This window comes from Microcebus murinus, chromosome 18, assembly GCF_040939455.1.
Source record: "Microcebus murinus isolate Inina chromosome 18, M.murinus_Inina_mat1.0, whole genome shotgun sequence".
NCBI classification, from domain to species: Eukaryota; Metazoa; Chordata; class Mammalia; order Primates; family Cheirogaleidae; genus Microcebus; species Microcebus murinus.
Window position 1 is genome coordinate 45,082,790 of NC_134121.1, and position 58,895 is coordinate 45,141,684.

The 58,895-nt window shown below is 47.8% G+C and overlaps 3 protein-coding genes and 1 long non-coding RNA gene across 5 annotated transcripts; 1 reads left to right on the plus strand and 3 right to left on the minus strand.

Annotated features, from left to right (window-relative positions):
• Nucleotides 1–9,837: 9,837 nt before the first annotated feature.
• LOC142861960 (uncharacterized) lies at nt 9,838–10,994 on the minus strand. Its single transcript, XR_012913092.1, has 2 exons — nt 10,894–10,994; nt 9,838–10,038 (listed from the first exon to the last, which is right to left on the minus strand). It is a non-coding gene; the product is annotated as an uncharacterized LOC142861960 (long non-coding RNA).
• On the plus strand, nt 10,570–15,383 carry NAGS (N-acetylglutamate synthase). The gene is made up of 7 exons (XM_012786682.3): nt 10,570–11,018; nt 11,524–11,798; nt 11,914–12,127; nt 12,441–12,621; nt 13,154–13,325; nt 13,424–13,606; nt 14,846–15,383. The coding sequence occupies exons 1-7, from the start codon at nt 10,629–10,631 to the stop codon at nt 14,997–14,999; spliced, it is 1,569 nt and encodes a 522-aa protein (XP_012642136.2). The 5' UTR covers nt 10,570–10,628; the 3' UTR covers nt 15,000–15,383.
• A 1,458-nt stretch (nt 15,384–16,841) lies between these two features.
• Nucleotides 16,842–21,362, minus strand: TMEM101 (transmembrane protein 101). Of its 2 annotated transcripts, none has more exons than XM_012786683.3 (4): nt 21,145–21,362; nt 20,694–20,874; nt 18,684–18,830; nt 16,842–17,877 (listed from the first exon to the last, which is right to left on the minus strand). In XM_012786683.3, exons 1-4 carry the CDS (start codon nt 21,279–21,281, stop codon nt 17,569–17,571), a joined length of 774 nt encoding a protein of 257 aa, XP_012642137.1. In that variant the 5' UTR covers nt 21,282–21,362; the 3' UTR covers nt 16,842–17,568. The 2 variants fall into 2 exon arrangements, with proteins under 2 accessions (XP_012642137.1, XP_075850719.1); XM_075994604.1 differs by having other exon boundaries at nt 21,266–21,321.
• A 12,152-nt stretch (nt 21,363–33,514) lies between these two features.
• On the minus strand, nt 33,515–58,437 carry LSM12 (LSM12 homolog). Its single transcript, XM_012786692.3, has 5 exons — nt 58,173–58,437; nt 56,309–56,442; nt 37,815–37,924; nt 36,314–36,440; nt 33,515–35,179 (listed from the first exon to the last, which is right to left on the minus strand). Exons 1-5 carry the CDS (start codon nt 58,294–58,296, stop codon nt 35,087–35,089), a joined length of 588 nt encoding a protein of 195 aa, XP_012642146.1. The 5' UTR covers nt 58,297–58,437; the 3' UTR covers nt 33,515–35,086.
• Between the last annotated feature and the right edge of the window lie 458 nt (nt 58,438–58,895).

Genomic DNA, 58,895 nt, shown 5'->3' on the forward strand with positions numbered 1-58,895 from the left:
GCAGGCTGTGGACCTGTCTCCAGATGAGGGGCTTGGCAAATGCTTCTGTTCTTCATTTGGCTTCCCCGAGCTTCCTCTCCCCACACCAACAATGTCATTTAAACCTTTTGCAAACTTTGATCAGATACTCCTTCTTCTGAGTATTTTAAAGTATCATTCAATAATACAAGGGAACGTTTCATGCACGAAGGTGCTAATTACAGCTTCGTGTATAACCTATATAAATTGGATGCTAATCAAGTATTTAATAATAGGAAACTGAGTAAATAAACAAAGGAATTTTGCCTTTGTTGAAATATTAGGGAGTCTCTAAAAGGCATGGTTAGGAAGCTTTATGGGTTGACTGTGTCTCCCAAAATAATACATTGAAGTCCCAGCCCCCAGTACCTCAGAATGTGACCTTATTTGGAAACAGGGTGGGTGCAGATGTGATTAATTGAGGTCCAAGCTGCAGCAGGGTGGGGCCTTAATCCAATATGAGTGGCATCCTTCTAAGAAGAGGACACACACGCAGGGAGAAGACAGCCACGTGATGACAGAACCAGAAATTGGAGTGTGGGGTCTACAAGCCAAAGAATGCCGAGGTCTGCCAGCAAGCACCACGAGCTAGAAGGGGCAAGGAAGGATTGTCCCTGCAGATTCCAGAGGAAGCACATCACATTTCTTTATATTGTCTGGTTTTAAGCCACCCAGTTTGTGGTACCTTGTTATAGCAGCCTTAGGAAACTAATACAGGAATTAATAAGAAAAATGCTATAACATCCTAAGTGAAAAATCAGGGAAGTTAATTATACATACATAATAATACAGCCATGTTTAAAAAAAAAGTTTAGGCCAGGCACAGTGGCTCGTGCCTGTAATCCTATACTTTAGGAGGCCACAAGATAGATGGTGGCCGGGAGGGTGATGGCTTGAGCTCAGGAGTTTAAGACTAGACTGAGCAAGAGTAAGACTCCATCTGTACTAAAAAAAAACAATCGAAAAAATTAGCCTGGCGTTGTGGCGAGCACCTGTAGTCCCAGTTACTTGGGAGGCTGAAGCAGGAGGATCCTCTGAGCCCAGGAGTAAGAGGTTGCAGTGAGCTATGATGACACCATTGCACTCTAGCCTTGGTGACAGTGAGATCCTGTCTCAAAAAAAAAAAATAGAGTTTGGAAGGAAATAGACCAAATGCAAACAACAGCTGTATTAGTCGGCTAGATAGGTTTTGTTTATCCAACTTTCAACATTTTCAGTAATTTTCCTATTACACTTTTTTTTTGGACAGAAAGTAGGATTTATTGGTGGGCGAGAATGAGGGGGCAGCACAGTGGAAACCCTCATGAGTGCAGGGCCCACCACTTGTCCAGGGGCCACCACTGGGGATGTATTTGACCCCACAGCCATCTGAGATGAGCCATTTCTCAGCCACCATGTCCTCAAATTCATCCGCATTAAACGTGGCAAAGCCCCACTTCTTTGAGATCAGGGTCTTCTGGCAGCCAGGGAACGTGAACTTGGCCCTACCGGAGGGCCTTGATCACACACTCCTTGTGCTGCAGTTTGGTGCGGATAGACCTGATGACTTGGCCAAGGTGAACCCTGGCCACAGTGCCCCAGGGCTTTCCAAAGCCACCACGCATACCTGTCTGGAGCCTAGAGAGGGCACAGCATAAGGTCTGTCACGTGAACATATATCAAAAGGGACTATCTTCAAGGTCTCAGAACAACCCATCTAAGCAACAGGCTGCATACACGTTTGTCGCCCTCGCACCCCGGCCCCATGAGGAAGGGAGCGCTGCATGTACATTATTTTTATAATGAAAAGTTTTATTTCAAAAATAATAAGTATACTCTTAATAATAAATATACAGTAATAAGTATACCACCAGCCCCTCAGTCCATTCCCACCGCCAGGCCCCCGCTCTGCGCCTGGGCTCTGTTCCTTACCTTCCAAGTGCCCAGCGGGAATCAGGTCACTCCCCTCCTCAAAATCCTGCGGTGGCTCCCCAGGTCTCCTTAACCCACATCCACCCCCGGCCTCAGCCTTCCCTTCAGCTCTGCCCTTTCCCCTCCCCTGCCCCTGCCCCACCACACCAACAGTCAAGTGGGCGAACTTCCCCTTGGGTTGCTCTGAGCCTGAGCCGCAGCAACCGGGGGTCGCCTCTCCCTGCTGAGAAGACGGAAACGGAGGAGCCCTGCAGTGGGAGGAAAAGTCCTGCACAGTCAGCCCAGGCCAGTAGCTGAGGCTGGAACTCCAGCCCTCGTGCTCTCGCCCAGATGGAGGCGAGGGCCGTGTCCTGTCGCGAGTCCACTGCCCGGGACGCAGGGCGCTCTCCATAAGGTGTCCAGAGTGAAGACGCCTGAGCGCTCCTCCCGGGCTCAAAGCCTGAGTGGAGAACTCCCTACCTTGGCCCCCAATAAAACCTCCCGCCCTTCTCAACGCCTTTGCCCCTAACTCCGGGTTAGGCGGCACGCTCACTGCCCCACCCCGGAGCTGCACTGAAAATTCGCGGAAGGGGGTCGGGGTATCGGGATCAGACAGGGCCCTGCATGGGGGCTGGAGGTGCTGGGGCGGCCGGAACGCACGGCTCCGGGAGGCGTTGGTTGGGGCTGGGGGTGTCCGGGCCCCGGGAGAGTGGGGCCTGGGCACGAGGGCACCAGGAGTCGACCCCAGACTCGCCGCCCCTGGCCGGTTCCCACCAGCCCTCGGGTGGATCGCTTTGCCTCACGGATCCTGCACTGCAGGCGGACCTGACCCGGCCAGCCCGAGGCTCCAGGGACGTCGTGGTAACGCGTGGCCGGGCCGGCATCGCCCCCTGGTGGCCATTGCTTGTGATTACAACGTGGGGCGCAGAGTGGAATCCGCCCCCTGCATCCACTGAGGGCCAGACGGGTGTTTTGGAGTGTGAACCTGCGCCCTGAGTTCTGAGTCCAGGAGGCTAAATATTCATCCTTAGTATATTTTTCTGAACCCTGATACCCCACAATCCCCTACCCACACATTAATCTCACTTTGGGATATAAACATATTAGGTTGAACTATATAAAATTTCCATTAGTTGACCGTTTGTTTTGTTTTGTTTTGTTTTTTGAGACAGAGTCTCACTCTGTTGCCGGGTTTAGAGTGCTGTGGCATCAGCTTAGCTCGCAGCAACCTCAAATTCCTGAGCTCAGGCGATCCTCCTGCCTCAGCCTCCTGAGTAGCTGGGACTGCAGGCATGTGCCACCATGCCCCCCGGCTAATTTTTTCTATTTTGTAGTAGAGATGGGGTCTTGCTCTTGCTCAGGCTGGTCTCAAACTCCTGAGCTCAAACGATCCACCCACCTCGGGCTCCTAGAGTCCTAGGATTACAGGCGTGAGCTAGTAGGTTCCCAGCCTAGTTGACTGGTTTTGTTTGTTTGTTTGTTTTTGAGACAGAGTTTCACTTTGTTGCTCAGGCTAGAGTGAGTGTCATGGGGTCAGCCCAGCTCATAGCAACCTCAATCTCCTGGGCTCAAGGGATCCTCCTGCCTCAGCCTCCCGAGTAGCTGGGACTATAGACATGCGCCACCATGCCCGGCTCATTTTTTCTATATATATTAGTTGACCAATTAATTCCTTTCTATTTATAGTAGAGACAGGGTCTCACTCTTGCTCAGGCTGGTTTCAAACTCCTGACCTCTAGCAATCCGCCGGCCTCGGCCTCCCAGAGTGCTAGGATTACAGGCGTGAGCCACAGCGCCCAGCCTAGTTGACTGTTTTTAACACAAAAAAATCAAAGACACGGATAAGTCTTCCCCACACCTCACTGCTCCGCACAGGCAGACATGCAACCCCTCTACACACTCCTCTGTCCTCTGGGGAACACACAGGTGGATGCCCCTCCTGGAGGGGTATGGAAATACCACCTAGCACTACACTACCTTCACCGGGAGCCCCGCACAACACCCTGACCCCACGCAGCCACAAACATTCACACACAACACCCCTCAATCACCTACTCCGCCCCGGCATCTTCAGTCCCCCTCTCCCCTGCCTCCAGCTGGCTACACTGGCCCCACGTACCGCCCTGGACACACTGTGGGTAATGAGACTTTGCCTCCTCCTGCCACAGTTCCTCCAGGAGTTCCAGGCCACTATCATCCCAGCCCCTCCTCTGCCCCTGCCTTCTGGCCTTCCTACCCGATCCCCGCCACCCACCAAAGTCACTGGGTAGTGAGGCCAATGGCTTTTTCTCAGTCTCTGAGTCATTTACACTGTGGGCTGCCCCTTCCTTCTTTTTATTTTTTATTTTTTTTGAGACAGAGTCTCACTTTGTTGCCTAGGCTAGAGTGAGTGCCGTGGTGTCAGCCTAGCTCACAGCAACCTCAATCTCCTGGGCTCAAGCAATCCTCCTGCCTCAGCCTCCGGAGTAGCTGGGACCACAGGCATGTGCCACCATGCCCGGCTAATTTTTTTATATATATATTAGTTGTCCAATTATTTTCTTTCTATTTATAGTAGAGATGGGGGTCTCGCTCTTGCTCAGGCTGGTTTCGAACTCCTGACCTCGAGCAATCCGCCAGCCTTGGCCTCCCAGAGTGCTAGGATTACAGGCATGAGCTACCACACCCAGTCTCGAATATCCTTCGTGTTCAAATTCCCCTGATTATCTAATTGTTTTATAGCTTGTTTGAATCAGAATCCAAATGAGGATTAAAAGAGACTTCTAAAATGCATCTTTACATTCATCCTTCCTTTTCCTACTCTCTTCATTGCAATTTATTTGGTGAAGAAACCAGGTTGCCTGTCCTATATATTTTCCCACAGTCTGGATTTTGCCAACCGCATGCCATGAAGAACTTTACCTCTTCACTACACCACAGGAAGATTAAGTTTCATTCTCTTTTCCCACTTTGTAGGTGAGAAAGCTGAGGCTCAGAGAAGGTAAATGCCTTGCCCAAACATCTGCAGCCCAGAAGTGGCAGAGGCCAGGTCTCCTGTCTTCCGGCCAGGAAAAATAAGACTACATCCTGAAAGCACCTAGTTCAGAGCCTGGCACATAGCATTAATATTTACTATAGGCCAGGCGCGGTAGCTCATGCCTGTAATCCTAGCACTCTGGGAGGCTGAGAGGGGTGGATTGCTTGAGGTCAGGAGTTCGAAACCAGCCTGAGCAAGAGTGAGACCCCGTCTCTACTATAAATAGAAAGAAATTAATTGGCCAACTAATATATATAGAAAAAATCAGCCGTGCATGGTGGCGCATGCCTGTAGTCCCAGCTACTCAGGAGGCTGAGGCAGCAGGATTGCTTGAGCCCAGGAGTTTGAGGTTGCTGTGAGCTAGGCTGACGCCACGGCACTCACTCTAGCCTGGGCAACAAAGCGAGACTCTGTCTCAAAAAAAAAAAAATATATATATATATATATATACACACACACACACACACACACACACACACACTATAGACTCAGGGCCCTGAGAAAACAGGAAACTGTTACCATCACCTGAGACAGGGAAGATGTGAGTAAAGCAGACTTGGCCACAAGGTGGGGAAAGAAGCTCTGATTTACACACACTGGATGGACGATGTCTACCCCATGTCTATTACAGATCCAAGGGGTTTAGAAGGTAGAGACACAAATCTGGTGTTCAGAAGAAGGGTCTGGGCTGAAAGTCAAAAGGTAGGAACCATCAGCTTGCAGATGGTATTTAAGTCATAAAGCCAGATAGGCCCCAGGGAGCAAGAAAGGAGGGAAGAAGTCCAAGGCCTGAGCCCCAGGTTACCCAAGGGTAAGAGACCAGGGAAAAGAGAAAGGACAGGCAGGGGTGTGAGAAAGAGCAGCCGGCAAGGGAGGAGGAAGGGGGGCTCCCAGAAGCTGAGCAAACAGAGAGGCAAAGATTGCCAATAAATTGGTCCAGGGGGAGACTGGCTGAGAATTAACGCTTAGATTTAGCAACACAGTGGTCACCAGTGACCTTGACAAGAGTAGTTTTGGTGGGGGTGGGGAGTGATGGTCTGAGAGGGAACAGGACTGAGGATCTGAAGGCAGCAAATTTGTCAGCTATTTCCTGGAACTTCGAAGCTAAAAAGGACCAAAGACATGGGGCAGCAGGCGTTGACCAGGGAGCGGAGTGCGGGTGGAGGCCAGAGGTTTGTTACGATGGAGAATAACTGGCCATGGAAGAGCAGAGGGGGGACTCGGAGCAATGCCCAGGGGGAGGGAGGGGATGGGGCCACGCACCTGGGCAGGGACAGTGTGAGATGGGCACATGGCTGTGCATCTACAGGATGGGTAGAGAGAGAGACATGGGTGCAGCAGCTTTCTGAGAGCTTCTCTTTTCTCAATGGGCAGGAGGCTGAGAGTGATGGGAAGGAGGTGCGGGGGGTCGGGGGGTGAGGAGAGAAGGGGAGAAATGGTTGTTTGGGAGAGATAATGAATGGCTTCAGCCTGGCAGCACACCAAGGCTTTGTGGTTTTTGGTTGTAAATTTAAAGTGAGACCAACCAGGCGCGGTAGCTCATACCCATAATCCCAGTGACTTGGGAGGCTGAGGTTGGAGGATCGCTTGAGGCCAGGAGTTTGAGACCAGCCTGGACAACATAATGAGATCTCATCTCTACCAAAAAAATAAAAAGCGAGACCAGGCATCAAGTTGTGCATCTTTCTCCAGCCATCACCTGAGTTCAGCTGCATGACGCAGGGACAGAATAGACGGAGGGGTGGATTTAACCAGGGTTTCTGTCTCGTGAGTGTGACAAGGCCAGAGGGCTGCCCTGCATCTGACTTTGGCTGGACCTGGGTGTATCTGTCTTTTTAGATGAGGGCGGATGGCATTCTCAGGAGAGGTCTGTGCCTCTCTGGGTGTGTTTATGCGTCCTGTAGTTGCCAATGACTACAACTGGGGTATTTTTGCGTGTTTTCAGTATCTTTCCATGTCTACGTGTGTGTTCCTATGTATGACACAGTCGCTGAGAGAGAGCCTCTGTGAATGTGTACAATTCTGTATGCAAACATGTCAGAGTGGATCTGTGTCTCTCTTTGCACTTGTGTGTCTATACGCGTGTACCTCTCTTGTGCACCTGCGCCCGTGTGACTGGTGTGGCTCTCCATGTTTCTCTGTACACTGGTGTGTCTGCTCACCTGTGTATCAGTGCATCTCAGCGCACTGTGCGGGTCTCTATATCTGTGTACTGTGTGTATCTGTATGCTTGTCTCCCTCAGGTGCTGTGATGTGGGATGTCAGCCGTCAACCCTAGCCCCTCACCCAGCCCAGATTCCTGTTACCTCCATACTCCCCCCGCCCCTGCTGAGTTGCAGCCAAGAACGGCTGTATGGGAGGCAAAGCCTTGACCTTCAAACCAGCTCTTGTGCTGAGGGCTGAGGACCCTTCTGGGGGAGGCATCTGGAGGGGTTGGAAGCCCGTGTCTTTGCCCTGGGGACATCTCCAAGATCCAAGGCCTGGTGAGAAGCAAGGACCCTGATTCTGGGCACATTGACAACAGGGTCTGCTCTACAAAAATAAAACAAAGCAAAAACCGCCAGTTTTGGAGAAGAGGGAAGAACATTTGCACTGAAACCACAGACCAACAATGATCCCGAGGGCCTTCTATCCAGAGGGGCAGGGGCAGGTGGGCTGTTGACTTCACACACCCACACTCATCTCCTCCAGGAAGTGGGGCTAGTTCCCCCACCAGAGCCTGGCCCTCCTCCAGGGAGAGGCAGTGGGGACACAGTGGCCCCAGGTCAATGGGCCTTGAGTTAATCATCTACTCAGGGTATCCCTGGGTCCCATTGGCTGCCTGGGGACACGGCCCTCTGGGATGAAGCCCAAAGGAGTCAGATTCATCTTCCCAGCCAGCCTCTGTCCCATGGGCTCAAGGGACATGGGCTGATGCAGTCGGCACCTACTGAAATGGCCCGGCCCTCAGGAGCCTCCCAGTCTGAGGAAGGAGACCCCAGCCCTGCCCTCAGGAGTTCCAGTCTAAGACAAAGAAGACAGGGAGACAGAAGAGAAGAGGGGCCGGGGAGGGTGATGGAGCTCGGACAGCCAGCCAGGAAGAAGAGGCACACTTGAGACTGGGGCTCTAAGGGTAGGAGGAGTTTGGAGAGGAAAACTATTATGGCCCCAGGGGCTGGGACCACCTCCTCTGGTGAATTCCTAGAAGTGTGGTTGGGGTGGGCAGTAAAGAGGGAAGAGCCCCTGAGTGGCCTCACAGGGAAGGGGAGGTGCAGACCTTGCATGCCATTGCGTCATGCCTCACTCCCTGCCTCGGAGCCCAAGATTTCTAAATAGGAAAATGAAATAGCCAATGAGTTGGTCACACGGTCAGCTCCCTTCTCCAGAGTCTCCTGCCTGGGACAGTGTTAGCAGGAGAGATGTCAGGATGGGCCTGGCACACTCGCCCAGCATCTTCTGGAATACTCAGAGGAGAAGCTGTCCATTTAGGCAGAGCCCAGGAGTCCCCACTCCCAGCATGGAGAGCACAAAACCCCACACAAGGAAGGAAAGAGCAGGGGGTGGGAACTTGGAATGCCTAGGGTCTGGCCATGACACTGACAAGCTGTGTGACCTTGGCCAAGTCGCCAACCCTCCCCTCAACAACAATAGAGGGCCCTATTTCCTCCTCTATAACAACAGTATGGGACTGGATCACAGTGTTCCTGAGCGCAGGATGTGCACGATTGACAGCGCGAGAAGGTGCTTTCAGGCAGCACGTAACACAGTATTAGGTAATATTGAATCACATCCTGTGAAAGTTTTCAAGTCTTTCAAGTCTTTTCCAAATCTTGCTTAAGAGCATTGATCTGGGACTGATCTGGGGCCAGGTGTGGTGGCTCACACCCGTAATCCTAGCACTTTGGGAAGGATTACTTGAGCTCAGGAGTTTGAGACCAGCCTGAGCAAGAGTGAGACCCCATCTCTACTAAAAATAGAAAAGATTAGCTGGGTGTGGCGGCTTGCACCTGTAGTCCCAATTACTCGGGAGGCTGAGGCAGGAGGATGGAGGCTGCAGTGAGCTATGATGGTACCACTGTACTCAAGCCCAGATGACAGGGCAAGACCCTGTCTCAAAGAAAAAAAGAGCATGGATCTGAAGCAGAACAGCTTTGCTTCCAAGACCAGCTCCACTGTGACCTGAGTGATCTTGGCCCTCACATATTTCTGTGCTTCAATTTTCTCACCTGTAAAAGGGGGGTAATAGTAATACCCGTCCTGGAGTCACTGCAAAGATTAAATGAGTCACTGTTTGTGAAGCCATGTGCACACTGCCTGCCATTCTGCACATGTCAGCTGTGATTCTACCAAAAAGGCAGCCTCACATGGTAACTTCCATGTTAGGACAGAGCAGCAGGCAATACTATCCAGCTGCAGGCCGGGCGCGGTGGCTCACGCCTGTAATCCTAGCTCTCTGGGAGGCTGATTGTTTGAGCTCAGGAGTTGGAAACCAACCTGAGCAAGAGCCAGACCCCATCTCTACTATAAATAGAAAGAAATTAATTGGCCAACTAATATATATAGAAAAAATTAGCCGGGCATGGTGGTGCATGCCTGTAGTATCAGCTACTCGGGAGGCTGAGGCAGCAGGATCACTTGAGCCCAGGAATTTGAGGCTGCTGTGAGCCAGGCTGATGCCAGCACTCACTCTAGCCTGGGCAACAAAGTGAGACTCTGTCTCAAAAAAAAAAAAAAAACACTATCCAGCTGCAATTTAGTAACATCGTTTTGTTCTCACTTGATTCTTAGGGCCTTCTCCTGTTTACAGCAAGTGATGCCAGTCTTCTAGCTATAGTTCTGATACAGATAAACTTTAAATTTAAAGAAAAGCATTAGGCTGGGCACGGTGGCCCACGCCTGTAATTGTAGCACTCTGGGAGGCCAAGGCGGGAGGATCGTTTGAGTTCAGGAGGTCGAGACCAGCTTGAGCAAGAGACTTTAATATTAATGAGTGTTTTGAAGATAAGACAAAATTCCTCAAGGTAAACAGGGCATCGATAGCCTGTAATCTCATAAACCTGTAGTCCCAGCCATTCAGAAGGTGAGGAGGGAGAATTGCTTGAGGCCAGGTTGGACAACATAGCGAGACTTCATCTCTAAAAAAATAAAAACAAAAAATAAATTAAAGAAACAAAACTTCTCAAGGTGGTACCCAGTGACTGGAATTCGGCAAACCCTGGTAACCTCAGGATCATTCCAATCTTCTTTGAGCTCAGACAATGGTATGGACGCACCCACACTCTCCAGCAAGGCCTGCACCCCTCCACCCTCCTTACTCTTCTCCCATCTGTCCTTCCAGTGCCTCTCTGAGTCCTGTGCTAACTGCCACCAGCTCTCCCTTCCTGCCCTAGTCAGCGTCCCGTTTAATCATCCAAGACTCCGAAGGCTCCCAAAGCCACCTCTGGGTCGGCTGAGCCCTTCCTGGAACTTGCCTTGGCAGCAGATTAAAGATGGCCCGCCACCCTTAATCTCAGCCTCGTGATCCTAGATAGTGGTTTAGTCCCTCCAGGGGCGGGGATCCTGGAGGCTCCGCCCCCTGACCTGTGGCCTGACCCTCCTCAAACGCGCCCAGGCTGGACCCCGCCCCGGCCTGATCCAGCCCCGCCCCGCCGCAAGTTAAGAGCCCCCCAGTGTCAGACGCTCCAGACAGGCTGCCACGCTTGGGGGGGCAAGTGGGTTGGTTGTCATGGCGACGGCGCGGGTGGCCACCGCACTTCGGGCCACGGCTGTGGGCGGGAGGCTTCGCTGTCCCAGAGGCACTGGGGGCGCCCGGAGGCTGAGCGGCAGCGCGCAGCGGCGGGCGGCGGGGGGCGCCAGCCCGGGGCGCCAGCTCAGCACAGCCTGGGCGCAGGCCCAGCCCCCGCGGGAGGAGGCAGAGGAGCCGTCGGGGACTCCAACTCCCGCACCCCCGGTGGTCTCTGAGTCCCCCGAGCCGCCGGTTGGTCGCTCACTGGTGCAGCGGGACATCCAGGCCTTCCTGAACCAGTGCGGGGCCAGCCCGGGGGAGGCGCGCCACTGGCTCACGCAGTTCCAGACCTCCTACCACTCCGCGGACAAGCCGTTCGCCGTCATCGAGGTGAGCGGAGCTCGGCATCTGTCTGTCACAGCAAGGGGATGGGGGTTGTGTGGCGACAGGTCGTCAGGCATGGCAGTACAGGCTGCAGACTGCGCAGAGGAGCACGGAAGGGGCGCGGAGGAACCCAGACCCGTGCCAGGGATGGGCAAGGTCGTGAGCTCCCCCAGAAGCCTCGCACCCAGCCCAAGTGAGCTTGGAGATCGCACCCCACCATGGGCGCAGTTAGGGGTTCATATGGACCGGAATAGGAGCTGCTTGCATTAACCCTGCCCCCAAGGTGCCCCAGAGTCCAAGGTCGAAGGGAGGAGTGGAGGGAATAATGTGAGATAAGGGAGTAGCAAGACCCAACCGGGCAAAGGGCGGAGCAGGTGGGCACCCGTGACCAGAAGTGGGGTCTAATAGCTTCCTGGGCAGCGTGGGGTTACCTAGGGGACCTGAGGGCCGGGCTATAGGAGCAAGAGGCTCCGGGCAGTGTCGTGCCCCCTGAACACCCACTCCTCCGCAGGTAGACGAGGAGGTGTTCAAGTGCCAGCAGGCCGTATCCAGCCTGGCCTTTGCCCTGGCCTTCCTGCAGCGCATGGACATGAAGCCGTTGGTGGTCCTGGGGCTGCCCGCCCCCACGGCGCCCTCGGGCTGTCTTTCCTTCTGGGAGGCCAAGGCGCAGCTCGCCCAGAGCTGTAAGGTGCTGGTGGACGCGTTACGGCACAACGCCGCCACTGCTGTGCCTTTTTTTGGCGGCGGGTCGGTGCTAGGCGCTGCCGAGCCAGCTCCCCATGCCAGGTTAGCGACGGCCCTCCCCGCCCCTGCGCATCCTCAGGGCGCGCTACTCTGGCCAGTCCTGCCTAGACCGGCGGGCCTGGAGGGGGCCCTCTCGAGCACTATGTCTGGCCCACAGCTACGGCGGCGTCGTCTCAGTGGAGACGGACCTGCTGCAGTGGTGCCTGGAGTCGGGCAGCATCCCCATCCTGTGCCCCATCGGAGAGACCGCCGCGCGCCGCTCGGTGCTTCTCGACTCGCTGGAGGTGACCGCGTCGCTGGCCAAGGCGCTGCGGCCCACCAAAATCATCTTCCTCAATAACACAGGCGGCCTGCGCGACGGCAGTCAGAAGGTGCGCCCTTCCTTTCGTGCACCCCACCTCGCGACTCCGGGCCTGGCTGAGCCCCCTCTCTTACCCCCTTGCACGCCTCCTGGATGGGCCGCAGAGTCCCTCGTAAGCCCAGTGGGTAGGAAAGCAGAATGGAGTGCCTGGAAGGGGTTCAGGCCCCGGTGCTCAGATCTGAGCCCTGCCAGACCGAGGACTACGGGAGGAAATAAGGGCAAAGGGGCCAGAGAGGAGAGGTCTGCGAGGCAGGTCAGGAAGTCAGGGGAGCGGTCCGTGGCCGGCTGTGGGCTGGAGGCTCACCCCCTCGCTCTGGACGCAGGTCCTGAGTAACGTGAACCTGCCCGCCGACCTGGACCTGGTGACCAACGCCGACTGGTTGAGCACCAAAGAACGGCAGCAGATGCGGCTCATCGCGGACGTGCTCAGCCGCCTGCCCCACCACTCCTCGGCGGTCATCACTGCCTCCAGCACGCTGCTCACCGAGCTCTTCAGCAACAGGGGTGCGGACGCGGGCGGGCAGGAGCTGTGTCCCGGGGGTGTCACCGGGGTGAGCAGGAGTAGCGGCTTCCCCACCCGCCCAGAAGCCGCAGGGCGACGGCACAGCAATGGCTTCCTGCTCCTGTCCAAACCTGCGAGCTGTGCAGAGCAGGAGACCCACCGGACTGGGATGCAACTTCGGTGGAACTAAGGAGAGGGGCGGGACTTGAGTGGGCGGGAGCAATTGTAAATGGGCGGGGCTCGTAGGGGCGGGACCAGGGGGGTGGTAGACTTTAGGGAGAGATGCGGGATTAAGGGAAGTGGGTGGGACTACAGGCGATGGGCGGAGCTTGAGTAAAGCATCTCCTTGAGTGAGAATCACAGACAAATGCATGCAGACGACAGAATCGCTTCGTTGCAGAGGTCTCCCACAGAGGGACAACGGCCCACCGGCCCCTACCCTACCTACAGCCCCCACCGGGCTGCGAGACGGAGGAGTGGGTGGGGCCGGACTCTCGGGCTTAACGAGCCCCTCCGATTTCCTCTCTCCTGCAGGGTCCGGAACCCTGTTCAAGAACGCAGAGCGGATGCTGCGGGTGCGCAACCTGGACAGCCTGGACCAGGGCCGTCTCGTGGCCCTGGTCAACGCCAGCTTCGGCAAGAAGCTCCGGGACGACTACCTGGCCTCGTTGCGCTCGCGGCTGCACTGCATCTACGTCTCTGAGGGGTGAGCCTGCGGGCCCCATAGGGCAGAGTGCGAGGGACACAGTCGGGCAGCTTCGGGACAAAGAGAGGTCCCAGCCTGCCTCTCTTCTGATGCGCCAGGTACAACGCGGCGGCCATTCTGACCATGGAGCCCGTACTGGGGGGCACCCCGTACCTGGACAAATTTGTGGTGAGCTCCAGCCGCCAGGGTCAAGGCTCCGGCCAGATGCTGTGGGAGTGCCTGCGGCAGGACCTGCAGACGCTTTTCTGGCGCTCCCGGGTCACCAACCCCATCAATCCGTGGTAGGTCCTGCCCCTCCCAGCTCTGGGCTGGCCCCGCCATCTCCTCTCCAGCCTTGGCCAACCTGGCCCCTGGGTTCACCAGCCAAGACCACCTCCCTTCCCCTGGGAAGGGCCCGCCCAGTGTCGCCCAGTGACATTCCCCAGGGGGCCAACCACACAGGGAGCCTGAGATTTCTCTAGAGGTAGACCACACCTAACCCTGCTTTCCTTAAAGCGAGTGGCACCTCCTAAGCCTCACACATCCTAACCCTTCAGGCTCTATTTCAGGCCCAATAACCAAGCTCCTGACCCCAGGCCCATTGCACTTCCCGTGGCACAGCCGCTCCACTCCATCCTTCAGCAGTTATCCTTCATCCCTTACTACCCTGCCTGTGTGCACTAAGAAGTGAACAAGAACCCTCTCTCTGCTGCATGGCCCAAGATAGAGTGGAGAGAGCAAGGAAGGTCCTTACTTTGACCTTCCTAGCTCTGTGACCCTGGCAAATTATCTAACTTCTCTGAGCCTTACCTGCTCCTATGAAATAACAATACCAGACTCCTGGCCAGGCGCGGTGGCTCACACCTGTAATCCTAGCTCTCTGGGAGGCTGAGGCAAGTGGATCGCTCAAGGTCAGGAGTTTGAAACCAGCCTGAGCAATAGTGAGACCCTGTCTCTACTAAAAATGGAAAGAAATTAATTGGCCAACTTAAAATGTATATATAGAAAAAAATTAGCCGGGCACGGTGGCACATGCCCGTAGTCCCAGCTACACAGGAGGCTTAGGCAGAAGGATCATTTGAGCCCAGGAGTTTGAGGTTGCTGTGAGCTAGGCTGACACCACGGCACTCTAGCCTGAGCAACACAGTGAGACTCTGTCTCATTAAAAAAAAAAAATTAATTAAAAAAAACAATACCAGACTCAGGCCCCTGCTGTGAGGATAAAATGAGATAACAGATAACAGGTTCCAGCGGGGTATATAGCATGTCATAGGTCCTTAAATGTTTTTTGAAAACAGAATCAGTGCCAGGTGTGGTGGATCACACTTGTAATTGTAGCACATTGGGAGGCTGAGATGGGAGGATCACTTGCCAGGAGTTTGAGGTTGCAGTAAGCTATGATGATGCCACTGCACTCTAGAGCCTAGGCAGAGCAAGACCCTGTCTCAAGAAAAAAATTAAAATTAAAAAACAAAACAGAATCAGTGAGTAGTGAGCACTGGCTTTGCTCTAAAATCTGCCTTCCACTGCCCCTGACCCAGGTACTTCAAGCACAGTGATGGAAGCTTCTCCAACAAGCAGTGGATCTTCTTCTGGTTTGGCCTGGCAGATATTCGGGACTCCTACGAGTTGGTCAACCATGCCAAGGGGCTGCCAGACTCCTTCTGCAAGCCATCTTCTGACCCAGGCAGCTGACTACAGACCACCCCCCACCCTGGCCCTGGGACAGCCAGGATGAACCAAAAGCCATGCCTGTTGAGGGTGACCCCAGGCAGCCACAGACTGGATGGGGCTTGCTGGTTGAGTGATCTGTAGAGGAAGAAGCAGCCTTGGCTCTACCCAGAGCAGGCACCCCAGTGGGACAAGCACAGGAAGGGGGGGGGTGCCAGCCCAATCCCCTGACTTGCCCCAAAGCCACAACCAGATAGCCTTCAATTTTCAACCTGGGAATGGGGGAGGGGGGCAGTGCCTTCCAGGGCTCTGCTCAGGGCTAACCTCAAGGGTGGGTCAGTTTTCTGTGGCCTCTGTGCCGTGTTTCGAGGCTCCCTTACCCAAAATATCACCCTTGCCTGCCTGATATTCTACCACTCATTTTATTATTTTTATTTTTTATCTTACTCAATGCAGAGTGAATACCACTCATTTTAATTCCTTTGGGTCTTGCAGCAGTTTTTCAGGAGGCCTTGATTAAAACACAAATACTTGTCTAAGAGTAAGCTCACACTTGAAAGGAAATTAGGGGGTGACCTTCTGGGAGTAAGATCTCTAGGGCTGGGGAACCAGGGGTTCCTGGAGGGAGTAGAGTTGCTAGTGGGATGGAGGGCCCCAGGATGAATGCTGCCACTGTCTCCCTCACCTGGGTGTCAGCAGCCCCGAGGGGCTTCCCATCCCTACACCATGCCACAGACCAGGCGACAGGAGCCCCAGCTCCTTCCCTGTGGGTGCCTCCACTCATGGCTCCCTTTCCAGGCTGGGCTCAGTGCCAAGCCCAGAAAGCTGTGGCTCATCTTTCACCTGCAAGAGCCCAGAGAAGCCACAAGATGGCTTTGGTTTAAAAGCCCAAGCTTGGATGTTTCCCCCAGGCCAGGGGTCCTCAAACTACGGCCCATGGGCCACATGTGGCCCACCAAGGACATTTATCCAGCCCACTGGGTGTTTTTGCGCCGATGCCTGTCCTGCTTAGCAGGCGACTTGTCCCGGGCACACAGTGCACATGTGTGGAATGTGCGTCGCACTCTCCAACGGCCCTCCAACAGTCTGAGGGACAGTGAACTGGCCCCGTTTAAAAAGTTTGAGGACCCCTGCCCCAGGCTCTACCATAGAGGTTGTGTCCAGTCTCTGCAGTACCAGCGTGCCTCAGATGGGCAGGAGTCCAAAGCCTGGAGTTTCCCTTAGACATTTTTTTGAAGGCCCACATTGTGCCAGGCACCACACCGGCTGCTGCTGGGGCTGCTTTCTGGCAGAAAGAGCATGGACACATAGGGAGATGGTCAATGAAAAGACCACTGAGGCACAGCAGGGACAGTGACAGAACTGAGGCCCCAAGAGCAGCCTCTGTCTTCCCCCAGAGAATGGGTCATGTTGAGTACACATATGAGCTTGGGCATTAGATAGGCCTCACCTAGAATCCAGCTGCCCTGGCCAGGATTTGCTCTGTGGCTTGAGGCAAGCTGCTTACCTTCTCTGAGCCTCTATTTCCTCATGTATAAAATATAAAATACTCAGCTTCATAGTGGACACTTAATGTTAGTTCTCTCCCTCCAGCTCCTCTCACCAGAGATTTCTTCAAAAGAACAAGCTCCAAATGGGGAGGAAAAGACAAGCTACAAGAAGAGGGGCTAGGGTGAGATCAAAAGCATATAATACTGTGAGGATTCTGACATTCTTAAAAAAGAGAACCAAAGACCTGTGGGAAATCTAGGAACAGGGGAAAGATGACAGATACAGCTTAACCAGATACAGTCTTTCAAGAAACCCAAGAGCAATCTCAACCAATGGCAAAGTGCCCCGTGGGGAGAATGGAGAAGCAAAACCAAATGTCTATATAAAATGTTTATTTTTGGAGGACCGTGTGGTCTGGTGTTTGGGAGGGCACTCCACCCCTACCAGGCCAACCACAGAGCTGGAAACAGAGGCTGCAGCTGGGGAGAAGCTGGACGCTGCCCGCTCCACCCCTGCATAGCCCAGAGCAGACCAAGGCCTGCTCTGCTCTCAAGATAGATGACAGAGAGCTGGTACTGTTTCTGCCCCGGCATACCCTGAGAACCCACGTGACTTCTGTGGTACCCAGGCCCTTTGCTCCTCTCGGGCCTGAGGCACGTGTGTCAACACACATCTCAGTCTCTGGGAAGCAACACAGAGACTAGCTGCATCTGCCAGGTTTGAAAAGGAATTTTTCACATTTGCTCATTTCCGATTTCCATCTTCCTTCCTTGTCTCCCACTCTTAGTACCCACAGCCCTGCCCGCCTTACTCCCTTCTCAGGGACAGGAGACTCAGGGAGCAGCTGGCCTCAGCTCTCCTAACAAACAGGGAAAAAAAACCTGAGGCATTAGTGCCAGGGCTCCCACCCTGCCAAGTGTTGGGCCTAGGAATTTAGGGAAAACACCTGCCTCTTAACAATGCAAAAAAATAATTAAAAAAAAAAAAAAAAGCAAACAAACAGATCAAAAAGCATAAATAAACAGCAACTGGGCCAGCAGGGAGGAAGGCAGGGTGGCCCTCAGTGGCTCCCTGTGCCCATCTCAGCCTCTCTCCATGAAACTCAGCCATCAGTGGCCAGGATGACAACAGCCCCAAAGATGCCCACACTCTCTCCAAGGAGTTTCATCTGGTTCCAGAACTCAACACGCCGTGTGTTGTGCCAGTAGGCAACATTGCCATCAATGAGCAGCATGACTGGGGGCAGCAGGACAGCCAGGATCTGGGCAGCCAGGGTCACGTAGTAGCCCGACAGGAAGGCCAGGGCCAGGACGCCGTACAGCACGAAGAACAGCTGGATCATCAGCTCCCCTCCTGGGAGATGGTTCAGATACGCCAGCCGGTCCTCCTTGCTGTGCTGCAGCGAGTAGGCCTGGAGACACACCATCCTCTAAGACTCTCCAAAAGGCTCAGAAGCCCGTCTGGGGAAGGCCACCCCTGAGATGGCACCTGCAAGTCAGCCCCTGGAAGGTGGGCTTCTGACCCCCCCCGCTCAGGCTGGGGACTTTCTAAAACACAAAGGAGGGCCTCTCTCTCCCCCTCAGACTACGCAGGCCCAGGAGGTTAGGAACTCTATCTCCCCTCACCCTGGGGGCTCTGGAGGAAAAAAGTGTGTCTCCACAGTCAGTCTGGAGCTCCCACCTCTGAATAGACCACGAAAGCCCACACAGAGCTTTGCATATGATGTACGATACCCAGTAACTAAAATCAGGCCACTAAGTGGCCTGGGGCCTGTCCATGTCCCCATCCACACTGGCCTCCCCTGACACCAGGGAGGACTATAACTGGCTACCCCAGGCAGCCCCCATCAGCCTTAAGGGGCAGAGTCCCAGCTGGGACCATATCCCCACCAAACTTCTTTGTCTCCTCTCCCAGCCCTCTGGGGGCTTGAGCCATGAGAGAATCAGCCCATCTTGTTCTCTTGGCACTCAGGGTTAGGATTGAATGGTCAATCCAACTTCTTCTCTACCTGGTGGTGATAATGTTGGAAGAAGGGGCTCTCAGCCAGGCTCTCAGGCATTTGGAAGGTCTGGAAGCTGCCCGGGCAACTGCCAGGAGCCAGGCCTTCAGGAACTGCATACAAGGCCTTGTTCTGCCCACCTTCCTGTGGTTCTACCGGGCCTGGGCTCACATTTCACTCCCAGCCAGACACCTCCAACCAATAGTTCCCCAACCTACCACACAGATGAGGTAGATGCCCAGGAACACCTGGCCGGTGGACTGCAGGGAGCGGCTGCGGGGTTTCCGACGGTACAGCTCCCCAGCACCGCTGGCAAGCACAAGAAAGCCGCCAATGATGGCAACTGTGCGCGAGTACATACGGACCTAGGCCAGGGCAAGGGGACCCCAGTCAGGAACTGCAGCCACATTTCTTCTGGCTGCTCAGACAGTAAAACTGCCCATCTCTACACATCCCATTCCATCTGATGAACACTCTTACCATTTCCAAGCTTGGTGGGCAGGTACAGCAGAGATAGATAATTCTTTTTTACAGAAGTGGAAACTGAGGCCCAAAGGGGTTAAGAAAATTCTCCAAGGACCTACAGAAAGTAAGTGGCAGACCCAGACACCATGCACTGTCCCCTTCCCAACCCCCAAGTCTGCAGACTCTCCTCCTGGTGTTCTTTCCTCTATATAGTATATGGTCTATTCCATTAAAACGCAACAACAAAAACAAAAACCCAGGCCAGGAGCAGTGGCTCAAGCCTGTAATCCCAGCAGTTAGGGAGGCCATGGCAGAAGGGTCACTTGAAGCCAGGAGTCTGAGACCAGCCTGGGCAACATAGTAAGACCCGTCTCTACAGAAAATCTTAAAAATATTAGCCAGACAAGGTAGTGTGTGCCTATAGTTCCAGCTACTTGGGAGGCTGAGGTAGGAGGATTGCTTGAGCCCTGGTTTTGAAGTTGTAATGAGCTATGATCTCACCACTGCACTCCAGCATGGGTGACAGAGTGAGACCCTGTTTCATAAATAAATAAAAACCCACTGATCTCACTGTCCTGTAACTGTTCACACATCTGCCTCCCCTATTGGACTGACAGTCCCTTCCTTGAGGGTAGTACTTTTGTCCGGTCTTATCCGCAAGCCTGCAGCACCTGGCACAGGTTCTGGCATTTACAGGTTTAAATGCTACACTAAGATTAAATTTCATAAAATTAGATGATTTTATGATAACTATGTACTCTCCAAGGTCCCTTTTGTTCTATGAATCTGGGATTGCTAAACTAATGGTTTTCTTTGTTTGTTTGTTTGTTTTTTTTTTTTTTGAGACAGAGTCTCGCTTTGTTGTCCAGGCTAGAGTGAGTGCCGTGGCGTCAGCCTAGCTCACAGCAACCTCAAACTCCTGGGCTCGAGTGATCCTTCTGCCTCAGCCTCCCGAGTAGCTGGGACTACAGGCATGCGCCACCATGCCCGGCTAATTTTTTTATATATATATCAGTTGGCCAATTAATTTCTTTCGATTTATAGTAGAGACGGGGTCTCGCTCTTGCTCAGGCTGGTTTTGAACTCCTGACCTTGAGTAATCCGCCCGCCTCGGCCTCCCAAGAGCTAGGATTACAGGCGTGAGCCACAACGCCCGGCCTGTTTGTTTGTTTTTGAGACAGAATCTCACTCTGTTGCTCAAGCTAGAGTGCAGTGGCATCAGCTTAGCTCACAGCAACCTCAAACTCCTGGGGCTCAAGCAATTCTCCTGCCTCAGCCTCCTGAGTAGCTGGGACTACAGGCACACGCCAATACACCCTGCTAAGTTTTCTATTTTTATTAGAGACAGGGTCTTGCTCTTACTCAGGCTGGTCTCTAACTCCTGAGCTCCAGCCTCAGCCTCCCAGTGTGCTAGGATTACAGGTGTGAGCCACCACAGCCAGCCCTAAACTAAAGGTTTAAAAGATTCTGGGAATCACGTGACTTCTGGTCCTACCAGTATGCTAACTGTGGTGTGACTTTGGGAAGGTGTTTCCCATCTCTGGACCTAAGTTTCCACACTCTGGAGGGGAGGTTTGTGTGGTTGCTAAGATCCTTCCATTTCTGCCGTCCATAATGTCTACAAGCCTAGGGGTTCAGCCCTCCCAGGCTTAACAATGTGCACCTGGCCAGAACCATGCATCACCCACCAACTGCTCTGAGCTTTTTGGCCTTTGACTCCCCATCACGCATAGCGAAGTCCCTTCTAGGGCCGAGGCGCTCACCTTTAGCCAGTCCCCGTAGTGGACGTAGCCCCCGATGTAGGCGGCGTAGGTGCTAATGGCCAGCTGGAGTGCGGCCCCCAGCGCGAACCAGCGCCGCTTCACTCCAAAGGACATGAAGCTAGCACACAGCACGGCCGCCCCCATGTCGAAATACAGGTAGGGCACTGGGATGTCGGGCTTCCTGTGAGCCGGGAGTGGGGAAGCAAGGAGGACAGAATGAAGGGGAAGAAGAGCTCTTGAGTTCCCGCAAGCTCCACTGCTCCCCCAAACCGGAGCTCCCTCTCATGGCTAGGACCACCCCACCAGATCTGGCCCAATGCCCGGACCAGAGCCCCTCCCGACGAAGTCCCAGTTCCTCCCAGTCCAAGGACCCTAACTTCTAGCTCCCAACTTCTTCCCCACATCAACGCCCCCCCCCCACCGCGTACGGCGGCTGCGTGGACCTGCTCACCGGCGCGCCTCAGCCCTCTCAGCGTACAGCATGAGTTGGCTAAAACAGCCCCAAAAGGGGCAGCGTGTGAGCAGCACCGAACCCAACTGCATGATCAGCTGCAGCATCCACCGTCTCGAACCTATTTTCGACGCCATTTTGGGAAAGGGCAGTCCGCTGCGGCCTCACCCCCGTCAGGGAGGCCGGCGCGAGGATGGGACACGTAACTTCCGGGCCTGTAGCTTTCCCCCCCCCCTTCCGTCCGGAAACAACGCTGTCCGTCTCTAGTTCCGGACCGAAGGAGGTGTTCTCCCTGTGATGTTCCGCCTTCCCCTTGGCCCATGGAGACTTCAGTGCTTCTCCTTGTACCTGCAAAATTGAAAACTAGACTAGAGGAAGGAACAGTGGGGTCAGGACATCATAACTCTTGGACTGTAGCTTGATAAATTGAAGCAAACTAGTCTTTTGAGTGCAGCCAGGGCTCTAATCCCAAGTCTAACTCTGTGATTTGGGGCTCATCACCTAAACTTTCTAAGACTCATCATGCAGTTGGGCTAATGACATCTACCTCAGAATTGCTGTGAAGTTTAAATGTAACAAGGTTGGTTCTAGCACATAGCAGAGGTTCAGTAAATGGTACACACACACCAGAGGAAATCCTCCTGCTTCTCTTAAGTTCAAAGGAAGGGGTCCCCCCAGCTCAGTCATTTGTTTGGTCTTGGTCTGTCTTTTATTCGTGGCCTGAGAGAAGAGGAGATCTAATGTAGACATTTGGAACATCTCTTATCAGTCCATTTTCTCCAGTTCACAGGCTCCCACTCTAGCCCAGGCTATCATCTTTTGTCAGTGTAACTGCAGCAACCTTCCAGCTGGTCTCCCCCACTCACCTTTGGACTCTATTCTCGTCTCATAACATCAGCAACCCTTCCTTTGAATCATTTAGCACAATGGCAATTGTATACTTGTGATTCTTTTATTAATGACAATCTTCCCCTACTAAATTGTGAGCTCCATGAGGACATAGACAGTGTTTGGTTTCTGTTTACTGATGTTCCTTGACTTACAATGGGGTTACATCCCCATAAACTCATGATCAGGTAAAAATATATTAAGTTAAAAATGCAGCTTACTGCTACTGCCCAGCTTTGCAAGAATATGGTTTCTAATGAATGCAGATCACTTTCACACCATCATAAAGTAGAAAAATCCCAAGTCAGGGACCATCTGTATATCCTTGGGGCCTAGTATAGAGGATGCACTCAGGAAATAAGTGCTGCACAAATAAATAACAAAAGGTGTTGTCACTGTGTCTACCTCATAGTAAGGTGCTCATTAAATATATACTGAATAAATGAGGAAAAGTTCTGAGCACTTTGGGGTTGTCACCACAAAGATGCCACCACCTATCTTCCTGTTCACATAAACCCATTAACACATGGATTCATCTTCCAATATGGAAGTTAAGACCCTGCAAACACTCTCAATAGCCATTTAATTCAGAAAGTCTGCTTCCAGTTCTGTGGGGAGGAGAGAAGAGGCTCATGTCCAAACAGCATTTCTGACCATGTGAACTTGAAAATTCCCAATGAGCCAGTGAAAGCTGGACAATAAAACACATTTTCACATTTCATTTTTAACAAAGTCATTAGGATATGGCCTGGGTATATAAGGAGTGTGAGAGAGGATATATCAGTGCAAAGAACTAGGGAATGGGATTGTGCGTGTGTTGGGGATGGGGACATCTCTAGGCAAGGGAAATGAGAAAAAGTCTGGGTTAAAGGTCATTGTGACTACCTCTGCCCTTCAGTAACAACTACAGAGCAAGTTTTCTTCATCACAATAGAGGCACATAATACAGAATCAACTTTCCGATTGGTTTTTATTTTCCAAGTCTCCTCACCCATCTCTGATTTAAATGGACAAGATGCACAGCCTTAAAGAGTTGAGGATCAGGCCAGGTGCAGTGGCTCACACCTGTAATCCTAGCACTCTGGGAGGCCAAGGCAGGCAGATTGCTCAAGGTCAGGAGTTCGAAACCAGTCTGCCACAGGTAATCCAACTTCCTGAGGGCTCACTGCAGGTCACAGTCACATGTCCAGGGGTTGTTGGCCAGCAGCAGCTGTGTGCCTGCTGTCCGGATGGCGGCTACTGCCTTGAACTCGAGGTGTTGCAGCCGGCTGCCCACAAGACAGAGGCCCAGTGCCTGCAAACCTCTTAGCCTCCAGCTTACTGATGTTCCCAGCCAGAGAGAGGATTTCCAAGCATGGCATGGTAACCAGAGCAGTGCCCTCCACCCGTTGCAGCTGGTTCTCAGCCAGTGAGAGCCAGCATAGGTGGAAAAGGCCACTGAAGCCCCTGTGGCCAGCTTAGCCAGCTGGTTGTGGCTCAAATTGAGCTGCTCCAGGCTCCCCAGGCCCCACAAGCTGCTGGCCTCCAGGGTGGTGAGTAGGTTGTGAGAGAGGTCGAGGCGGAGCCAAGAGCCCAGGGTGGCTGAGAGGTCTGGGGGCAAGAGGGCCAGCTGGTTGTGGCTGAGGTCCAGCTGCTCCAGGAAACTCAGGTCCCTAGGGCCCCACCAGCAAGATCTTACAGGATACTGTGAGAAAGCAGCAGCACCCGCAGTCTCCAGAGGCCTTAGAAGGCGCCAGCCAGCCGGTAGCTGAGATTATTGTGGCTCAGCTCCAGGAGCCAAACTCCATCAGGGAGCCTGGGAGGAAGGCTGAGCAGGTGGAGGCCCCCACAGGCCACCACGCTGCCTGCAGTTGGGCAGGTGCATGGTGCTGGGCACGCTGCCACCAGATTCCTGAGAACGGCCGATGCCACCACTGTGGCCACACCCACCCCATGCTTGCCCCAGGAAGGGCTGGGGAGAGGATGGCATGAGGCACTCATGGATGCTGAGACTTTCATGCCTCACTCCTCCACCTGGGCCCCTGGCCAGCATGGTGATGCTAAGGGAGAAAAAATAATTACCGTTCAGGGGTCTCAGCATTTGTTGGGTCCCCCAGCGTGGTTTCAAGAATATAATCCCTCCATCCCCTACAATTTTACCTGTTACTGAAGCTTCTGGCAAGAACCATCTCAGCCTGAGACCCCAGCATTCTGATCCCCCGCCCCTAACCACCCCTCATGCCCTTATTTCTAACTAGGGTAAAAAGCAACTAGGGAATATGGCCTTTAATCCTGGGCACCCCTTCCTTACTCCCACCCACGCCCCACCTCACTGACTTTCCACAGGGCCCCAAGAGAAACCCTGCCTTCCCTGGCCCCTAAACATTCACTCGGTCACTCTCTCATGCAGCTGACATTTGCAGAGTTCCCATTCTGCACAAGGACAGAGACTCAGGCCGCAGAAGTCCAATGCACTCACCTATGTTCCTGGCAACACCTGCTGAGTGCAGCCCAAGCCCAGGAACTGCAATGGAAAGAATCTCAGCTCTGGTTTCCTGCCTGCCTGGCCTCCTGCCACAGCCCCACCTCAGGAGCAGTAAAGGGATTCAGCTCTCAGGGAAGCCACTGCCCTGACGTGGGGATGCAGGACAGGCTAAGGAAATCTCTAAAGCCTTATGGCCTTGTATCCAGGGGGGCAGGACCTAGCCCTAAGAGTGTGTGCCCCCTACCTCTTCCATCACTCACTTCTGGAGACCCACCCCTGCTCTCCCATCAGGATGGCAGCTTGAGGCCCCCTGGGGCCCTCTTTCAGGCAGGAAGAAGTCAGGTGTCTCCTCTTTCAGTCTATGCAGATTGCCTAAGAAATCCACCATCATCTGTAATTCACTGAGGTCTTGTCTGGGCACAAAGGAAGGGAATGCTTTTTCTTGTTCCTACCAGGCCAAAGGTCAAAAAACTCCAGCCTGGCCTTCAAGGAGTGCCCAGCATCTCCTGAAACAGAGTATCCGAGCCCAGTGCCTCGGCTGTGCCCTGGGAGCCCAAACCCCTGCCCAGGTTTCCCAGTGTGCTCACTACAGCTCCGCCCAGCAAACTTATAATGGCCACATGCACGGGACAGTTACCAAGGGCCAGGCATCACATTAAAGGCTTCATTTAATCCTCAACTGAGAGAAGAGAATCCCATTCTGCAGGTGAGGTAAACAAAGCTAGGCAGAGCTAATTAGGTTTCCAAGTCATACTGCTAATTGGTGGCAGAGGTGAAATCTGACAGAACTCAGGCCTGTCTGAATCCAGGCAAGCTTCTAACCAGGACACAACAGTGCCCCAAAGGCTGGCCTGCTGTCTCCCATGCCAGCCAAACAGCCCTTGAAGAAGTCAAGATCAACTAGACAAGAGCAAAGGGTGATTAACAGACTGTCCTCAGAATGGGAAGAGCAGCAGAGCTACCACCAACTTAGGGTCTGAGCTTTTGGTTAATCTCCCCCTCTGAATTAATTCAAATGATCTGAGTTCAAGCAAATTATACCAAAAAAACTTCAGGAATCATTGTCAATCTTTAAGAAAACATTATCCACACAAGGTTACTGGAGCCTTGAGCTCAGCAAAAGTTCCAAGTTTCAAGTCACACAATTACAACAGTTAACAAAACTCAAAGGGTCTCACTAAACATGTATGTCTGAGCAGTTAACCTAAAACATAAGAACCACTAGGTGCCCACGTGAGTTCACTAAATAACTTACACTCAAACAACTTTATTTCCTTTTTTGATAGGCTGACCAGATGGCTCTGAGAGACAAACATCTCACAGTAGCCCTTTGGGTAAGATGAAAGCAGAAACAGTTTATCAAAACTAGAGATAACACTAACACTGGGATGGAAACCTAGTACACTATTATAGAATCAAGATTTTGTAAAGCTTTTAACAGGTTGGAATAGTTGGTTAAAAATATTATATTTAGGCCGGGCGCGGTGGCTCACGCCTGTAATCCTAGCTCTCTGGGAGGCCGAGGTGGGCGGATTGCTCGAGGTCAGGAGTTCGAAACCAGCCTGAGCAAGAGCGAGACCCCGTCTCTACTATAAATAGAAAGAAATTAATTGGCCAACTAATATATACAAAAAATTAGCCGGGCATGGTGGCACATGCCTATAGTCCCAGCTACTTGGGAGGCTGAGGCAGGAGGATCCCTTGAGCCCAGGAGTTTGAGGTTGCTGTGAGCTAGGCTGACGCCACGGCACTCACTCTAGCCTGGGCAACAAAGCGAGACTCTGTCTCAAAAAAAAAAAAAAAAAAAAATATTATATTTAATAGGGACAAATTTAACTTCTGTATTTAGGAATTTAAAATCTATATCACACAAGCTGGAGAAGAAGTGTGAAGAAGTCTGGGCAGATGTTGCAGATCATATCCATCGGAGTCAACGGTGTGCCATGTCTGCCAGAAGCTCCCAGAAGCCACTCCCTATAGTATCCAAGCACCGTAGGGAATGGTCCCAGTGTATTAATAGTGCTCACAGACCATGTCCAGTGCTGGGACCACAATTAAGAACTAGGAAAGGGTCCTTCAGAAGCCATTTCACTGGAACAGAGTAGATAGTTCCCAGTCACATCTGCCCATTTAGCAATGCCCAGGCCCCTCACCCAGGAACTGCCAGGAAAAGGAAAAACCCTACACAGCAAGGACTAGCGTGCATGAGACCTGAGCATTTGCCTCACTTCCAATGAGCTGCTGCGTAGAGGACAAAACAGCATAAATGTAAATTCTGTATTTAGGAATTTAAAATCCATTATCACACAAGCTGGAGAAGTGTGAAGAAGCTAACACACATTGCCTTCTAAAGTAATGTGTGCCCCATCAATGACAGTGCTCAAAGAGGGGGCAGTCTGTTGAGCATGCTATAGACGGGATATTTAAACTGGGAGCCTGCACTATGCTGTATGAGCTTGAAGATCCCTGGCATTTCTCAGTGCTAGGATATCTGCTCTGATACTACCCCTGGTCCTGGAAGCATCCTGTATTTGCACACTGTCCACACAGTGACTTCTGAGTTACATGACTGCATATCCTGCCTGTAGCCAGTACACAAGGGTGATAGCAGGACATTTTCAAAAAAGGTTTATCTGAACAAGAACTGATTACTAAATCTTGCTCCAGTCCATTCTTCTCTGAACTTGAGGCTTGTTATCCAGCTATTCATTTGCCATGTTTTCTTCAGTGTTTCCCGGGCAAGACAAAATGGCAAAACAGAACTCCATATTCTTCCACAAACCTCTGCCTCCCCGTCTGCTATCTACCTAGAGGTCATTCTTGGTTGCTCTTTGCCTCTCACCACCTTTGTCCTAACATCCCATCCACCAACAAGCCCATCAGCTCTGAGATCACTTCTCTACCACTACCATCTCCTGCCTAGACTACTGCAACAGCCCCCTTCTTCCACTGCTGCCACCTGACATCGGCTAAGTCCTTTGACTGCCAAAAACCCTCTCCTGGCCTCCTTGCCTGTGGTGCCAACAGAATCCAGTCTCCAGGATAACTGCTAATGTAAGGCCCAGCACCACCTGGCTCTGCCTATTTCTCTATCACCTTGTTCACCAGGCCTCTCCCCCCTGTCTTCTGTCATTTCCTGAACATTCTAAACTCTTGTAAACCTCAACTTTACCACTTGCTGTTCCCTCTATCCAAGTGCTCTTGGCTGGCCCCTTGTTCTTCAGATTTCAGCTTAAATCACATGTCAGAGGGCATCTATGGATATTCTCTCTAGAGTGGTACACGCTCCTCCCTCCAATAAGCATAAGCAACAACTTTCAAGCTAGCAGACAGAATAAATGGGACAGATAAGTAAAAGAATCCACCACTTGTTGGCTGGCCACTTTACTGAAGACCCATAAGTTCTGGTCTATCACTGAGGATTAGCCGAGGAAAAAGGAGTTGAGAAGTCACGGAAAATATGCCTTAGGTTTGCCTCACCCAGCCAATTCAGAAAGAAACTTACTTCCAATTTAGACTTTTCAACAAAACTGAAAATTTAGAAAATAGGACACAGAGGCCAGATAGGAAGGAGGTCCACAATCTGACCAGACTTGGTCCAAGCTGCCAAAGTTTGCGCTAGGGAAATCTGAGGGAGATCCCTGCTGCCTCTCAGCCTGGAACCAGTTGCACTTTCTGCCCCTTCTCCTCCCATGTCCTTTAGTGGTACCTTGTCCCCTCTCCAAACTTCAACTTCAAAACCTAATCTGGATTACTTTCATCTGGGCTCAGGCAGCCCTTCCAGTTATTATACTGATGACTTTCAAAACTCTTTCAGTCTTAGCAGCAGCAGGCTACTAGTGAATAATACAAAACTGAGTATGTCATTTTCCCTGCCTTAGAGCCCAAAGACTCCCCATTAGACCACTAAAGATAAACATAAACCAAAAACTCAAAGGCAATCATACATGCCACATGACATCCACATGACATGAGTGGTATAAACAAATTATTGTAGGGATCACTCTCCATTCCAATTGTCAAGGATGGACAGGTGGCTCTGAAGCAGGGCATTATAGGGTAACATAGGTAAGAGGGATCTCTGAGGTTATGAGTAATATTAGAGAACAGCTAGCCCCATACCTTTTTAATACATCAATTCTAAAATGCCAGCAAATTGGAGTATTATATCATTGATTTAATAACTCTGTAGGCTGAGGATGAGGAACCAGTTGACAAGTTTCTTCTGACATTCTAGAAAACATGATTTGTAGAGGAAAGACTGTAAAAGGATATAAAAATGCTAATGTTTTGAGGGGTAGTTTATGGAAAATGTTTGTCTCATTTTCTAGTTTTTCTATAATGAGCCACATAAGGTTTTTATACTATAAAAGAACAAACTCCTTTTGAAACATTAGAGCAGCACAATCTATTACTGGTGGACAGCAGCCCAATAACATCCCCTTTTCACCCGTAGGTACTTTGTGCTATTTATCTGATCATTGTGTTAAACCCCTAAAACTCAGGGAGTACATGCTCATGACTCCAAGTTTCTTTTTCTTTTTTTTTTTTTTTTTTTGAGTCTCACTTTGTTGCCCAGGCTAGAGTGAGTGCTGTGGTGTCAGCCTAGCTCACAGCAACCTCAAACTCCTGGGCTCAAAGAATCCTCCTGCCTCAGTCTCCCAAGTAGCTGGGACTACAGGCATGCACCACTATGCCTGGCTATTTTTTCTATATATATTAGTTGGCCAATTAATTTCTATTTATAGTAGAGACGGGGGTCTCGCTATTGCTCAGGCTGGTTTCGAACTCCTGACCTCAAGCAATCCACCCGCCTCAGCCTCCCAGAGTGCTAGGATTATAGGCATGAGCCACCTCGCCCAGCTGATTCCAAGTTACTTAAAGGGGAATTCTCAGCTGGAACCCATTCTGCTAAGTGAAGTATCTCAAGAATGGAAAAACAAGCACCACATGTACTCACCAGCAAATTGGTATTAATAGATCAACACCTAGGTGGACATACAGGAAAAACATTTATCAGGTGTTGGGCAGGTGGGAGGGGGGAGGAGGGGATGGGTATATACAAACACAATGAGTGAGATGTGCAACGTTTGGCGGATGGTCACGCTTGAAGCTCTGACTCGAAGGGGGAAGGAGGGTGTAACCTTAACATCTATAGCCCCATAATATGCTGAAATTTAAAAAAAAAAAGAAGAAGAAAAAAAGAAATAAAAAAGGGGGAGGGGATTCTCTGGCACCAGTGGCCTTTAGCAGTGATGTGCCTCCAGCACATCTACCATCTAAACATAACCACCTCCCACCCCCCGTGACCAGCTCCCTCTCACACTCTTAACTACTGCCCCTGGCCCCACCACTCATCTGTACATTTCAGCTTTTGGCACTACACATCCTCACCACAGTTGCCTTTGTGTGTGACTAAAATGCCTCTACTTCCTTTACCAGTATGTCTTATGGGAAAACAGATTTTGACACACATATTCTTCGCTTCAAAAATATCAAGGAACCTTTACCCTCAATCAGTGTTTCCCAGGCTGGAGCCACTGAACTAATAGCGAAGTGCTTGAGCAGTTTTCAAAACACCAAACAGAAATCAGCAATGAGAGGCCGGGCGCAGTGGCTCACGCCTGTAATCCTAGCTCTCTGGGAGGCCGAGGCGGGCGGATCGCTCGAGGTCAGGAGTTCGAAACCAGCCTGAGCAAGAGCGAGACCCCCGTCTCTACTATAAATAGAAACAAATTAATTGGCCAACTAATATATATACAAAAAATTAGCCGGGCATGGTGGCGCATGCCTGTAGTCCCAGCTACTCGGGAGGCTGAGGCAGTAGGATCGCTGAGCCCCAGAGATTGAGGTTGCTGTGAGCCAGGCTGACGCCACGGCACTCACTCTAGCCTGGGCAACAAAGTGAGACTCTGTCTCAAAAAAAAAAAAAAAAAAAAAAAAAAAAAGGCCGGGCGCTGTGGCTCACGCCTGTAATCCTAGCTCTTGGGAGGCCGAGGCGGGCGGATTGCTCAAGGTCAGGAGTTCAAAACCAGCCTGAGCAAGAGTGAGACCCCGTCTCTACTATAAATAGAAAGAAATTAATTGGCCAACTGATATATATACATAAAAAAATTAGCCGGGCATGGTGGCGCATGCCTGTAGTCCCAGCTACTCGGGAGGCTGAGGCAGGAGGATCGCTTGAGCCCAGGAGTTTGAGGTTGCTGTGAGCTAGGCTGACGCCACGGCACTCACTCTAGCTTGGACAACAAAGCGAGACTCTGTCTCAAAAAAAAAAAAAAAAAAAAAGAAAAGAAATCAGCAATGAGCTGTACAGACTTAAAACAGCACAGATTCATTATTAACTCACTGCAGTAAGACTGTTTACACCATAATGACTGGATGGTCTAAGTAGCAGTAGTCCCACAGGCATGTGCATGCAGCGGTGGGGAGGAAGGAGAATGCCCCAAAGCAAAGCCAAGGAGACACTGCAGAACTACCTGTACATGCTGCATCACAGATGCAAGCTCTCTGCACCACACTCTTCCACAGTTCAGTGTTCTTTCAATCTAATAGGCAATTTCTGCCACTCTCACCAGTCTCCTGTGCTTCATCCTAAACCTGGCAAACGAAAGTGAGCAGTATACACATGCCATCAGTTTGGAAGGTCACAGCACATTAAAAGCCCATGACTGGATAAAGCCTGGGATTTTGTTCCAGCTCTGCCACCATGGGCAGCTGGGGCACTCTGGACAAGTCACTTGGCCTCAGTGGAACTCATTTCTTTTTTTTTTTTTTTTGAGACAGAGTCTCACTTTGTTGCCCAGGCTAGAGTGAGTGCCGTGGCATCAGCCTAGCTCACAGCAACCTCAAACTCCTGGCTCAAGCAATCCTCCTGCCTCAGCCTCCCAAGTAGCTGGGACTACATGCCCAGCTAATTTTTTGTATATATATTAGTTGGCCAATTAATTTGTTTCTATTTATAGTAGAGACGGGGTCTCGCTCTTGCTCAGGCTGGTTTCGAACTCCTGACCTCGAGCGATCCGCCCGCCTCGGCCTCCCAGAGAGCTAGGATTACAGGCGTGAGCCACCTCGCCCGGCCTGGAACTCATTTTTTTTTCTGAAAAATGAGTGGCATTCCTCAGGGACTCCAGGGAAAGGGCATGGGTGGGATCTGTGAGGGACAGAGGATAGGGTTCTGAGGCCCCTACCCTGCCTGAACCAGATCTGCCCAAATACTTTACATACTACTCAATGTATGAGGCTAAAATGCCATTTAAACGAAGCCTTCTAAAGCAAAGTTGGAACTTTTGGAAATCATCTAAGCCAATCTCACCTACAGGTTTAACCATCCAAGGAGCAACCTAACGTTTATTTATACTAACATTTACAAAGCAAATTCTAAGTGTTGGGACATTTTAAATATCTTATTAACCTTCATATCAATTCTAGGATATGGGTATTATTTCTGTTTACAGTTGGGAAACTAAGGCTCAGAAAAATGAAATGACTTATCCAGTCACAAATGGAAGTGTGAGGATTTGAACCCAGTGATTTATGTCTATAACTCTGCCTGCCTTTTCTTTTTTTTTTTTTTTTTGAGACAGAGTCTCACTTTCTTGCCCAGGCTAGAGTGAGTGCCGTGGCGTCAGCCTAGCTCACAGCAACCTCAATCTCCTGGGCTCAGCGATCCTACTTCCTCAGCCTCCCTAGTAGCTGGGACTACAGGCATGCGCCACCATGCCCGGCTAATTTTTTTTTGTATATATATTTTTAGTTAGTCAATTAATTTCTTTCTATATTTTGGTAGAGACGGGGTCTTGCTCAGGCTGGTTTTGAACTCCTGACCTCGAGCAATCCGCCCGCCTCGGCCTCCCAGAGTGCTAGGATTACAGGCGTGAGCCACCATGCCCGGCCTTTTCTTTTTCTTGAGTCTCACTTTTGTTGCCCGGGCTCTCTCTATATATATATTATATATGTCTACTTGGCCAGTTAATTTCTATTTATAGTAGAGATGGGGTCTCGCTATTGCTCAGGCTAGTTTTGAACTTCTGACCTTGGGCAATCCGCCCGCCTCAGCCTCCCAGTGCTAGGATTACAGGCGTGAGTCACCGTGCCTGGCCTCTGCCTGCCTTTTCAACCATATTAACCCCACCTCTTGAACTGCTTAAACTTCTCTCTTTTTTATTTTAAAGAGACAGAGTCTTGCTCTGTTGCTCAGGCTGGAGTGCAGTGGCATGATCATAGCTCACTGCAGCCTCGAACTCCTGGGCTCAAACGATCCTCCAACCTCAGACTCTCACATGGTTGGGACTACAGGCACACACCACTAGGCCCGGCTACTTTTTTTCTTTTTTTAATCCCCAGTAGCTGGGATTACAGAAACAAGCCATCGCATCCAGCTTCCCCACATCATTTCAGAAACTAAAGCTAAGAAGTGAAAAGTGCTTCCTGCCAAAACTAGTTGCTACCTACTTCCCCCATTCAGACCTAGAAACTAATGGAGAGGAAAGGGAAGGTGTGGGACACATGGCACAAAAGCTTCCTCTCAAGCATGCTGTTTCCCACTAACTAAATCACCATCACTCCTTTAATCCACACCTCTTAGGTTTTCCAGATCTTCCACGGTTTCTTCTCTTCTCCCTCCTTTACCTTCTCCAAAAGTCTACATTCCCATGCAGACTAAATCAAAGGCTCAGTTCTTTCAATCAAGTTCTGATCAGTGGCTGGTGGACATGAGTTTCCTCCTCAGCTCTTCCATCATTTGTGTCTCCAAAGAGTCCTGTGACAAATGCCCTCATATAGGTACCCACACCCTTTCCCACCCCAACTCCACATACACACAACTCCAAACCCTGGATCCCCTGCTGAAAGTAAACACTTGGTAGTGTATTCCTGGATGAATTCTCGGGGGCTAAAAAGAGGGTGAAGAGTAGGAAGCAGAGACTCTAGAGAAGGTCAAACCAGAGAGGCACCTTCCTTGGATGCCTCAGATCCCCTCCCAAGGCCTCTAAAGTATGCACAAACCTGAGACATGAGTGATGGTTAAAAAAATTTGGGTTTTATTGTTTTTGCTAAACAATACTAAAAAAAAATTTCATTTTGAAGGCAGGGCTTGAATTATTTAATTTTGATCCATTTATTTAATTAAAAAAAAAAGGAAGGGGAAAGAGATCATGGCCAAAAAAATAGTTAACCCCCACCCCACCCCCAAAGCTCTAGCCAGTCATATGAGCATCACCCATATCCCACTCGGTGCCTGATAATCAGATGGTGGCATACTCTGCCCCATGAGTCCGCCTGAAGGCACAGGAGCAATGGATGCCAGTTTTAGCTCTCAGCAGGTTAGTCAAACCAGACAAACTGGTGGGCTAAAGTCCAGAAATTCTTTCTAGGTTTTCTGCCCATTGGCTGAGCAAATACAAACTATCATAAGCTTGTAAAATTAAAGGGGGGTAGAGGTGAGGGATAAGAACAGGAAGATGGCAGGGGAAGAGAAACTGTAGGTTACCCAAGCTTTTTCCTGGGCTAGTGGCTCTGGATACAGATTTCAAGAGAAGTCAGGGTAGATGGACTCCAGCTTTCTTATAAAAGAAAACCATCCCTCAAGGAGGAGGAGCTGAGATGTGCCATGCAAAAGAGCCCTTCCCGCAGAGGCACAGGAGAAAGGGCAGCTGACTCTCCCATTTGGAGAGAATGGTAAGGAGGTTCTTCTAGTACCATGAAGTAAGACAAAAGGCAGAGGGAGAATCCTGAGGTTTGGGCCAAACGTGAGACTAATACACATAAAAGACTAAAAAGCCATCAGGAACCCTCAAAGCCAAATCCCATCTGCACACACTGGCTCTACGAAGTGCTGCAGGAGATCCGTGCTGTGAACTCAAGTTAGTTGGCTGGCTATGGGTGGTGGGGAGGGCAATACATTTTTATTTTCAGAGGGATGAGGTGGGAAGAGTGGCCATGATCTAGTAAAAAGAGACCTGCAAGAAGCAGAAAATATTTAGAGAACATTTTAATATATATTTTCATATATATATTTAAAGTTAAGAAAAATAAAACTAATTCAAGCCATGCCCTGTGCAAAAAAAGAAAAAAAAAAAAAGAAAAGAAAAACAAAAGAAAAAATTAAAGTGAGACCTCTGTCTGCTGCTCTGGTCTCAACTTAAGAATCACAGTCAGCTTGTTACTTTTATTTTGGAAGAAAAGATGTAAAAGTTTCTTTCAATCACTCAGAAGGCAAGTGTAGCCACTTATAAAAACAGAATGGCAGGAACAGACTAGGAAAGGAAAGTCAGAAGTAAAAGGGCAGAGCGGGAAAGAAATTTTCAAAAATAAAATTAACAAGGTGACTGTTCCAGAAGGGGGCTGTGAAAAGGACATGGTGGACCGAAGTCTGTTAGTCAAGTAATGATTCAACTTTTAAATTATTCTCTTGTTCTTTTTTGTTGGGTGTTTTGTTTGTTCAAGTCTAAGATTTGGAAATGCTGACCCTTTGTTAACAAGAGCCAACAGGACATATAGGATCCCTTCCCTCCCCCGGCCTGCCTCCGCTGAAGCCACCACCAGCGCCGCCTTGGCTGGATGCTGGAAGAGTCCTTCATGTGTATGGACTCAGGATGACAGGGTAGCCTCCTTCTGTGGTTGCTGGGCTTGTGAACGTTGCAGTATCTTTTGGCTTTCCACGTCTCTAAAATGTTTTTCAACCTGGGAGAGATCAGGCAACCAAGGTCAGAAACGGACACAGGCAAGCAGGGTTTCCCAAACGATCCAGCCTAGGCTTCAACAGCCCTGTCCCCCTATCCAGATGCCCTTGCCCTTGCTATTCCCAACCACAGGCAGGCGAGGCCCTCTTGTTTCAGCCACATTTTCTGCAGCTTCCAGTAAGACTGGTTAAAAGCTGAATCTACAAACTAAAATATAAAATGAGGGGAGATCAAAATGACCCAAACTACTTCTCCCTTCTTTATACAAGTACAGAATGCACAGCTGGTGGGGAATTACTTTTTTTTTTTTTTTTTGAGAGAGTCTCAACTCTGTTGCCTGGGCTAGAGTGAGTGCCGTGGCATCAGCCTAGCTCACAGCAACCTCAAACTCCTGGGCTCAAGCGATCCTGCTGCCTCAGCCTCCTGAGTAGCTGGGACTACAGGCATGTGCCACCATGTCAGGCTAATTTCTTCTATATGTATTAGTTGGCCAATTAATTTCTTTCTATTTATAGTAGAGACGGGTTCTCACTCTTGCTCAGGCTGGTTTCGAACTCCTGACCACGAGCAATGCGCCCGCCTCAGCCCCCCAGAGTGCTAGGATTACAGGCATGAGCCACTACGCCCAGCTGGGAATTACTCTTACACTTTTCACACCTACAATATTGGTCGCTCAATATCCCTAAGAGAAAAAAAAAGGAGTGTTTTTTTATAAGTTTGTTTTCACAAATGCTATACCTCAATCTAGTAAGTCAGGTGACATAAGAGACACCAATAGCAACTGGTTTATACCAACCAGCCCTTCCTAGAAGGGCACCTGCAGCTGAGAAGCCAGCCTGGGATGGGAGGAATTGTTCAGGCCCCAAACCCTGGAATGGTCTGGCTAATTCCAAAAAGCCACATGGCAAAGGACACAGGACCAACCACTCACTTTATTCCACATCGCCCACTGGATCCATCCCCACAGGAGTGTCCAAGCCACAGCTGCAGAGCCCCAGTGCAGGGAAGGCAGGGAGGCTAGGCAAAGGTGCTAGAGGTGGCAGGGATTATAGCACAATGCCCTGCTCTGATGCTGGAGGAGGGTTAAGGCCAAATAACCATCTCTCCCCTACAGTTTCCCAGCTCCTTTACTTACTATTTTGCGTACATGGCTCAGTGCACTCCCCTCTTTGCCTTTACAGTTTTCCACTTGATATGGGGGTGTAATAACAACTTCTTCCATGACTACGATGTTTTTTTCTTGCCATTTACAGTCTTTAATGCTGGAAGGAAAAGAGAACAGGTGAAATGTTACCTCTTGGAGGCACCTTGCACCTCTTGCCTGCTGAATAAATTACTCCAGAAGACTGACCCCAAGTTCCCAGCTCACCACTCAGCCAACAACTAGATGCCACAGCCCAAGAGAGGAGTAGCCAAGAAACACTGCCTGGGCACCACTGGCTAGGCAAGCAATGAAACTCATGCACATTATTCTGAAAAGAGCCCAGAACTGTTACTCTGAAGCATCAGGCACCTGGAGAACCACAAAAAATTTGATAGTAGCCCCAGAAGTGCCAATTAAATTCAGCTACAAATAGACAACTAGGCTCAGGCCACTAGATTCAACTTAGCCCAAGGCAGAGGCTGGCAAACTTATTTCTATCAAGGGTCACTTAGTAAATATTTTAGGCTTTGCAGGCCATATGGTCTGTGTCACAACTACTGAACTCTATCACAAGAGTGTAAAAGCAGCCACAGACAATACATAAACAAAAAGATTTTGCCCGCTGGAGTAGTTTGCCAACCCTTGGCCTAGGGAGAAATACCACCTTTACAAAGCCAAGAAAACAAACTACACATCTTACTGTGATCTGTACTCTGGCCCCTATCACCTACAGTGGGAGCAGTTCCTCAAACTGGCCCCTCTAAATTATCAGACAGCTGGGCACTTGCCAGACTGGGAAACACATTCCAGTTCACACTTGGGGAACCCCAGGGCAGTTGATGCTACTAAGAGATTCCTTTGCATACCTGTAAATGTTCAGATAGTCACACCATGGCCTCAAACAGTTCTGATGCCAGCTGCCATCTGTGCACCAGACCCTGGTTAAATAGGGTAACAGAAGGCAGCGGGGGAGCAAGGGGTGTCAAATGTTCCAGTTTTTCAGCAGCTAGGGAAGCTGGTGGAGAGTCAAATGACTTCTGCTGTGACAAAATGCCTTTTAAGAGGTGGTAAGAGGTGGCCCTTCTGCTCTCCCTAACTCCTTGTGTTCATCTCAATCTATAATTGGGAAAACTGATATAACTTTTCCTTACTAAAACTGTACCAGCTTTTAGAGAAATGTACAACAGTAACAAAATAATAGAAGAAAGCTACTAGGTCTGGAAGGGACTCTTAAGGATAATGTAATCCAAAACCAAGTAGTACAGACAAGAAACTGAAGCCCAGAGAAGATGACTTGTCCGTGATTATACTATTCTTCTGTGTGGAAAGTTGGCAATGAGCACCCACAGCTCTGGATGCTGGCATATTGCCAATACTCTACCCACTTCCCTAGGGGACTTTTAGGAAGACCACCACCCAAAAGTCTGCCACCAGACAGCAGAGCCAAATAGCATCACCCCTCTGCCAGGGACCCTTTGCCCCCCCGACTCACGTCTTGTGAATGGTCTGGAAGAGCTGCTGGCCCTCTAGGGAGACACCAGCGCTGATTGCATAGGCCTGGCTCAGCTTCTCCTCTTTCTCTGTTCGTGCTTTGCTGGCAAGCTAGGGTGGGAGAGAGGAAAGAGACTCAGAAAAGCATTTATCTTCATTCTTCCCAACAGTCAGTACCTAAGCTGAGGAAAGGAGACCAGGAAAGACTGGTTTGGAGGACAGATTTCGTTTTCTCAGAGATGAAAAGTGAAACAAACCAAACAATCCACAACATACCTGAACAGTTATTGCTATTTCTAGCAAACTCTCCTTCCTTCCAAAATTTACTGAGTGCCTACCACATTGCCAGACACTCACTATGCTAGAGATACAGCCTGAAGAGGAGTGGGGGAAACAGACCATATACAAGTAAACAAAAGCATCAACAAGATAATTTCTGACCGTGGTAAGCGCTAAGAAGAAAATAAAGCAGGGTAACATTATAGAGTGTGACTGGGGGGCTATGTGATGTGACGGGAAGTGATGATCAGAGACAAAAGGTGATGTGTCCATTTCTATTTCAAGGAGAAAATCTTAAGAATTTTTATCAGCTACTGTGCTAGAGCCTCAGGTTTAAAAATTAATGTATACCAAACCTTCACAGACCACAATTTGGAGCTCTAAAGACTCTATTTTCCCAGCACCATTATCTATGGAGAGCCAGTACTCAAGTAAACCTAATCTTGGATATCGTTCACCTTTACCTGAGCTGAAGGCAACCCTGTCCTGCTCTTTAGGAAAAGGAATAGGCTGAATTCTACCTCGTGTGTGTTCCTTCTCTGCCCTCTGGTGGAATAATCACAAACTGATCAAAAGAAAATCTAGTAAAATCTGGTAGTCTACTAAAATCTAGTCAATTCCACTGAACAGTAGGTACCCTCTACCCACAATGCATATATGGACCCTCCGGCACATTTCTGGTCCCCATCCCACATTACTGGTTGCTAGAGACTCCAGAAGTAGAAATTTGTTTGCGTTTAAGACAAAATAAATATGCTGGACAAGGCGGTTAAAATAAATGAAAGGCAAATAATGCATCTAAAAGTCAAACAGAGGATTTGGAGATTTTTCAGATCCACGAACATAAGCAGCCATGTATAATGGTGCTGCAGCACACTAAACGCACATGCGCAAACACACATGGAGCACACAATTTGTCCCCAAACATCGGCTCCTTAAATACAAAGAGGGATTATTCCTCCAGCAATGTTTGTTCCAAAAGTACCTAGGATGCTTGGAATCTTTAAACATTTATATGCTGCTTTTATAGTGACCTCTCAAACCATAAACCAAGCACAGTTTTATAGAGGGGAAAAAGTAAAAGTGTCTAATTCTTTGTTGGTAAAATGAATCACTTCACTAAAGCTTAGGTTTGACTATGAAGAAGAGAAAAGAGGGCCTTCAATAGACTTAGGGGAAGCTTAGTCGTCTCATCTCTGCTGAAGTTTCAAAGATTGTCTGAGGAAGGAGGAAGGATGTGAACGTAGAAGGGCTACCTCAAAGGTGTAGTCATTTCAGCCTCCATAGGCAAGAGAGGGAAGAAAAGCAAAACTTTGCAGCAACCTGAAGCCAGAGCTCCTTTCTCACATGGTCTCCAAGACATGGGCAAATACAGCAGCGACATATAAATAATGTGCAGGACTGACAGCATTCAGAGCAGTGGCAATTCCAACTGTGACAGGAAAGCCTCATGGCATGACAGCACTCAGTTTCTAGTGAAAGAGAACTCTGATGGTATATCTTAAGCAGCAAGTAACACTTACTCAGGCACCAAGAACACCCTGGTAATAAGGAGTTTCCTTAAGTATCACCTTCCAAACAACCCCTTAGAAAATCTGTAGTCCTTAAAGAAAAAGGAAAAACTGGAGGGTAGCAGAGCTCCTGGGAAGCAGCTAGTGGTCAGGCAGGCATTAATTTCATGAGCAGGCAGAAGAATCTCACTTTGAAGTCTCAATCCCTTTTAAAAGTGTTTATCCCTGAAAACCAAAATCATCTCCCAATGTTGGGTCAAAGCTGCTTCTATAAAGCTGTGTTGACTAGACAGTCTGAGCCCTCAAAGAGTAAAATGTCCTTGTCACCTACATAGTAGCTTAAAAATATAACATCACTCCATTTAGTAAGAGAGGAGCTGGCTCAGAAAACCCGGCATCTATGTAGAATGTTTAAGAATGGAACTGATAAATTAAGCCAGAGGAGGGGAAAAAAAGCTGAGAGAAGAGGCACTTTTGAATTTTTGCCAGAAGCAGAATAAAATGGTATAAATCTCAGCCAGAAGTGATTATTTAGTTTAGACAGTCTGAGTAACAATGACACACTGATTACAGAACAATGATTTCAAAATGTACACCCGCTTGCCCCCCCATACCAACTGCGAAATCTCTAAAAGCTCTGAAAGCAAAGGAGAATGGACCAGATTCTCCATTTAACTTTAATGCAAACAGATCCCAAATGCTGAATGACGTAAAGGAGACTTGTAAAAGTCAGCAGAAATGAGTGCAAGCGGACTGTATGTATGTCTTTCAATTTGCCCCCAGTACCCTCAATCTGCAGTTTTGCTTTAGGGATCTGGACTCACTGTAAACCCTGAAACCTTCACCTGTCAGTTTATGGGCTGTATCTTCACGGCATGCTTCAACCTGATATGCAGCTACAGGGATCTGCTTTTACGAGGAAGTTGTACAGATAGGGTAAATTTCTCCTACAGAGGAGATCAATTAAGCATGGGGCAGACTGCTCTCACAAAAAGAATCTGTGTTTCCTTTCCATAAATTGGGATCAAAAGGGGAGGAAGATTAACTTGTCTTTTGGGGGCATGAAAATTCATGCAGAATGTGGATAAGCCTTCTTTTGTAAAGCAAATGATTATCACTCTACCCTCAATTTAGCTGTTGTACAAATCTACATTTCCACATGTTTTTGTAAATGACTGTATACCTATAAATGCTTCAATTATTCTAAGTTAGTAAGTTTATGGGTTACTGTCAAACCACCAGAGGGAATCAACAAAAGCTGCCCTCAGTTGAGAAGATGCAAGGTGTGCCTTTTAAGCTTGGGAGGGTCATCAGGATTGCAATTTTTAAAAATTCAATGACTACCCCCCATACGACACCCATTTTAAATGCCAACATGATAGCTGCTGGCCTCATTATCACTCACACTCGAAGCACTAACTGGTTAGCATTCTAAAGTTTAAGAACACACTGGCTTCAGGGTAATCACCCTGTGGTTCTCCCCATGTACACATCAATGATAAATTTCTATGCCTTTTCTCCAAAAAAAAAAAAAAAAGAACACATTGAGTTCAGGCAAACCTACAAATAATCTGTTACTAATGTACATGTGGCTTAACTGAAATGACTGCACATAACAATCTGCAGTTACCTGCCTTTCCTTTCACTCTATACAATTCCCGGTGAACACAAGTCATTCCTTGTATACTAACCAGGGCTTCCTCCTGTGCCCATTTTACATATAGCACCTTGATGTGGGCAAAGGAGAAAAGAGTATGAACTTGATACCAAAACACATCAATATTAAAAGGCTTCTAATCATGCCTGCTACTGGGTAACCCTTGAGTGACTGATTTAATGAACACCAAGGGCACATATCTCTTCTGCTCTCAGTGACACAGAAGGGAAGAGGAAAAAGCCACAACAACAAAATCCAAGCAATATGCACTTCATCTTATTATTTAGTCACCAGCTGGGCCATCTTGTTTCCACACACCCAGACCAGGAAGGCACAGGTGCGGTGGGGAATCCAGAGGGATTCCTACTACAAGTATTTAACAGACTGAGACAGCTGATACAAAAAGGGAAGCAGAGAATCCAGAGAGGAACCTGCTGGGTGTGACCTACTGACTCCAATGAGCCACTGTCAATTTGTCTTCCCTGTGCATTTGGGTCTTCCAACCAGCTGCCCTCACAGAGGGGTTAGGAAGCACAACAACTGCTGCCCACAACTGCTGGTGATGCCTGAAACCTGGTGGAGGCCAAGGCATGGCAGAACAGAGCAGCCAAGAACAACTATCATCCTAAGGGCCCTTGTTTGCTCCTTCTGTTTCAAATCTGGGGCAAGCTCTTGGAAAGCCCTCATTCTTAGCTAACAACAAACAAGTTCTCAAAAGTATTTCTTCTAAGTATCAATATGCCCAAGTTTTCTTGCTCCCTAGCTGAAAGCTCCTGAGCATTTCTAATAAAATACTGTTCCTTACAACTTGGATAGTTATGAACTCAAAAAATACAGTACCCAACTAAAAGCTGTAGTCTAGAATACCTAACAAACAATGCATCAAAACATTGCATCAGGCTGGGTTTACTGGCTCATGCCTATAATCCCAGCATTTTGGGAGACTGAGGTAGGAGGATTGCTTCAGCCCAGAAGCTAGAGATCAACCTGGGCAACAACGTAAGACCTCACCTCTACAAAAAAAATTTTTTTAATTAGCAGGGAAGGGTAGCACATGCCTGTAGTCCCAGCTACTCAAGGAGGCTGAGGCAGGAGAATCACTTGAGCCCATGAGTTCCAAGGTGCAATGAGCTATGATGACACCACCACTACACTCCAGCCTGGGCAACAGAACAAAATCGTATCTCAAAAAAACCCCAAATCTCAGATCAGATATGCTTCTAAAAGAAAAAAACAAAGAACCAAAACACACACATACACAAAAACCCCACACTGAATCAAATAGGGGAATGGTAGAGCCAAAGATGCCTGGCAGTGAACACTAAAATTCTAAAAGTCAACTTTTTTGGCTGAGTGACAGCTTACACCATGCTACTACCACAGGCACCAAGCCATACAATTTACAAATATTAAAGCATTTAATCCTCACAACAATCCTATGAAACAAGTAATAAAAACACTCACTTGATAGATGGAGAAACTAAGGCACAGCTATTAAGAAATTTGCCTAAGTTTACCAAGCAACAAGTGGTAAAGTCTGGCTGTAACCCAGGCAGTCTGAATCCCAGAATGTGTGTTCTTAACCAGTGTACTATACTTAAATAGTTCCACTTAAAAGAAATAGGTCTACGCCTGACAAAGACAAGATGGTCATAAAAAACAAAGTTTATCAAGCAGAACCTTGGAGGTAAAAAAAAAAAAAAAAAGTTTAAAAAGAAAGAACTCTAAATTATTGTTGAAAATAGTTACAAATTTGAATGCAAAAGAAAAAATATTTTTAAAACAGAAAATATCAAAAAAAAAAAAAAAGAAAATATCGTAAGACTCAGTTACCACCTTTTTAACATCAGCACATTCTGGCATTTACACCAATGTCCCCAGCAAAGAACACAATTGTCTGCCTTTTTGACATCTCTTCCAAAAAGGGCTCCTAGTCTCACCCTAAACCTCAAGAACATCCTTTGTGTCTTTTGTTAAGGGTAATTCATAGGATACTTCAAAAAGAACAGATCCTGCGTGAGAAAGCATCTCAGGCCAACAAGGATAGGGATATTCCCTGATCTATCATTTTCTGATGTTCTAAGACTAGAGTAGACTCCCACATTTGAACGCTAAAGTATGTTACATGCTTAGTTATGATGAAAAACACTCTGCAAATCCAAGGAGCCACATTATCACCTCAATCTCCAGGTTTCTACATGATACTGATAAAAAAAAATCATATTGCTACCACATAATACAGAACCAATTCAAGTCCCAGTCAATACACATTATAGGCAACGTTTTATCTTCAATCTAGTTTAAAATAAAAACTTGATGTCCACAAAGTCAGCCTGGGCACAGTGGCTCATGCCTGTAGTCCCAGCTACTCAGGAGGCTAAGGCAAGAGGATCACTTAAGCCCAGGAGTTCAAGGCTAAACTATGATCAAGCCACTGAACTCTAGCCTGAATGACATATAGACCCTGTCTCTAAAAAACAGGAAAAAAAAGTCAATAGTTTCTGTTATTTGTAATTATGTCACAAAACACTATTCATAGCTGTAACAGACAACTAAACCTCCTGGACACCAACAGAATAATTTCCTAGTTCTTAGACCCTGAAACCAGTACTTGTTGTCAAAACTACCATGTGGCCCTACCAGAGAAAACTGGCTGGAATGTAAACTGAAATTTGACCTCTGAGAAAGCATGCTCAAATTAGTCTCAAATTAGCCATCTCACAGCATGGTTGAGAGGATTAAGGGAGACAAAAAAAGCACTAAGCGAGCTGTAAAGCACTGTACAAATATTAGTTACTATTCTTATAATAACACTATTATTATTAGCAGAGAAGGTGGCTTGTGGGTCATTTCAGAAAAATCCATATCCAGTAACCTAACCTTCCTCTAACTACCGAGCTTATGTTGCTTTTTCTTTTTAAAGATAGATTTTATTGTATATATGTAAGGTATACAACATGTTAGGATACATATTGATAGTAAAATGGTTACAGTGAAGTAAATTAATATAGCCAACATCTCACATAGTTATCCACCTTCTATAAGAGCAAGCTGGTAGAGAGACCATAAATCCTAAAGACAATATCTTCCAAAAAATAACTGGAAAAATAGATTGGAAAATACTTTTAACTTTACCATCCAAAATGGGAGGCTCCAATTGTGGAATAAAAGAGCTGATTTTGTTCAGTGATAGAGCCATGCGCTGTTGTTTCCTGAGCTCTGAAGAGAGTAGAGAAAGCAAAGTAGAATGGAAGAGCCACCTCCTTATGCCCCAAAACAGACTCCAGCTCAAACCCCTTCCTACCACTCACAAGCTACACAAACCTGAGCATGAGATATGTAACCTCTCCTGAAACTCAGCCTACTCATCTGCACACTGGGGTTATGCATATTAATTAGCTTGATGTAGCCATTCTACAATGTACACATACATCAAAACACCAGCATGTATATCATAAATATATAAAATTTTTATTGTCAAATGCAAAGTGGCACATGAGATAAATTTTATTATATATATATGTAAGGTATACAACATGCTCTGAAAAGTAAATAAATACTGGCCCTTAATAACTCTTTCCTCCCTTCAGAGAACCACCTCCAGTTCAGCTTAGTGACACAAAAGCAAGCTTCTAAATTGCAGAAACAGACTGAGCACTCCCAAACCAGCTTGAGTTCATGTAACTTTTTTCTTTAATGTCATTTATTCAAACCCCTCCTCCATTGTCATATCTGAGAAGATTTCCCTAAAATGTTCACTACTCTATGCCAAGGGTTGGCAAGCTACAGCCTGTGGGCCAAATTCGGCCAACCACCTGTTTTAGTCAAGTTTTACTGGAACACAGCTATGCTCATTTATTACATATTGTCTACGGCTGCTTTGCTACAAAGGCAAAATTGAGTAGTCATGACAAAAACCATATGGCCCACAAAGCCCCCGCCCCCCAAATTTATTTTATTTTTTTGAAACAGAGTCTCACTCTGTTGCCCGGGTTAGAGTGCCGTGGGGTCAGCTCATAGCAACCTGAAACTCCTGGGCTGAAGAAATCCTTCTGCCTTAGCCTCCCACGTAGCTGGGACTACAGGCATGCGCCACCATGCCCGGCTAATTTTTTCTATATATATTTTTGTTAGCCAATTAATTTCTTTCTATTTTTAGTAGAGACGGGGGTGGGGGTGGTGTCTCTCGATCTTGTTCAGGCTGGCTTCAAACTCCTGACCTTGAGCAATTAACCTGCCTCAGCCTCTTAGAGTGCTAGGTGTGAGTCACCATGCCCCGCCTTTTTTTTTTTTAAGACAGAGTCTCCCTCTCTTGCCCTAGGCTCAAAAGATCCTCCTGCCTCAGCCTCCCAGGTAGCTGGGACTGCAAGCACGCACCACCATGCCCAGCTAATTTTTCCTTCTATTTTTAGTTGTTTGGCTAATTTCTTTCTAGTTTTAGTAAAGACGGGGTCTCACTCTTGCTCAGGCTGGTCTTAAACTCCTGAGCTCAAGCAATCCTCCTGCCTTGGCCTCCCAGAGTACTAGGATTGCAGGCGTGAGCCACTGCCCAGGCCCCAAAAAGATTTATTATTTGGCCCTTTACAGAAAGGTTTTGCTGCCCCCTGCCATCTGCTGTCATACCACCTTGCCCATAACTCCATTAACACTGGTCTCAACCATATTGTAATCACTGAGTTAAGTGCTATTGTCCCTCACTACTCCAAACAAATGTCAGATTCCTGAGGGCAAGGGCAGTGTCTTAATCATCTTGACTTTCCCAGCACCTAGGAGGGAAGGATCTCTAGAAGACAAAAGAAACAATGACTATTAGAGGTTCACAGAACTAAATGTAAAACAGTTCTCAGAAGTACACGATTCATTAGCAGCCCTGTAAACTGTAAAAAGATTGCAGTTCTTTAAACTCCCTGTATCCTACCACACTACACTTTAGGCATAGTGTATGCATCCTTTAATTTTCCAGCTCAGGTACAACCTGCTTCAATCTCCAGTGTATTTTCTGGTATTTACCTAAGCTAGTCTTCAAATTCCACTGCTAGAATTTGACTGCATCACTTGTTTGCGGGGGTTTTTTTTTTTTTTTGGGGGGGGGGGGGCAAGCCTGTTCTCTGTGAGAAAATTGAACCAGTTAAAATACTCTCTCTCCTCTCCCTTTTTTTTTTTTTTTTTTGAGACAGAGTCTCGCTTTGTTGTCCAGGCTAGAGTGAGTGCCATGGCGTCAGCCTAGCTCACAGCAACCTCAAACTCCTGGGCTCAAGCGATCCTACTGCCTCAGCCTCCCGAGTAGCTGGGACTACAGGCATGTGCCACCATGCCCGGCTAATTTTTTGTATATATATCAGTTTGCCAATTAATTTCTTCCTATTTATAGTAGAGACGGGGTCTTGCTCAGGCTGGTTTTGAACTCCTGACCTCAAGCAATCCTCCTGCCTCGGCCTCCCAGAGAGCTAGGATTACAGGCGTGAGCCACCACACCTGGCCTCCTCTCCCTTTTTTAAGAGATGAAGTTCTATGCTCTGTCGCCCAAGCTGGAATGATTGGCATGATTATAGCTCACCGCAGCCTCAAACTCCTGGGCTCGAGCGATCCTCCTGCCTCAGCCTCCTGAGTAGCTGGGATTACAGGAATATCCCTCCACATCAGGGTCAAGATATGGTCAAGGGTCCTGCTAACAGGCTAGGTTCATGAACATAGATCACAAAGTAGTTATCAACTAACTACTCCAGGAATTTACTCATACTTGGGTTTAACCCTCAAATCACCAGAAGGTCAAAAGGTTATGCTGAATCTCACCTGTCAAACTGGTAGAACTCAAAACAAAAACAAAGTCAGGCCGATCATGGTGACTCACACTTGTACTCTCAGCACTTTGGGAGGCCAACACAGGAGGATAACTTGAGCCCAGTAGTTGGAGACCAGCCTGTGCAGCAAAGTGACACCCCATCTCTACAAAAAATAAAAATATCTGGGTGTAGTGGCATGCACCTATAGTTCTACCTACTGGGAGGCTGACATAGGAGGATCACTTGAGCCCAGAAGTTGGAGGCTGTAGTGAGCTACGATCATATCACTGCACTCCAACCTGGGCAACAGAGTGAGAGTCTGTCTCAAAAAAAAAGAAGTCAATTCTTCCCTCAGTGTGACATCATACCTAAGGGTAAACTTCTATTAGTTTCTTTTAAAGGTGAACCTTGTGATTTTTCTAACTTCTCAGCCTTACTGAGTCCCCTCCACCCCCAGATATCATTTTAATTCCATGGCAGCCAACTCTTTCTTCATTACCAGGGGCTGATAAGCTCTTTGAATCTCTTCTTCCTGGTTCCATTCACTCTATCACTCACTGCTTGTTAGTAACAGACAAATGAGTAATAAATGGACAAAAGAGGCTGACAAATCAGTCTGTGGTCTGGTAAGGGAGCTGAATGCCTAAACTCTGTATTACCTATGTATTTCAATTTCCCATGCTTTGTCTCTTTTCATGACGACTGCCCCTTCCTCTAATATCTCCTCCAACTCAACAAAGTGGTAAGACTTACATCTCATTCGATGCACTGGATGCATCCATCTGAACAAATGAATACATACATTGGTCTTGGCTGTGTCAACAAGTTCCTTCTGAAGAATCTCAGAGGTGGAAAGCACAACCTCCTAGGTTCTATGACTGCTCTTTCTAACCGTCAGTATTCAGGCAAGTGCTCAATTAACTGTGTCACCCTGGAAATTCATGTTAATTCTGGTCACCAACAAAAGGTCTCTTAAAAACATATTTCAATTAAAAGATATTACATATTAATGGTATTCAGTATAGTTGTGATTTTCCCCTATCTTCGGCTGGCAAGTTCCAAACTCTGATTGAATGTCAGATCCAATGCTGGGGAGGACTGACGAAGTACAGCAGATCCTTGAATAATGTCATTTTGTTCAACATCATTTTGTTATAACATTGATAAGGAAAAAGAATCAACTCCTGGCTGGGCCACTGTCTGTGTGAAGTTTGCACTTTCTCCCCATGTCTGCATGGGTTTTCTCCAGGTGCTCCAGTTTCCTCCTGCATCCCAAAGATGTGCACATTGGGTAAACTGGCACGTCTAAATTGTCCCAGTCTCAGGGAGTTGTGGGGGTGCGCATCAGTGTGCCCTGTGCTATACCAGGATAGGCTCTGGCCACCCTCAACCCTAAAGTGGAATATGCAGTTAATAAATGAATGAATACAAATTATTGTAATTTGTCAAGTCTATGATAATCAGCCAGGTACAGTGTGGCTCATACCTGTAATCTCAGCACTCTGGGAGGCTGAGGCTCAAGGATCACTTGAGGCCAGGAGTGCGAGACCCTGTTTCTAGAAAAAATTTAAAAGTAAGCCAGGTGCAGTGACTCACACCTGTAGTCCCAGATACTCAGGAGTCTGAGGCTGGAGGACCGCTTAAGCACAGGAGTTTGAGGCTGCAGTGAGCTATGATCACACCACTGCACTCCAATCAGGGTGACAGAGTAAAACTGAGTCTCAAAAATAAATAAAGTTGGCCGGGCCGGGAGTGGTGGCTCACGCCTGTAATCCTAGCTCTCTGGGAGGCCGAGGCAGGAGGATTGCTCAAGGTCAGGAGTTCAAAAACCAGCCTGAGCAAGAGCGAGACCCCGTCTCTACTATAAATAGAAAGAAATTAATTGGCCAACTGATATGTATATAAAAAATTAGTCGGGCATGGTGGCGCATGCCTGTAGTCCCAGCTACTCGGGAGGCTGAGGCAGAAGGATCGCTCGAGCCCAGGAGTTTGAGGTTGCTGTGAGCTAGCCTGACGCCACGGCACTCACTCTAGCCTGGACAACAAAGCGAGACTCTGTCTCAAAAAAAAAAAAAAAAAAAAAGTTGGCCGGGCGTGGTGGCTCACACCTGTAATCCTAGCACTCTGGGAGGCCAAGGTGGGCGGATGGCTCGAGGTCAGGAGTTCAAAACTAGCCTGAGCAAGACCCTGTCTCTACTAAAAATAGAAAGAAATTAATTGACCAATTAAAAAAATATATACAAAATATATACAAAAAGTTAGCCGGGCATGGTGGTGCATGACTGTAGTCCCAGCTACTCAGGAGGCTGAGGCAAGATTGCTTAATCCCAGGAGTTTGAGGTTGCTGTGAGCTAGGCTGATGCCACCGCACTCTAGCCCAGGCAACAAAGTGAGATTCTGTCTCAAAAATAAATAAAGTGTATGACAAATATACAATGATAAATGACATGGTATAAGAGCACTCAGCAAGCCTGCCATATTTATTATTTGTGAATTACATGATAGGAGGTGCTCCTTACAATTTTCACTTTGCAAATATTTATGCCTTGATTTAACCCACCACTAAAACTGCTGTCACGCAATGGTTCAACAAAAATTGGGTAAATAATTATCTTGTTTTTTACTAATATTCCTTAAATGCATGTATAGCTCACATTTAATATTTAATATCAGAATATGTAATATCTGGGTCTTTATTTAAAAGTTTGGTGATGTTTTTCTGACCAGAAATACGCTATAGGAACTTATTTACATCAATTAGCTTGTGTAGAGGTGAGAGGATTGCTTGAGCTCAGGAGTTCGAGACCAGCCTGAGCAAGAACGAGACCCCGTCTCTACTAAAACTAGAAAGAAATTAGCCAAACAACTAAAAATAGAAAAAAAATTAGCCAGGTATGGTGGAATGTGCCTGTAGTCCCAGCTACTGGAGAGGCTGAGGCAGGAGGATTGCTTGAGGCCAGGAGTTTGAGGTGCTGTGAGCTAGGCTGATGCCACGGCACTTACTCTAGCCTGGGCAACACAGTGAGACTCTGTCTCAAAAAAAAAAAAAATTAGCTTGTGTAAAACTAGTCTCATTATCTGTCATTTTGCTTAAAGTCGAAGTTTCTGAGAACCTACCAACAAAGTTAAGTGAGGACCTGTTACAATAGCATCAATGTTCTTAGCTGCCTTCCCTGTGTCACACTGTCCTCCCACCTATCCTTATCAAAGAGCATCAGCTGGCTACACATAAAAAATTTGTGAGAAATGAACTAACATCTGCTTACTCTAGTCAACTTGACCTAAATCTTATAACAATTCTATGAGATAGGTCCTAACATTAGCCCATTTTTACAGCAAGGAAAAGTATGCTCAGTGTGGTTAAGAGGCAGAGAAGTGACTTAAAAACCGATCTGCTTAGTGTGTTCCTATGTTCTTTCTACTAGACTATCCTGCCCCTGACCACACAACACAGGTCTTTCTCTTTACTTAGAAACATTACTTAGTATTATAGATATGTGGGTACTCCTTTCATTTTCCCAAACTACTCTACGAGTTCCTTGGACTAAGCATGCAAAAGTAGAAAAAACTTATGGGACTTGCTGTCAAAATATAAGACCTGAGTCAAATCCCAGCTCTATCACTCACTAGCTACAGAGCTTTAAGCTCACCACTCATCCTCTCTGAGCCTCGGTTTACTCTTCTGTGAAATGGCAACTGTACCCACACTGTAAGAATTGTAGTTAGGATTAAATGTGATGTCTACCTATTGCTAGTTCAGGGAATAGCACATAAAAACATTGGTTCCCACGCTACTAGCCACATAACCTGGAACAAGTCTGGTAAACCTGGTTTCTCATCCATTAAACTAAAAGAAAACAACTCTAAATATCACACATAGTGGTTGTGAGGATGAAATGAGATGTTTCAAAGCACTTTATAAATCATAAAGCACTTGACATGTCCCAAATCATCTGAGAGGACTACAACCCATGGGCAATCTTTATCTCCAGAGTATAGGAACTTGTTAAAAACACTCTACTTTACTCTATCATAAGGGTCCTAGGACTCTCTTCCTCAAGTAATATTTAAGCCATTCTCTATGAAAGAATAAACAAAGAATGAGCCACAATGGCGAATAACCTGAACCTCATTTACGATTGGCTTTGGTATGCTCTTGTACTTTATTGGAATCCTTCTGTCTTATCAAATACTTTAACAGGATACAATGTTGCTATGAAGAAGATAAAATGATATTCAAAACTTTTCCCTTCTACAACCCCACTGTCCTCTCCCAAAGTCCTCTTCCCTCTTCCTCGTACATCCTGCGGGAGACAGATATAAGACTTCTTTGCCTGCAGCGAAACTGCCAATAGAAAGCAAAACAGGCCAACTTCCAAGAAGTTGCTAGCTTATACCTTTTCAAGTTAAACTGTTATTAGGTATTTCCTTTAAAAGGCCTTCTCTTCCATTTCCTGCTGGGTTGGGGTAAACAAATATCCAGTTTGTATCAACAATTCAAATAAGCAGAGCACTTAATATGTGCGCAAGATGCACCAACACATGATGGTATCTTCCACTGAAGTTACAGTACACAAGAAGTACTCCCCCGGACTGAAGCATCTGAAACACTACACATTTCAACAGCTTTCTTCCAGACATTTAAGTTCCTTTCCACATGCTTAACAATCCTCCATTTTAAGAAAACCCCAGATCCATGTTCTTAAAAATGATATGAACTTTTCATGTCACTCAAGCAACATATTAACAGCTGCCCAGATTAGCCGTTTTCAGTTCAGCAGGCTCTAATTCTAAGTGAATCTCCAAGAAAGGATCGTAAAGCATCTAGCTTACTCATAAACATCTCTGGAAATGGAAGAATGAATAAATGAAACCTAAAGAGAACCCTCCAACCTAATTTTAGTTTTTAGTTTCTGACTCTTCTTCCCAGTAAACCATTTTCAAGACTTGGCAAGCGGGCCACTGAATAAGTAAAGATTTCTGGTATTTCCCAAGCTTTTACTTCCTGCTTTCTTAAAAAGTGGGTAAACAGTTTACAACAATGCTAGTAAACAACTAAAACTGATCAGCAGAAAACAAAACCCTATAGGCAAAGATAATCCACAAACTAAATAACCAAGAGCTATTTATATCTGAGGTGGAATGTAAGAAGAGAATTACTTTTTTTTTTTTTTTTTTGAGACAGAGTCTCACTTTGTTGCTCAGGCTACAGTGAGTGCTGTGGCATCAGCCTAGCTCACAGCAACCTCAAACTCCTGGGCTCAAGCAATCCTCCTGCCTCAGCCTCCCTGGGACTACAGGCATGCACCACCATGCCCAGCTCATTTTTTCTATATATATTAGTTGGCCAATTAATTTCTTTCTATTTATAGCAGAGATGGGTCTTGCTCTTGCTCAGGCTGGTTTTGAACTCCTGACCTTGAGCAATCCACCCGCCTCAGCCTCCCAGAGTGCTAGGATTACAGGCGTGAGCCACCACCCCCAGCCGAGAATTACTTCTTAGTTCCTACTAAACAGTCCCACCCACCACACTCCAATCGCTCTAAATGGTGGCACTTTTTGGATCACCAGGGCAGAAACTGGTATCTCTCAATTTAGAGAAAATTATCCCTCTTTCAGATAATCTTTACTACTCACTGAAGGTCCTATGACAGAATTCTCATACCCTATAAACATTAAGAACCTATTTTGCTCTTTTAACATACCAGGGATAAATTATTTCATTCAAATCTTTTAAAATTTCATGAGCTAATAGGCCAGGTATAGTGGCTCATTTCTGTAATCCTAGCACTCTGGAAGGCTGAGACAGGAGGATCACTTGAGCCCAGGAGCTGGAAACTGCAGTGAGCTATGATCATATCACTGTACTCTAGCCTGGGCAACAGAGCAAGATCCTGTCTTTTATTTATTTATAAACAAATAAAATTTCATGAGCTAATAAAAGACCACCCAAACAGCTCTTTTTTTTTTGAGACAGAGTCTTGCTTTGTTGCCCAGACTAGAGTGAGTGCCATGGCGTCAGCATAGCTCACAGCAACCTCAAATTCCTGGGCTCGAGCAATCCTGCTGCCTTACCCTTCCGAGTAGCTGGGACTACAGGCATGTGCCACCATGCCCAGCTAATTTTTTCTATGTGTATTAGTTGGCCAATTAATTTCTTTCTATTTATGGTAGAGATGGGGTCTCGCTCTTGCTCAGGCTGGTTTCCAACTCCTGACTTCCAGCAATCCTCCCGCCTTGGCCTCCCAGAGTGCTAGGATTACAGGCCCGAGCCACCATGCCCGGCCCAAACAGCTCTTATACTCCAGTAGGCGGTATCTGACCAAGGCAGAGTTTCAAAAAAATCTGTAGGGCTGGGCGTGGTGGCTCACGCCTGTAATCCTAGCACTCTGGGAGGCCAAGGCGGGAGGATTGCTGGAGGTCAAGAGTTCAAAACCAGCCTGAGCAAGAGCGAGACCACGTCTCTACTATAAATAGAAAGAAATTAATTGGCCAACTAAACATATATATAAAATTAGCTGGGCATGGTGGCACATGCCTGTAGTCTCAGCTACTCGGGAGCCTGAGGCAGGAGGATCGCTAGAGCCCAGGAGTCTGAGGTTGCTGTAAGCTAGCCTGACGCCACGGAACTCACTCTAGCCTGGGCAACAAAGCGAGACTGTCTAAAAAAAAAAAAAAAAAAAAAAAAAAAAAATCTGTAGGATTCCAAGATGGCACATCCTGCATACAACAGCCTTCAACATGAAACCCAAGACTCTTCTCGATCTGTCCTTGACCGTCACTAAAAAAACATGTGGCATTTCTCTGGAATCTAACGGTCACCCTCTATGGTTTCCACTGCTTAAGTTCCCTAGTTTTGCTGAATTATAGCAAACACACCACATTCCCAAGAGAAACAAGAGAATATATACATTACAAGCTTCCTCCAGAGGGAAAAACTTCCACACTAATTCAAGAAACTTAAAGACAGCTGCTACTAAAATTAAAGGCATAACTTATTCATCCAACAAAATTTATTAAACACCTACTCTGTGCCAGGTTCTACATAGTCAATAGTGAACAAAACAGGTATGGTTCCCATCCTCACAAAATAAAGTCTGGTGAGATAGACGTCAGACAAGGAAACAAACAATATACCATTGTAATTACAAAAAAGCTATGAATAAGGTAATCTTACATCCCAATTTGCACGGGACATACTGATGTATACTACCTGTTGTTCCAGTGTAAAATAAAAGCACTCCCCTCTACCTTCAAAAATGTCCCAGGTTGGACTATCAACAATATGGCCACCTTAGCTGTGAAGGACAAAGTACTATCAGAGAGAATAATGGGGCAAATTACGTTAACCTGGGTGATCAAAGACGACTTCTTGGAAGAGATGCCATTTAACCAAGTCCTGATGGATAAGGGTCCAGTCATTCTGGAAAGAAAAGTGTTCCAAGTACAGGGGACGGCACAGGCTATGATGACAGGGCTTCAGGCATTATTATTACTGATCAACATGAACTTTGGCTAATTGAATAGAAGAGTTAAAAAAGTGACTTGGGGCCTGACGAAGTGGCTAACACATGTAATCCTAGCACTTTGAGAGGCCAAGGCAGGAAGATCACTTGAGGCAAGGAGTTCAAGACCAGCTTAGGCAATAGTGAGACCCCATCTACAAAAAATGGAAAAAATTAGTTAGGCGTGGTGGCATGTGCCTATAGTCCCAGCTAATTGGAAGGCCAAGTGAGGCAGGAGGATCGCTTGGGCCCAGGAGTTTGAGGTTGCAGTGAGCTATGATGACACCACTGCCCTCTTAGCTTTGGCAACAGAGTGACACTCTGTCTCAAAAAACAAAAGTGACTACAGGGTTCTCAGAGATCAATTTGTACATGCAAAATTAAAATATCCTCCCGGCTCATGTAGTGGTTAGAAAAAAAAGTAATATGATTAATATGTCCTAAACATCTGTATTAGATCTCAAAATTCAAACGTAAAGACATATTTATTAAACATAAAGATATGTTTATTCAAACAAAATGAAACTCTAAGGCAGTGGCCTTCAAACTTTTATAGGTCATGAATCCCTCTGAGAATCTGAAAAACACTCCAGACCTTCACGCAGGAAACACATACCACGTTTCCCTGAAAATAAGACAGGGTCTTATATTTGTTTTTCCTGAAGAAGACACCCTAGGGCTTATTTTCAAGGGATGTGTTTTTTTAAGTACGGTACAACAATCTACATTTATGCAAATATAGTTAAGTCATCTTCTGGAACATCACCATAACTCTCCAAACCCTGAATTCCATCCTGAATTTCTTGTGACTCTTTCTTTTAGAACCATTGGCCCCAATCTCTCATGTCAAGCAATAGAGCTCTCATGGGCAGATGAGAAGGGCTGCTCGTCTTTACAGCTCCACAATGAAATGCATGGGTTGTGCATATACCCTACATAGCCACGCCCATCACTAGGTCTTATTTTCAGGGTAGGGCTTATCTTCTGCAAATGCTTAGAAATCATGCTAGGGCCTATTTTATGGGTAGGTCTTATTTTCGGGGAAACATGGTATATTCATGTGTGCATACATCCACATATACACAATTTCAGGAGGTTCACAGGCACCACCACCACCCAAACCCACCACCACAAGTTCATGCATGTACTCCAAGTTTAAAACTTGGAGTTGAAAAAAAGTCCTTTTTCACAAAGGACAAAAGCAAGCTCTCAACTATTTGGACATTAAGATATTTAAGATCTACTGAAGATATTAAGGAATAAAGACAAAAATTAAACATATTTTTTTTTTTGAGACAGAGTCTCGCTTTGTTGCCCAGGCTAGTGTGAGTGCCGTGGCGTCAGCCTAGCTCACAGCAACCTCAAACTCCTGGGCTCGAGCGATCCTTCTGTCTCAGCCTCCCGAGTAGCTGGGACTACAGGCATGCGCCACCATGCCCGGCTAATTTTTTATATATATATCAGTTGGCCAATTAGTTTCTTTCTATTTATAGTAGAGACGGGGTCTCGCTCTTGCTCAGGCTGGTTTTGAACTCCTGACCTTGAGCAATCCGCCCGCCTCGGCCTCCCAGAGAGCTAGGATTACAGGCGTGAGCCACCGCGCCCGGCCTAAACATATATTTTTTAAAAAGACATCAGAACAAGCAATTGTAAGTCAATATAAAAATAAAAAATAGACAACAATATATATATCACTAAGAGTCAATGAGACTCATCGTTCCCCCAATTTTGGAGAGCCAGACCTGCCCTTGAGTCCTTACCTTACTAACATTGAGTGATGCTAAGGGAGGAGGGGTTTCTGTTCGGTCATTAATTATTTCCACTTCTGAAACATACTGTAAGTTTATGAGCAAGATGTCTGCGTGATTGGGCTTTCCACTGGAGGAGGGACATTCTGGTGAGAAAATAAAGTTAAGGAAAATAGGGCAAGCAGAGGCACTGACATCCCAAAAGGGGCACTGCAAACACAATTCTTGTGTAAAAGGTATGCCAGGAGCAAGAGGGCCTCACAAGAACCACCTAAGCACCACCCAAAATTGGAAGCCTCAAAAGTGTTTCTGCCACCTTTGCTCTATTGTTTTTGTGGAGAAGCATAGGCAGTTTTGATGCCTTATGCATACTGTTTGTCTGGAACCTATGAATCACATAGACGAGCCAGTAATTTCTGTTCGTGGTATAATACTCTCTATACCTGCATAGCGTTCTTTTAGTTTTTCAGATTTGAGATTTCCCACTTTGCAGAAGAGAAAACTTATAGCACTGGAAAGAAAACTCACCCAAGGTGACCCAAGTAGTTAATCCATTCATTCATTCACTCACTCATTCTCCAACCATTTACTAAGAGCTTGCTGCATGCCAATTAAAAGTAGAGTAATCCCTACTTCCAAGACCCTTCCAACTAAATCACTAATGTAAAGGGTTATTTGCTCCAGGTGTAACCTATTATTTTTTAAAAAGGCAACATTCTTGCTATAATTAGTTTCAGAAGACATCTTCCTAAACTAGAAATCTACAACCATTGGTTAACCGAAATACTTGACACCCATAGGTAGCAGACTCAGTAGGTAACTTGGTTTTGAAAAAATGCCAATAAGGATTACTTCTCTCCAAAAATCCAAATAAACCCACCTGTAGCTCAAATAAAAGGGGAAGCAGTGGCACACTTATTCCACCAAGGAAGTGTTTTATTTCCAAGATTGAGTTTCCTTGAGTAATTTAGAAATCACTGCCACCTCCAAAGAAGCAGGCCACCTCTTCCATTCAGTTTAAAACCGCTACTTTCAAAAGGGAGGCCACTACTATGGAAAAGTCACAACTCCATGTGCTGGACTGACTGAGCAAGAGAAAATAACTTACTCTTTCACCTGTAACCCATAGGTCCCTACATAAGCCCCTGAAAAACGTTGCAAGCCCTCTCTGGACCAGGTTTCCAGTGTAAACGTCCCCAAAACAGCAATCTCAAAATGACTGAGGGCCCTAACAATCAGATCCCCCACCCTATATAAAGCACCACACATACACACGCATCAGCAAAAAAACGAAAAGAAAAGAAAAAGAAAAAGCCACTATCCCCAGTTCAGACACAAACTCTGCCCTGCAGTTACTCTCCCCTACAACAGGCAAGGCCCATTTGGTCACCATCCCACCGCCCTTTCTTGGGTCAAATCCTATCACTAGACATCCCCTCCCAATTTCCACACCCTTGCCCTATTAGCAGTTCCTTACCCTACACACCCCCTACCCATAACATTTTATTCGCCCCCTTTCCATCCGGGCTCCAATCCACCAGCCCCCTCGCACCACCATCCCCTCCCCTAATCACTGTGGCTCCAGTTATAGCGTTCCCCTCGAAAAGCCATCCGCGTGTCAAGCCCCTCTCCACCCACCGACCATCGGTAGAGGACCAGCTACCGCAAGGGGTAAGAGACAGGGTCCCCAAAGCTGACCGAAGGGCCCGCGGGAGGGGGAAGGGAACTCAGGGCCGTGCGCATGCGCCCCGGGCGCCGCGGTAGCCGGTCGCCCCTAGGCCCGGAGAGGGCCCCAGCCGCCGCCGTCGTCCCCAACCCCCCCCACCACCGCACCTACACGCCGGCCCGGCCTCGGGCTCCACGTAGGGAAGGATACTTAAAGCCAGCATTTTGGACTGGTAGTCAAAAGCTACCACCTCGCCCTGCAGCCGCTGCTCCTGGCACGTCCGGCACGACACCTGGCTCCCAACGCTGAAGTACTCGCCCGGAGGAGCCGCCATCTTGGGAGAGCAGCCGCGGCCGGCGGCGGCGGCGGCAGCAGCGGGCGAAAGCCGGGCCCCCAGTGAGCGCCGCGACGCGACGCACGGGACGTGCTGGCGTCACACGCCGGGGCGTGGCCTGGCGCTGGGTGGGGCGGGAGCCTAGGTGGACGAAGAAGGAAGAGGAAATAAAAGTGAATCTGAATAATTTTTGTGCAGCTGAGCCTACTTGGATAAGTGCCTGTAGAGTCCACTTTAGAAGTTAAGAATAAATGGCCCACATGGAATGAAAAGGGGAAAGAGGAGGGAGCAGTCTTCATTATTTGCACATCTTAAACACAGAGGTTAATAAATTAACTCTATAAAACAATTATATTGTCCCCGTTTAAATATGAGGAATTAGAGGCCCAGAATACTTAACGAAACTCGCTCAAGGTGATCATAACTAATTACAAAGTGGCAGTGGAAAGAACATTAGCTACAGAGTTAGATAAACTAGAATCAGAATCCCAGGTCTGCCACTTACTAAATTATGTGACCCTGAGCAAATTACCTAATCTTTTTTCTTCACTGGCATCTATGTTATCACTTATTGAGGATTTAATAGCCCTTTGAGGTAA

Excerpts from the sequence above, each read along its gene's own strand:
- TMEM101 (XM_012786683.3), bottom strand. The coding sequence starts at position 21,281 with ATGGCGTCGAAAATAGGTTCGAGACGGTGGATGCTGCAGCTGATCATG. Across the intron at positions 20,875-21,144 it reads GAGAGGGCTGAGGCGCGCCG|GAAGCCCGACATCCCAGTGC; the intron begins GTGAGCAGGTCC and ends CCCGGCTCACAG. Across the intron at positions 18,831-20,693 it reads ACTACGGGGACTGGCTAAAG|GTCCGTATGTACTCGCGCAC; the intron begins GTGAGCGCCTCG and ends GCCCTGGCCTAG.
- NAGS (XM_012786682.3), top strand. The coding sequence starts at position 10,629 with ATGGCGACGGCGCGGGTGGCCACCGCACTTCGGGCCACGGCTGTGGGC. Across the intron at positions 12,128-12,440 it reads TGCGCGACGGCAGTCAGAAG|GTCCTGAGTAACGTGAACCT; the intron begins GTGCGCCCTTCC and ends CTCTGGACGCAG. Across the intron at positions 13,326-13,423 it reads TGCATCTACGTCTCTGAGGG|GTACAACGCGGCGGCCATTC; the intron begins GTGAGCCTGCGG and ends CTGATGCGCCAG.
- LSM12 (XM_012786692.3), bottom strand. The coding sequence starts at position 58,296 with ATGGCGGCTCCTCCGGGCGAGTACTTCAGCGTTGGGAGCCAGGTGTCG. Across the intron at positions 56,443-58,172 it reads GTCCAAAATGCTGGCTTTAA|AATGTCCCTCCTCCAGTGGA; the intron begins GTATCCTTCCCT and ends TTTTCTCACCAG. Across the intron at positions 36,441-37,814 it reads TTCCAGACCATTCACAAGAC|CATTAAAGACTGTAAATGGC; the intron begins GTGAGTCGGGGG and ends TTTTCCTTCCAG.